This window comes from Haemaphysalis longicornis, unplaced genomic scaffold (genome assembly GCF_048455015.1).
Source record: "Haemaphysalis longicornis isolate Haplotype H1 unplaced genomic scaffold, Haemaphysalis longicornis Haplotype H1 scaffold_1, whole genome shotgun sequence".
NCBI classification, from domain to species: Eukaryota; Metazoa; Arthropoda; class Arachnida; order Ixodida; family Ixodidae; genus Haemaphysalis; species Haemaphysalis longicornis.
Genome location: NW_027526203.1, coordinates 202,013,122 through 202,084,997, shown reverse-complemented (window position 1 = coordinate 202,084,997; position 71,876 = coordinate 202,013,122). Strand labels below are relative to the sequence as shown.

Here is a 71,876-nt window from a genome sequence, read left to right as displayed (position 1 = left end):
CTGTCCGTGTAGAAGGGAAGCCAGTAGGACTGTTTCACTCGGTGCGTGGGGTCCCCCAGGGAGCTGTGCTGTCACCAATACTTTTTAACATCGTATTTATTCACTTAGCGTGGCAGCTCGACACTGTGCAGCACACACGCATCCTCATCTACGCGGTAGATGTCACAGTATGGTCGACGCACAAAAACGTACAGATGCAGTATACAGCGCTGCAAAAGGCTCTTGAAATTATCCAGGCTTTTGCAGCGAAGGTTGGTCTTACTGTATCTTCTGAGAAGACGAAGTTCATGACAGTCGCTAAGAAAGATGGCCGCAAGAAGCTCGCCGTCCACCTCCCATCTATACGCATAGGCGCTCATCAGTTTGCTGAAGCAACAGAGCTCCGTATTCTGGGCCTACATTTTCACCAAGCTGGTGCCGGTACAGCATGGCTGAAAGCAGTGAGGCAAACGGCGGCAAATACCATTCGCCTAATCCGCCGCATTGCGCCAAAAGCGGGTGGTGCAGGAACTGAGGTCGCTCGGCGGCTGGCGTGCGCTGTGTTCCAACCCCGATTGGTATATGAAGCCCAGTTTCAGCGTCTAACTGCATCCCAACATGCTAAACTGGAACCTATTAATAGAGAAGCCATGCGAGCCATCACCGGTCTCCCTCACATCACCCCGATACCGGTCCTTCAGGAACAAGCTCAACTCTACACAATTGACGAGCTCATGAATCAACGCCGAGCTGCGCGACTGTCGAAGTATGCATGTCTGCAGAACGCCCATGCACTGTACGACCACTTCAACCCGGGCGCCTTGGCTCCCCCGGAAAGTCAGGATGAGCTTCCACCCTGGGGTTATACGATTATTATGATCATCATCATGATCATCATCATCATCATCATCATCATCATCATCATCATCATAATCATCATCAGCCTATCTACGCCCACTGCAGGGCAAAGGCCTCTCCCATTATTCTCCAATTACCTCGGCCCTGTGCCAACTGTGACCAATTTATCCCCGCAAACTTCTTGATCACATCGGCCCATCTAATTTTCTGCCGGCCCCTGCAACGCTTGCCTTTTCTAGGGGTCCACTCTGTTACCCTTAATGACCAGCGGTTATCTTGCCTTCGCATTACATGCCCTGCCCACGTCCATTTCTTCTTCTTAATTTCTACTAATATGTCTATAACACCAGTTTGCTCCCTGACCCACTCCGCTCTCTTCTTGTCCCTTAATGTTACACCTATCATTTTACGCTCCATTTCCCGATTATACGATTATAACCTCCAACAAAACAAGCCATCTGCACAGAAGGCGGACCAAGGAGGGTAAAGTACATCTCTCTCCCCTCCCAAATAACCCGGGACCAGGCGATCAATGCCTCCTCTACACCGACGCTTCATGCACAGGAACGCATGGAGTCACAGCGTGGACCAGCCCCACTCATTCCAGCATCGAAGGCCGTATTCCTTACGCCTCTGCCACATGCACCCCAATCCTGCTGGAACTGCAGGCTATACACGACGCCCTACTCTGTGCAGCCGCTTCCAATGAAGACTTGACAACCATCAATATTCGTACCGACTCTACGCAAATAATTCACTATTTGAAACAGGTTGCGCAGACCCCATCATCTGTCAACGCATCCACCAGCTCCACAGCAAAATGCCATCCAAAGTGGTTGTGTCATAGGTTCCTGGTCACACCAGTATTGCAGGAAATGAACGGGCTGACTTCCTGTCACACAACTGCCCAGCCCCATCATCCCCCGCCGAGCTCCCAAGTGACCCGTGGGCCACAAGAATGGCTGCAAAGGAGGATCTTCGACGCCCGAACGCGTGCTCTCATACCTCCGTGTTCGGTTCTCCTCCCCCTCAACCTTACCAGGATGTAGGAGGTTGTACTACGAAGGATCCGACTGGGCGTGGCTCTTGCTCCAGCCCGCACGAGTGTATGGAAAGGGGATTACCGAGGGCATGTGAAATGTCCAACCTGCTCTTAGGAAACGGTTCCGGCAGACCTTCCCCACCTAATATGGACATGCCCTGGAACTAAGGACATTCGGAGGAAATGTTTGATGGCAGCAGGCCTAAAGTTGCGGCAAGACACGCATTACCATCGGTGGCTCCATGGCCCTGCCTACCGTTCCTTGCTGGACTATATCTGGGAAGCCAACCTAGTTTCCTGGATATAGATCGGACCCGCTTAGTGTCTAAGCCTCGAGGCTATTAAATAAACGAAAAAACAACAACAACTCATCTGTGGTCACTTGTCATTACCATTCCCATCATCATCAGCCTATCTGCACCCACTGCAGGGCAGAGGCCTCCGCCATGGATCTCCAATTATCCCCGTCCTGTGTTTAGTGCAACCAATTTATCCCCGCAAATTTCTTGATCTACTCAGCCCATTTAACTTTCTGTCGCCCCCTGCCACGCTTTACCCGCCGCGGTGGCTCAGTGGCTAAGGCGTTTTGCTGCTGAGCACGATGTCGCCGGTTCGATTCCCGGCCGCGGTGACTGCTTTTCTGATGGAGGCGAAAAGCAAAAACGCCCGTGTGTTCGAGATTCCGGTGCACATTAAAGATCCCCAGGTGGTCAAAATTAATCCGGAGCCCTCCACTACGGCGCGCTTCATCACCTGCGTTGCGTCGGCGCGTTAAACCCTACAATCAAATTATCAATAATCATCGTCAAATCACGCTTGCCTTCTCTAGGGATCCACTCCGTTACCCTTAATAACCAACCCAACGCTTATCTTGCCTTCGCATTACATGCCCTGCCCACACCCATTGCCCTGCCCACACCCATTTATAGGCCCGCAGCCGTGGCCGAGTGGTTTCGGGCGTCCGTCGCGACTGCGGGAGGTGGTTGGTTCGAGACCCACCGCCGGACACCCACCGGTAAAAATGGGTACAAGCGTCCCCCGGCCTGGCGCCCGGGGTCTGTCAAGGGTGTGCGCTTGGAGGAAGTCCCGTAAACCCTGCTGCGCTCCTCGGGGCAACCCCGTTTCGAACGCTACAGTCCGCAAGGGTGGTTCGACTGTACGTGTTTACACGTGACAACCAATTCAGCGCGCTTCGTGCGCGGCCACCCCACTCACACACTACGCCTTCTCTCGAATAAGCACGCGCAAGCAACGCTTAAAGAGGGCCTCGCCGCTCGACCAAGCAAAGCAATTAGATGCGGCACATCTAATTGCTCTGAGGCATGTCCCTCCTGCGTCGTCGGCGTCCGTCCGCACGCCACCTGCGCATGCGCGACTCTCCTCCGTTCGTCTCTCCCAGAGCTGTGCGCAACACTCTCACTCCGGCGCATTAGCATAACGACAGCGTGCGCGCTTGGTTGGCGCGCGCTTCGCTGCGTTAACGCTGCGTTAACAGCTGCCCCGGTGCGCATGTGCGCGCATGCGCGACTCTCTCCCGCGGTCTCCTCTCCTTCAAGCGCTGTGAATATAAAGCGGGTATCGCTCCGCGGCGGTTCAGTCAGCGCTCGCTCTCGTTCTTCTCGAACATCGACGATGAAACCAAGATTCGACCACTGCTGCGGCAACCGCTCACTGTGCACTGTACTGACCATAAAGTCATCATTCTTAAATGTAATAAAGAGGTGGGTGGTGATCGCTAGAACACGTGTACTCTCTCATTTCGCGTAGGCATGCGCCGCATCACACCAGGGTTCCCTCGCGGGGAGATGGGGGCAATTTTCTTCTTAATTTTTACTTATATGTCCTTAACTCACGTTTGTTCTCTGACCCACTGCGCTCTCTTTTTGTCCCTTAATGTTACATTGATAATCTTGTGTTCAGTTGCTCGCTGTGCAGTCCTCAATTTAACCTGCACACTCTTAGTCAGCCTCCAAGGTTCTGACCCGTAGGTAAGATGCAGCTGTCATACACCCTCTTTTTTAGGGACAATGGTAGGCTGTCATTCATTATCTGAGAATGCCTGCCGCAGCCGAGTGCACTCCACCCCATTCGTATCTGTCTATTTATCGCTGCCTCATGGTTGGGATCCGGGGCCACAACTTGGCCTAGGTAGAGATATTCGCTTACCAATTCCACTGCCTCGCCACCTATCTCAAACCGCTGGGCTCTCCCGAGTACTCACTTGTACTAGTACTCAATCTGTACTCACTCTCACTCGCACTCAATCTGTACTCGCTCGTACTCAATATGTAGTCACTTGTACTCTTTCGTTCTCACTTGTACTCATTCTGTACTAACATTTACTCGTTTTTAAAAGTGTTTTTAGTTATTTGTTCTCGCAATCAAGCACTTGCATTCACGTTCTGCACAAGGTCTATGGACTCGACAAAGGTAGAGCCAGAGAACGCTTCCAGCCTGTACCAGCATGATTGTCTGGCTCCGTTTTCACCATCTTGCCTAACTGAAACAGCCAAAAGCTTTTCGGGTTGCCGGTTCTGAAGACCGAGAAAGAGTGGCGTCAGCGTGCGTTGTGCATGCAAGCAGCCTCCCGTACCCCTGCCTTCGAAAAATTTCAACGAAGGGCAGCGAGGCCACCCATGCTTCCCCGGGCTTTCAATGTGGCAATTCCGTGACTAGAAGTTGCCGACAGCGGCAACACCAGGGAAGAGGGAATGTAGAGAACCGCAGTTTTCTCCCTGAGCTCATGAGTACAGTACGCACGAGTACATGCACTCGCGAGTAGTGCTCGTTAGTACTGTGCTCGCGAGTACAAGTAGGGACATCTGTACTCACTCCTCATCTTACTGACATTTGTTTTCTGATTCTTTACTAAATCATAATCGAATCACTTTTTGTCTCGGTTTGTACTAACTCATCATCGTATTCACTCGTGAGTTAGAGTGCAAATGAGTACAAATGATGGTACTCACGGGTGAGTACACCGACCTATGGTTATGTATGTGTCAGCAGAAGATTCTCTCGAAGAACCGGTAATGTCAAGAAGGAGAAGCAGGGTGGTGACAACGGGCATATTTGTCAAAAGAGGGCGGGTGTTGATTCCAGATTAAGGCGAGGGCATAAAGTTACCGAGACAGTGCCGCCAAGGTACTGCAGTTTGAGTCAAAACAGAAGAGAGAGAGAGAGAGAGAGAGAGAGAGAGAGACGGAGATAGAGGAATAATTATTAAGAGCTGAGGAGACAATGCAAGTTGGTCGAGGTCTTTAGTCCAACACTCCATTGGTGCGGTCGGCCGTCTTCACCCTTCAGCAATAGCTTCGTCTTCCGTCTTCAGCAATAGTTGCGGGGTCGGGTAAGTGCTGGTTAGCTCACTGTCCCACTGCTCGCGTGAGGCGCTAAAAACGGGTGGATGATGTGGGTTTCTGTGGCATTCCCAGACAATGTGGTAAAAGTTGCTGGTGCTTGGAAATAGACACAGAGGGTTATCGTAGAGTGTGGGATGGATGACGTGTAGGCGTGTAGGGTGTGGTAAGCGTTTGTTTGGAGTTGTTTCAGGAAAATTTCTAGATCTGTCGCAGCATTATCGGCGATTCGAGGGTACAATTAACTTGTCAGCAGATAGTATTGGGTAATAGCCTATGTAAGTAGTGGTTGCCATGTCCGCTCCACCTCTTTTTGCAGTTCCCGGCCGGAGAGTTTTCCGGCCAAGACGTGTGCAGGCTCGTTACGGCGAAGACCGCAGTGAGCCGGGGTCCATATGATTATTACGTGTTTCTGTGGAGGTCGTTAGTGTAAAACCCTGGGCGTTTGCTTTGAAATTCTGCGGGCTTGGTAAGCTCGGCAGGCTGCTTCACAATTGGTCATAACTACTTTGGCATTTGTCTGGGAGAGGGCAAGAGCTATAGCTGTTTCGTCCGCCTGCGGGGTGTTCGATGGGCGCACTGTCGCGGCGTGAGGCATGTAATCACGTCAGTTCTCGAGGTGACCAACACCGATCTTACTCAGTGCCTGACATATTCTGCAGCGTTTGTATAGACGACGTGGTCCTGACCTCCATACTGCTTTTCCAGTGCCGTCGCCCTTGCTTTCTGTCGTCCTTCATGATGTTGAGGTGACATATTTCTGGGTGTTGGTCGGACCAAAATTCGGGGTCTTAATTCAGTGGGTTTACTGTGGGTTACGGGGGCGGTTAATACAAGCTCCTCTAGCGTTTCCGTTCCGGTGGTGGTTCCCACGAGTCCCTTTTTCTGCGCTGTTAGGTGAGCCTCGATAAGTTCATCTATGGCATTGTGCAGGACCAAGGCCATCATGCAAACCCTAGGGGTACTCATGACGAGGGCAAGGGCTTTGTTATAAGATTTTCTTAGAGGTGAATCGAGCTTTTGGCCCTCCGATGTTCCCAGAACCACGTAAGGAGCCCCGTGGACGATTCTAAACACGATGAAGGATTGCTCCAGACGAACCATGCCTTGTTCTCTGAGTCCATGAATCTTGTGCGCTGCCTTACGTAGCATCGAAACGAGTTCTGCCATGCATTATTGGAGCCTACGCAGGAGCAAGGTGTTTTTGGTGCTCTCTCGGTAAGTCATTCCTCAAATTTTGATGGCGGGTCTCGGGTTGATGGGTATTCCGTGAAGCCAGGTTTTGATGTGATAAGTGTCTCGGTGGCCTTTCTGCACTAGGACCAACTCCACCTTTTTGGAGGCACAGGCTAAGCCACATTGCTTGGCATATGTGTAAGCTACGTCCGCAGCCCCTTGGAGTCTGTCCTGCATGACGCTGTGGCTATGTTAATAGCAGGGTGATATGGCTGCCCCTTGAGGCTTGCCATGACTGCTGTATTGTATGGGAGAGGATTGGATATCACCAAGTTTGTCGTTTGACGATGGCCGTTGTGTACGGCCGAAAATCCTTGATGTGGGAGTACGTCTTCACCCCGCAACGCAGGGTGCCAAGATTCCTGAGGATTCCTTCGTGTGACACGTTATCAGACGTACCTTTCACGTCCACATCCAGGGTAGCTTTAGGTGTGGTGTGACTGCCTGCCTAAAAAATATCGGTCTTTAGCTGCAATTGGACGTTTTCAGCTGGTAGGTGTGGACGGAACCAGAACAATGGGTGCGGCATTTGGTCTGTGTTTTCGAGCAACCTTTGCAGATGGTTAAAGACAATGCGCTCCATAAGCTTTCCTATGCGCGATGTAAGGGAGATGGACCCAAAAGTTGCCCCTGCGAGCTGTTTTGCCTGGTTGCGGCGGGAGACGGATCTTTGCTTCCTTGCACACCTGTGGCACTATAGTGCGAGTGGGAGAAATGAGTATACTCATTTCTCCCACTCGCTCATGTAGGCGATCAGGGCCTCTATGGAGCTCTCTTCAAAGTAGGTTAAGGCCTTGTTCGATACGTGTTCAGGCGGATCATGTGTTTCGGACGATCTTAAGGCTGCGGGCACCTCGGCTGATGTTATTGGGCTATCAAGACCTGCATAGGGACCTTCCGCGTACTCTGGGAACTGTACCCAGGGTGTAGGCGGAAAATGTCGAGCCTGTAGTTCCCGCATCAGGTCATCTTGTGCGCCAGAAAATTGGTGAATGATGGCTTACATCGTCTTGCATGTTCCGCTTCAACGTTTAGTGGAGTCGATTAGGCAGCGAAGGATGTTCCATGTCTTACACGTATTTAACCTTCCGTGTAGAGGACCACAAAACTGAAGCTAGTTCTGCCTATAGAGCTGGACCGCGTGTTGAGCCACCTGTTTGTTGAGTAGGACCATTTGTGTTCGGAGCCTCTTGTTGGGGCTCTGCATATTCCATTTGCAGAGAAGGCTGCGCCTAGCCTCCCGTAAATGGAGGACGTGTGGGTCAACCACTGGAGGAAGGTCACAGAGCTTGATTTTCTTGGTATGGTGAGTGATTTCCAGCACTAGTGTCTCTGCCCAGTGACTGATGTCTGTTATCTTGTCGTCTGTTTTTTTTTTCTTGTATGTGGGCGTATTGCTTCCCACTCAGTAATTCTCGCCTCTCCTGTGGCCCTACGGAACTGAGGGCCCAGGAGATCGGTCTGCAGGATTCTGTGTCACTTCTGAGGCTTTATCCCCGTATTGCTCGAGGTTGCCTTTGGAGAATTTGCAACGAGTTTAAGGTCCGGACTGGTATTCCGCGATGTACTCATGCCTATACGGGTTGGGGCATTCGGCTCCGTGAGGAAAATGAAATGCTTTTTTTCTAGAATGTCCGACAAGTCCTTGCCCTTTTTGTTGGAATATGTGTTGTATCCCCTTCAGTGTGAGCAGTGTTGAAGTCACCCATTACTACGAATGGACTGGGTCGTTAGCTAAAGCTGCAAGGGAAGTTTATGGTGCGCCGTTTCTTCATGATCAACTTTTTGAGTACTTGTATGGCCGTGGTGCAGTCTCGTGGTGTGTACGTACGAAGCGTAAGAGCTTTTGGAGGTTGGTCGAAACATGTCCATGGAACCCAACAGCTGACTGATGGTACCAAAAATGAGCGATTGCTGAAAGGGTTAGAGACAGGTCAATGAAAGCTCGAAATGGCGGCATATTTTTATTAAAAGGTCTTGAAAACAAAGTAACAAAATGATTTGAAAAAGCGGACAAGTTTTCTGCTGAGCGGGATTCAAGCCACGGACTTCCAGAGTACCAGTGGTGGGCACAGAACCCGTGGGTGCACAGCCCTGTGTTTCTGCGTGACTAAAAATAGACCTAGTGAATCGTTTGGGGTCTTCGACTTCGCAACGTTTGTTACAGGTATCCACAGAGTACTACAGGAGAAATTTGAGCCTAATATTACACAAGTAGCAACTAGGCGACACAAAAGCACTACTCTTGTTGCTGATGTTGAAATAAAGATTTGATTTGATTTTGATTTGAAAAGCACGTTGCAAATGATAGCTCATGTGTAGGCCTACCAAAGGCGCCCGGCGAACCTCTCCATTATGGTAACTAAAAGTGGGCTACAATGCCACAAGAAAGAAGTCGGAGAACACATCTACGTTCGGGTCTTAAGATGTACGGCGCGATAGCGTCACTTGGACTCTAAGGGAGTGTTTTTGCCGTTTTGAACGGATTTGCGGCATTAACGATCTATTTTTCAAGAACACTGAAGGTCAGAAAAGGTAGAAAGACTAGCTGCAACGGTTTTTAAGGTTGCGGTTGTGGGCTGTTGCTCAGGTTCAGAGAGAAGGCTACAGCGTCAGTCTTTCAAACTGTTCATTCTCTAAAGTCTTGTCTGGCCTGCACCGTTTTGCTTTCCTGCTAAGAACTACAAAGATGGCGAATGAAATAGTTGGGGTCGAGGAGAGGGGGTAAACAGATAATAAGTGATGGCGAATTAAGGGTGGAACCTTAAGTCCAGGGCCTCAGAGGCAGCAGCTCCTTCCCTAGGCGTTTAAATCAGCTCACGCTAATCTTGAGGTAGCGAGATGGTCAAAGCTGCCTCCCATGCCTCGATAGAAGTGGAATCTGTAGTGCTTGAGTTCCTCTCTTCTGAGCATACCCTTTGAGATGGCTAGGTTGCGTTGAAGAGGGTATATGATTTTTAAAGATTCAAAGTTTTTATTTCCCCAGAAGTACGAGGAGGCAGGCTGGGACTAAAGGCTAGAAAGCCTGACAGAGGCTCCGGCCCCCCTTGGTACAGTACAATGAAGAAGCAAAATCAGACAATCTGGAAATTCTAATGTGAGTTATAAAAACACAAGCAACGTGTAGAGCACAAGACATTACAGAATAATATAGGAAAGGTACGGTAAAGTACATTAGAGTACAAAATAGTAAAGTAAAACAAAGTACAAGTGGACAATCACAGTAGAACTATGATTGAGTTAGACACAACTGAGTTAGACACAAAGTTAGACAGAACTACAAAACCTGCGCATTAAACAAGTCTAAACAACATCCATAGTTCTAGCCATTGAAGCAGATATTCTGATTTAAGAGGTATTCTTTCCCCTGTGTTTTAATTGTGTTTCTACTACATTTCAAATCAATGTAGTCTCCAACTTTGTTGAGTATGTCGGTGCGTTGAAACAGAAAAGACTACCTTCCGTAGTTTGTTCGCAATTTCAGTGTATGTATTTTGGCACACCTAACAGAGTATATACTGCTATTGTCGTTATGTTTGCCATGGAGATTTTCTTTGTGTATAACTTCTAAAAGCTTCATATAATAAATTTGGTCAGCCTTAAGCATACTGTACTGAACAAATAGTGGACCCGTTCTCAAGGCGGCATAGTGCCAGTGAAAATTGGCAAATAGACGGAGAACTCTTTTTTGTGAGACGATCATCCGTTTGTAATTTGTTTTGTTTGTTGTTCCACACGCTAATATTCCCCAGCAAAGCCTAGAATAGACAAGAGTGTTATAAAGCTGTGTTTTCAACCAAAGCGGCATTAATCCTCTCAATATGTAGAGAACGCCAATATTTTTTTGAAATTTCATTGCCTAAGTGTTCTACAGGGTGTCCCAGCTATCATGCACCAAGATTTAAAAAAAAGAGCAATGGCGTAACTCGAAGAAAACCTCGTGCAGAATGTTTGCAGTACTGTGAAGAAGCGGACACTAATTTTTTCGTTAATGAGACTTAACTAATTAATTTTAATTAACTATCCAACTCGAGAATTACGGTCCGGATCACCGAAGTGCCAATGAGGCATTTGTAGGTACCCACGAGGGGCATCTAACTGCGGTATTTTTAGCGATGAATTAATTGCGTACTCATTTATTCTGACTGATAAAGAAAACAGGCGAAATATGAAAAATACCACGTGACGGCGCCTCCGCGCGCATTAACGCGCATCGTAAAGCGATGCCCTATAACTGGTTGCCTCTGAGTTAGCCAGAATAAAATAGACAAAAGAAAGAAGAAATCGCTACCGAGTTTGTGCCTTATCTACACACGCGCCCCGCAAATCTTGCTGTTGCTTTCATGCTGCGGCTTCTTCCATGCATTCCATTATCAAGGTGATGCACTGTAGTGATGCGCTGTCTCTTCGGGTGGGTGACAGGCGAAGCAGTTGCTTTCAATCAGCTTATTTGGGGACGCTGCTTTACAACGAGCGCGGAAGCGCCGTCATGTGGTATTTTTCATATTTCGCGGGTTTTCTTTATCAGTCACAATAAATGAGCACGCAATTAGTTCGTCGCTGAAAGTACCGCAGTTAGATGCCCCTCGTGGGTACCTACAAGTGCCTCATTGACACTTCAGGGATTAGGACAGTAATTCTCGAGTTACGTAATTAATTACAATTAATTAGTTAAGTATTATTAAAAAATTACTGTCCGCTTCTCCACAGTACTGCAAACATTATGCACTAGGTTTTCTTCGAGTTACGCCATTACTCTTTTTTTAAATCATGGTGCATGGTAGCTGCGACACCCTGTATATGAGGATGCCAAGATAATTCTTCATGAACCTATACTCCTATTTGAAATGATGCCGCGGGGGCGTGTACGATACCTAATTCGAGGTCTAAATGAGGGGAATCAGGTGGGACAAAACGGGTTATGGTAATATCATGACCCAGTCATGGTTAGTTTCAGACTGGGTTAAAATTCAGATTCATGACGCTAGGGTGCGTGGCGTATCAAATTAAGGGTCTCGATGAGGGGAATCGCGCAGGACAAATGCAGAAATGCTTGCAGATTATTATCATGATATAGTCATGGTGGGTCATAACTTTGGTTAAAATTCAAAATGACGCCACTAGGTGCGCGGGGCATCAAATTGAAGTTGCGATGATGGAATTCGCGTGGAACAAAAATGCGGGGAGGCTTTATCATGAGATAGTCATGGCTAGTCATTGTTTGGGTTAACATTCAAATTGATGCCACTAGGATGTGTTGGGTATCAAATTAAGGGTCTCGATGAGGGGAATAACGTGGGAGAACTACAAAAATGCTTCCTGGTAACAGTCATGAGGCAGTCATGACGAGTCTTTTAATGGGTTAAAATTTGAAGCGACCCCGATAGGGCGTGTAGACTATCAAATTTACAGGTCTTGATGAGGGGAATCACGTGGGACAAATAAAAAAGGCTTCGTGGTTGTAATGATGATATTGTTGTTGTTAAATCTTTTATGCAAAAAGGGAAGGCCGGAGGCCTCATGGGGGAGTTCGGAGAGGAGGATTCATGGATGAAAGGGGTTCGTATGAGTTCGTGGTCGTCGGGAGGCGGCATGAGTTTTTTCACATGGTGGTGGTTCAGCATTGAATGGCCTATTCACAGGTCTTTGCCATCGCTATAGAATTTGCGCTAGACCACTCTTAGTGGCCAACTGAATTATAAAGTTGATGCTGTGTTCATCTAATGTGAGGGGATCGATTTGGTTTGAGGGATCTGGGTTTGTGGAAGTGAAATTCCGGCATCGAGAGAATTTGGGGCATATTCAGACCAGGTGGGGCAAATCAGCCTTGACGGCTTGCTGACAGTAGGGACATCTCGGGTTGATTGGGGGGTAGTACTATTTGCGAACTGTTTCCAGTGAAAATGATGCATCTGTATCGATTTTGTTAATAAGTATTTCTTGGGTTCTTGTAAGGGAACGTTGGTTGGAAACGTGATGCCTCTGCGTAAGTTGCTTGAGTCGGAGTTTCCCTTCGTGTTTATACCGCTGTATGCGGATGGTGAGGGGTATTCTGGTACTTTTGGGCGTGTCCAAGCATTCATAAAGGTCTGGAGCTTGGGCGACTGCGGAGTTAGTGGAGGAGAGAAAAGAACAAGCCTCCTGCGTAGCTTCGTGGGCTGCCTGATTCCAAGGTGCTGCCAAATGATGGCCAGGAGTCCAGTCTATGCGGACTTGAATGCCCTACAGTTGTAGGGCCATTGATTGCCTGATAATTTGGTTTAGGGAAGGCTGCGTTGAACATGGTCATCGAAGTTCTTGAAATCCTTCGTAGCAATCGGTTAATATTCTGACCTTTTTTGGTATGGGTCAGTCAAGTAGTCAAGAGCATGGGTAAGTTCTGATTCCGTGGTTGTGACAGTAATTTTGGCGGGCCGGGTTCCTATAATGGTTCGGTCTTCTGGGGAGACCCAGGCAGTTCCAACATTTGGTGGTGCCAGGCTGGCATCAGTATAAATGTCGATTTCGTCGGGTTGTTTTGTGGTGAATAGCCTCTGAAAACGTTTCTGTCTCGAGGCGGCCGCTGTGCGGGTGATGGGTTGGGTTGTTTTTGGTTCGGACAGGAGAGGTCGTTGCCACGGAGGAATGGGTATCGGGAAATCGGGCAAGGGAATGCCATCTTGATTATCCCAGGCCATGAGTGTGGCACCTTGATGTGTAAGTTTCCGCTTGAAGTTTTATTGGTCAGTTTGCTCTTGAATGATTTTTTTCAATCGGTTGAAGGGCAGCCGTGGATTGGAGGTTACGGATTTTTTGTATGGCGTGGTAAGCCAGTGATGGTACGAAGAGTCGCATTATGAAGAACATTGGGAGCGCGTCGTTGGGTACAATTCAGTGTTGTAAGATTGGGCTCCATATGTGGGAATACCAACTGTTACGGCGCGGGAAAGTGTATGCACTGCTTTTTGATTTGCTCCGCCGTGCTTATTAGATAGTCTTCGAATGACATGTTGAGTCGAGTCCCATTTCTGTTTTAGTTAGTTGAGCCTTACAGTCGGGCTACTTTTGTAACCGACGGGTAGGCCTAGTAGGCGAATGTGGTCCAGTTTGGCGGTGATCGGTGCGGCGCCAACCATCATGCACGGGGGATTAAAATCATGAGATAGTCATGGTGAGTCATAGACTGGGTTAAAATTCAAGGTTAGGTCACTAAGGCATGTGGGGTATCAAATTGATGGTTTCAATTAGGGGACTCACGTGGGACATATAAATTATGCGGCCTAGTTACAGTCATGAGAGTCATGGTTAGTCAGATTTGATTAAAATGCCAAATGATCCTGCTAGGGAGTGTGGAATATAAAATTGAAGGTCTCGTTGAGGGGAATCACTTGGGACAAAGATTGAAATCCTTCCTGCTTATAGTTAGGAGATAGTGGTGGTGAGTCATGTATTGAGTGAAAAATAAATGTGATGCCCCTCGGGCTTCTTTGGTATCAAGTTCTTTGATATCACCAGATATTCAAATGTTAGCTTACCAAACTTTTGTGAGACCGAAACTCGAGTATGCCTGTTCAATTTGGCACCCCTGGCAATCATATCTTACTAACGATCTAGAAAGAATCCAAAACCGCGCCGCCCGTTTCATTTGCTCCCAGTATTCTAACGATATCAGCGTGACCGCACTAAAAGAATCATTGAAGCTGCCATCTCTTGAATCACGTCGCATTGTTTGTCGGCTCAGCCTGATCCACGCTTTCTTCTATCGCCCACGTACAATCACGGCACGCCCTCTTACAACCATCACACAGAACTTCATCCCGCGTTAACCACAGCCACCCTATAGCACCAATTAGCGGCCGCACCTCAGCCATGAACAACTCCTTTTTCCCCAATGGAATTACCCTATGGAATAACCTGCCTGATAACATTGTCACGTGCGGCAACCGCCAAACCTTCCGAAATAAACTTATCAGTCACATAACACAATCTGAGTAAATAGAGCTAACATATGCCCTTGTAGATTACTTTTTGGAGCCATGTATTTTGCGTTTATGTCTATTGCAACACTTTTTGTGCCACTTTGTTTTTCCTTTTTTCTTTTATTCCCTGCTGCTTGTGTTCCTGGTTGAGCAGAAATTCATACCTTGTACGCCCCCCCTTATGTAATGCCTTCGGGCCTTTAAGGTGGAAATAAATGAAATGAAATGAAAAGGTCTCGATGAGAGAAATCGCGCGGAATAAATAAAGAAATGCGTCCTCCTTATCATCGTGATACAGGGTGATCAAAGTTAAGTCGATTGGTTTTTTTTTTTACATAGACGCTTAGATTTACGCGAAGACGACCTGTAAAGTGAGGTTATGCGCCCAGGGGGACACATAAATAGGAGGTAATTATTCATTTCTGATGCTTAATTAACTTAAATTGATTAATTAACTTTTTAGTGGCTACAGTAGCCAGGCATGTTTGTATTGTAAGGTAATTGGTAATTGGCAGAATTCTTCTAGCGCATCCGTAGTCCGACATATCAAACGGTGAAGTTTAATTGCCGTTCGCATGATTACGCATGCAAGACAGTCTGCACCCTCGCAAAGCTCCTCCCTTTTCTGACGTGCATGCTGTGTACGGTGTTTAGTTTGACAGCGGGGTGGAGGCACAAGAAAAAGTGATAACGGGCACCGATTCATTCTTGGCTGGCGTTAACGCAATCTGCAGTATTCGGAACCGCTATCGAAACACAGAACAAAAGGGAGGAGTTATGCGCCGGTCTTGACTTCGAGCATGCGTAATCATGCGAACGGCAATTAAACTTCGCCGTTTCATATCTCGGACTACGGATGCGCTAGAAGAATTCTGCCAATTGAAACTGCGTAGAAACACGATTGCGTATAACTTTCTAATACAAACATGCCTGGTTACTGCAGCCTATAAAATGCTGATTGATCAATTTTAGTTTATTAAGCCTCCTACATCAATAATTGCCTCCTAATTATGCGTGCCGCTCGGTGTATAACCTCACTGTAGAGGTGGTTTCGCGTATATCTAAACGCCTATTTTTTTAAAAAAAACCTGTCGAGTTAACTTTGATCACCCTGTATAGTCATGCCTAGTCATACATTAGGTTAAAATTCAAAGTGATGCCGATAGGGCGTGTAGGTTATCAAAATATTTGCCTCGGTGAAGGAAGGTGGATCGGATGCAACCATCAGAAATCATGGCTCTATAATAAGCCTGCTTATTTAATAATATTAATTTAAAAATAAGCCTGCTTACTTCCATATTTAAAGAAATCAAAACTTATGTTTTTGCAGTGCTCAGAGGTGGTCCGGAAACATTCCGATGGCACACATTATCCGACGGGAGGTTGAACATAAAGTATTGCATGGCTCTGGGCAGCATGAAGAACTCCTCAAGAGACATTTACCGGGCATTGTTTCCATTCCCCTCTACACCTTGAAACCATTACAACCATAAATATGCTGTAAATAACTGAAGCAAAGCTTACGTTCACTTGATTTTTTCCAGCCTGCCTGCATGTCCTGGTGCGAACATTAGTATTAATGAACACATCTGCCTGATGGAGCAGAAAATGCATAAAATGTTGCACAATTGCCAACTAATACAGGTGCACTCACACGCCGGCCCTCTTCTTCCGAGAGGTTTTTTCGTACAAGAGTTGCGATGAGTAAGCAAATTTGGATACTTTCGGGCTATTTTAGGAAACTTCATGGTGCTTGTTTTTTGTCTGAATATTTTTTGCTTACTTTGTCTTTTGTCACAAATAATTCACATTTACACTACTATAACGAATAAATTTGCTAGCTTTGCTAATAAGGCATTCTGGTGTAGATCCAGGACAATGCATGGTTGGTGCTGTATGGTATTTTCCAAAGGATGTTGTTGGTGGTGGTTTAACTGGTTTATTGAGTGCAGAGGTTGGAAGCGGACCTGCTCCCGGCTACTCTATTTCGCCAATACGGGGTCATAGACCCGGCTATACTACTCCACTGTGCACCACACTTTCGTGAGTACTAAAAGTTGTCTGTAAAATGTCCTCCTGGGTTGGTGGTCACTGAGTCACGACAAAAATCTAATATGTCACCTAATACTTTGCCACTATTTCTGTTGAGTTAAAAAACACATTCAGGGCACGAACAACCTTATTTTGAAGCCCCGCATTAGGCCATGGTCCTAGTAAAGATTCTAAACACACCACGCGACGGCTCTCTAATGGGAGTTTATGTAAAAGTTCACGTCTTTGCCGTGAGTATAATGGGCTGTCTAGCATCACGTGGGAAACATCTTCTTCTTCGAACAATAATAATACATTGAATATCCCTATCCGTACCAGGGTAGAATGCGGAAGTGGGTTATCTGTAATTCGGGTGACTTCGCCTCATGAATACAAAGTTCAATAGCAATACAAAAGACTAAAAACAATGGTAAGGTTGTTTAAATATCTATTCCTTCCAAACATTCCACTTTTGACAGATACCCGGATGGAAAATCGAGAAGAAACACAACACCGCCTGTCGTGTTCAAAGCTGTGCGCTTCCTTTAACGTTGTGATTTTAGGCCACAGCTGGTGAATATTCGATGCACTGAGCCATTTAAATATTTTACGTAGTTCTGGAAGACAGTACTTAATGACGCCATATCAGCGTTAAGTCCCCAACGCAAAATCAACGACACAATCTGCGCCTCCATGGGGATACTCCGTGAGGGATGCAGGCGTCCTCCATATAACAGCCAGTTATTCATTGGCGCAACCGACACTCTGGCCACTGCAAGACACATCAGCACGTGCACTGGTAAACTGTTTCGTTGCTCATCGTGTGAAATTGTGGGAGAAGGGAACTAATACAAAATACAAAGACACCAAGAACGATCCGTAATTGTCAACTGGGAATTGCGTTCAAAAAGCGGTAATATATAGCACAGGTTACCCCGATAGCTGTTTGATACAAGAAATAACAAAGTATAGAAGTTATACAAGCGCGGTAGAGGGAGCAGTGGGTGGCGGCGCATATTAACCCTTCCCGACATTTAAGAAGTTTCCCCGATCTCCATCTCCATCTTGCCCCTGTGGCTGTTCACCAGAGTTGTTTTGGTGGGTACGCGGTCTTTTTTCCAGACATTGTGAGCCGCAGGGTGTCGACCAAGCCACATTTTAAAGATGGCCTGTTCAAATGCCGTAAGCGCGATTGATCCTTCTAAAGCACCAGATGAGGGTTTTTGAATATTGTAAGGGCCTTGGGTGCTTGGTGAAGTAGGACGTTTATTCTACGACACAGCCGTCTCCGAACACCGGTCCAGGAACCGACGATGATGACGATCAGTCCAGAAGAAGACGAAGTGTTCCTAGAGTGTTTGATAATGGGGATAATGTGGAAGTGAAATAAATGAATTTCCACGCTTCGGAGTTTCGCGCTTACAATATTGTCGTCCTTCAAAGCTGAACTCGCCATTACTAAGTAGCGTATGTTTGCTTTAGCTACACGTGAATTTTGACATGGAAACCAATAATTGTACAGCCCCCATAAGCTTACGACACAACTCCGAATTTTTACTTATGAAGTGACTGTACACAATGATCTTACGATGCCGTCATTCCCTGGTTTAAATTTGCTCGCTCAAACCCTTTCCTCTGACTCCACAATTCCTTTTGTGCTACCATTCTAGCATCTGCGATAAATCTACGCAGTTTATCTACTTCCAACTAGTACTGATCAGCGGGATGCCCTTTTTATCTGCCCCACATGACTTTATTCATCGAAACCTTATATATTAATACCCCCCACACTCTGCCGGAATTTCTTTGAATTTTAACTTAATTTATGACTTACCATGACTAACGCATGAGGATAACGAGGAAGCATCTCTTATTTGTCTCGAGTGATTCCCCTCATCAAGACTTTCAATTTGATACCCCATACATCGCGGCGGCTTCACTTTGATTTTTAACCCAACCGATGGCTCACCATGACCATGTCATGATTATGACCACGAGGAATTCCCTCATTGAGGCCTTCAATTTGACACCCCACACGCCCTAGCGGCCCATCAATTTGAATGTTAACCATTACTATGACTCGCCATGAATGTGTCATGATTATAACCACGAAGCAATTTTTTATTTGTCACACGTGAATCCGGAGATCACGGAGATCATCAATTCGATACTCCACACACCCTAGCGGCATCCCAGTGAATTTTACACCATTGTACGACTCACCGTGACTATGTCATGATTACGAGCAGGATGTATTTCTTATTTTTCCAACGTTATTTCCCTAATCGAAAACTTCAATTTAAGATCCCACACGCCTAAGGGTCATCATTATGAATTCTAACCCTCATTATGACTCACCATAACGACGTCATGATTGTGACCACGAAGCTTTTTTGTTTGTCACACCTCGTGATTTCCCTCCTCGAGACCTTCAATTTTATACCCCACATCCCCTAGCGGCACATCACTTTAAATTTTAACCCAATCGGTGACTATCCATGACTCCCGCGTACACGTTCGCCATTTCTCGTAATTTATTTCTTATTTTTCAGTTTTCAAAATTTCGTTTGATCAATTACCTCCAGATACGCTATTATAACAATTACAGGTTGAACTTCCGCGATATCTGTTTTTTTTTGTGGAAATACAGGGCGTTACACGGTCCTGGCTGGGGGGAAGGGATGGTACTCGGCCAAGAATGCTAGATGTCACCAGAGTCCTTCAATGCCTTTCTGGTCATGAAACTTCGCCATCACGCTATGGGAGAGCTTCGTACGCTGCCACGCCGCCACGCTGGTGTTGATCGGAGGGCAGCCGGGGGCGTGGTAAGAGCGCGTTTGGCAGGGAACGGAGCACGGAGTAAGATAACGCTCGCCGGCTTATCAACACTGCGCTTTCGCTATACCTGTCGTGGGCCGCTCAAATGGACTTGTCATTTTCTGGCTGGCGAAAAAATTTGGTGGGAACGGGCATGATGCTACTGCGTTCCTGCCTGCCGGTCTGGCTACAGAGCAGCGGTGACCACCCGATGCCCTCCGATCTGAGGTAGCGCCACTCGCGGTAGCCTTTGTCCCCGTACGAAACTTGGCCGGGAGTTTGAAGCATTGCAGGACTCTGATGTCACGAAGCCAAGGACGACGCAGTTGTCTTGAAGGAGAAACAAGTTTATTGGAACGAACTTGTGCTCCCCTAACTACTCAAAAGAATACAGAGGCGGCGAAGCAGCGGTCAACAAAGTGACTTCCACAGGCGAGTGTCGTCGAATAGAATGCCGCGGCCTTGTTCCGTGGCCGCGGCGTCTGATCTGCAGGCTTTTGTCTTTCGGCGCTAGTGTTTTTGGAACCGTCGATTCACATCCAGAACATTGTAGATCACAGAAGATTATTCTTGGCTAGCGACGTTAGGGCGAAACAGTCTGCTTGTCTGAATGTGATAGCCCGTGCGGCATAAAAATAAAGAATAGAAGACGCGCTTTGCTAGGAACTTAAATAACGCAGCCGGGCGTGGCCCGGCAGTAAAAACAAACAATAAATAAACAAACCCATACATGGTTCGCGGCATTACCCCCCCTCTAAGAGGGCATCGACCCGATGCTAAAATAAAAGACAGTCCGAGCAAACAACAAAAAAAGTCCGTCATCTTGCATACTAAGGTTTCAAGCGAACCACATGGACGACTTCGGGCCGCGTGCGTCGTCGTGATGTTCCGGAATCACCATCGGGGATCACCTCGTAGGTAAGTTGGCCGACACGTCGTAGAGTCTGGTAGGGTCCGAAATACCGTCGCAGAAGCTTCTCACTGAGTCCGCGTCGTCGGATGGGAGTCCAAACCCAAACACGGTCACCTGGATGGTACTCAACGACTCGGCGTCGGAGCTTGTAGCGCCCGGCATCCACCAGCTGCTGGTCCGTTGTACGAACTCTAGCGAGCTGGCGGGCCTCCTCCGCACGCTGATGGTATCCTTGGACGTCAGGGTTGAGGTAGTCGTCTTCTACATGCGGAAGCATGGCGTCAAGCATCGTAGTCGGTAGTCTTCAGTAGGCAAGCTCGAAAGGCGTCATTTGCGTGGTTTCCTGGATAGCCGTGTTGTACGCAAACGTGACATACGGGAGCATTTCATCCCAAGTCTTACGTTCAACGTCGACGTACATTGACAACATATCCGCGATCGTCTTGTTCAGACGTTCCGTTAGTCCGTTCGTTTGGGGGTGGTACGCCGTCGTTCTTCGGTGATCTGTGTTGCTGTAGCGTAAGATTCCTTGCATAAGTTCCGCAGTGAAGGCCATTCCGTGGTCCGTGATTAGGACTTCAGGGGCTCCATGTCGCAGCACAACTTGGTTTATGAAGAACTTTGCGACTTGTTCAGTCCCCCTCGGAAGAGCGGCGGTCTCTGCGTAACGCGTCATGTAGTCTGTCACTACGACAATGCACTTGTTCTGTGATTGTGACGTAGGGAACGGGCCTAGGAGGTCCATTCCAATCTGTTGAAAGGGCCTCGACGGGACAGCGACTGGTTACAGAAGCCGGTGGGTCTTGTTGGCGGCGTTTTTCGTCGCTGGCAGTCACGGCAACTCGGAACGTTGTGGGTGACGTCGGATGTAAGGCGGGGCCAGAAGTACTTCGCCTTGATTTTTGCAATAGTGCGAGCTGTGCCGAGATGTCCGGTAGACGGGTCGTCGTGGCGCGCTTCCAAAATTTCGTAACGAAGGTCTGCGGGAATGACAAGCAGATAATGCGTTCTCGTTCCGGGGTTGAAATTCTTCTTCACGAGGACGGAGTTTTTGAGGCTGAATGCTGGTAAGTTCCGCTTGAACGAGGCACGGCAACATTGCGTCCTGCGAGGTAGTCGATCATAACGCGCAAGTCGGGGTAGGAACGCTGCTGGGCGGCTAGGTCGCTCTCCGTAACGACTCCGAAGAACGCGCTGTCTTCATCGGAGCCTTATGGTGGTGGGTCGACGGGAGCGCGGGACAGGCAGTCGGCGTAGGAGTGTTTCCTGCCGGATTTGTAGACGATTGTAACGTCGAACTCTTGCAGGTGCAAGCTCCACCGCCCAAGACGGCCAGAGGGGTCCTTCAAATTGGCGAGCCAACACAGCGCATGGTGGTCTGTCACAACCTTGAATGGTCTACCATACACGTATGGGCGAAATTTTGAAATGGCCCATATAATTGCCAGGCACTCTTTTTCGGAGGCTGAGTACTTTTTCTCCTCCTTCGACAGACCACGGCTGGCAAAGGCGATTACTTTTTCGCAACCGCTTTGCTTTTGGACGAGAACGGCACCCAAGCCTATATCGCTGGCGTCGGTGTGCATTTCCGTTTCGGCGTTTTCGTCGAAATGAGCGAGCACGGGCGGGTTTTGCAGGCGTTTTTGCAGCTCGCCGAATGCTTTTTCTTGGTCGTTTTCCCAGCAGAAAGGGGTGCTATCTTTCGTCAAGCGCGTGAGTGGCTCTGCAATGCGTGCGAAGTTTGCGACGAAGCGCCGGTAGTATGCGCACAGCCCGAGAAATCTCCGCACGCCCTTCTTGTCTTTCGGCCTTGGGAAGTTCGCAATGGCTGAAGTTTTTGCCGGGTCAGGTAGGACTGCCGCGGCGTTGACGACGTGGCCCAAGAACTTGAGTTCCCCGTATGCGAAACGGCACTTTTCAGGCTTCAGCGTCAACCCCGACGTACGAATGGCCTCGAGTACAGACTCCAACCTTGCAAGGTGTTCGTCGAAAGTCCGGGCGAATACCACTACGTCGTCGAGGTATACGAGGCAGGTGTGCCACTTAAGGCCAGCTAGCACAGTGTCCATGACTCTTTGAAACGTCGCTGGGGCTGTGCACAGCCCAAACGGCATCACCTTGAACTCGTATAGGCCGTCTGGGGTTATAAATGCAGTCTTCTCTCGGTCTCTCCCGTCCACTTCAATTTGCCAGTAGCCGGTCTTCAGGTCCATCGATGAGAAGTACTTCGCGTGGCAGAGGTGGTCGAGGGCGTCGTCGATTCGGGGGAGGGGGTACACGTCCTTTTTCGTGATTTTGTTCAGTCGCCGGTAGTCAACGCAAAACCTTAATGTGCCGTCTTTTTTCTTTACGAGTACGACGGGCGCAGCCCAGGGGCTTTTCGATGGCTGTATAATGTCATCGCTCAGCATGTCGTCGACTTGAGTCCGGATGGCTTCCCGTTCGTGTGAAGAGACGCGGTACGGTGACTGTCGGGTAGGTCGGGCTCCATCTTCGGTTATTATTCGGTGCTTCGCTAGAGGGGTCTGACGTAGTTTTGCGCTCGACGAAAAACATTCGCTATAGCGACGCAGCAAAGCCAATAATTTTTTTCCGTTGTTCTTGCGGTAGCGCCGGATTCACGTCGAATGGCTGCGGGAGCGTGAATGTTTCTACGGGTGTGCGTTCAAAGTCGGTGACTGCGATCACATCACTTGCTTCTTGCGTTTCTTCGAGGAACGCAATTGCAGCTTCCTTGTTTAAATGCTGGTACTCTTCGGTGAAATTAGTGACCAAAACGTGAGATTGGCGTTGCTTAAAGTGCGCAATGCCTCTTGCGACGGAGACACCGCGGTCGAGAAGCAACCTTCGATCACTCTCTACGATAGCGTCGATGTCAGAAGCAGCATCCTCACAGTAGACGACGATCATCAAGCTTGCGCGGGGTGGCAGGGGGATGTGATCGTCGGCGATCCTGACAGCAGCACGGTGATCGGGGTTCGGCTGCGGCGTCGTGGAGTGATTGGAGGAAAATGTTATCGACTTGGTCTGCAGATCAATTATTGCGCCGTTGTCCATCAAAAAGTCCATTCTGAGAATCACGTCGCGGGAGCAGTTAGGCAGAACGACGAACGCCGCAGGGTACGTTGTGCCGTCTATGGTGACGCGCGATGTGCACGTTCCACTTGGCGTCACGAGGTGGCCTCCTGCTGTGCGTATGTGCGGACCGTCCCATCTGGTCATAACTTTCTTCAGTTTAGACGCAAATGGTCCGCTCATTACCGAATAGTCAGCTCCCGTGTCTACGAGGGTGACTACGTCAAAGCCGTCGATGGACACCTTGACGTCAGATGCAGTCGTCCTCGAGTTCCGGATTCGTCGGGGCGTCGTATCTCTGCTTGTACGTGTTGATGGTCGGGCACTGTGCATCGTCGTTGTCGTCGTCCTCTCAACGGACGTCTCGGTCAGGTCGGGTACGCGTCGCGCCGTGTAGCTGTCGTCGTGTTCGGGAGTCTCGTCAGGGTTAGGTCGGGTCGTCGGGATGAGGGCATGTCGTGAATCACTGTCTTCAGCGCGTCCTTGCGTCGTTGGAGGGTTTCTAGTTTTCCGCCATAGAGCGACTTCACCTCCAGAAGTTGCCGCCTTTAGTTTCCCCCGCGTGGGCTGGGGGACCTTCCACGTGAGAACTCAGCATTGCTACGGCCGTTCGGCGACTGGTATGGGTAGGGCGACGGCGAACGGTTGAAACGGGCTGATCGGCGGCTGGTGTTGGACAGGTACTCTTCGATCTCCGATGAGGGCTGGCCAGTTCGGGGGCGGGGTGCGTCGGCGGAGAACCCTCGCAAACCGAGCCTCCTGTAAAGGCAGCGACGGTAGATGTGGTCGGCCTCTCCGCAGTGGTAGCACAGCGGACGATTGTCGGACGTTCGCCACACGCCGGTCTTCCTTGGGGCGGGGGGCTGCGCCTCAGCTGGTCGGGCCGGCGAGAGGGGACGACGGTACGGAGCCTCGTGACGATAGGGTGCAGGTGGGCGAGGGCGATGGACAGCAGCCGCGTAGGTCATGGCTTGCGGCTCGCGAGGTGCTACTGGCGTCGTTGAAGTTCCCAGCGCTTGCTGCACTTCTTCTGTAATGACGTCGGTAAGAGAAGTGACTTGTGGTTGCGGCGGCGTTAGGAGCAGTTTCCGCAGCTCCTCCCTCACTATTTCGCAGATAGTCTCCCGTAGGCTATCTTCGAGAATGCGCACGTTGTCGACGCAATTCGCATTGGCCATGCCACCATAGTTCCGGACGTACTGCTTAGCACGCATTTCGAGGGCTTTCTCAATGCTGCTGGCTTCGGTCACGAATTCGGCGACGGTCTTTGGCGGATTTCGCACAAGTCCAGCAAACAGTTCCTCCTTTACACCGCGCATTAGGAAGCGCAACTTCTTTTCTTCCGTCATTTCGGGGTCCGCGCGGCGAAATAGCTGCTTCATCTCCTCAACGAAGATAACGACCCCTTCGTTGGGGTGTTGCGTGCGCGTTTCCAACAAAAGGGCGGCTCGTTCTTTCCGCGCGACGGTAGCGAATGTCTTGAGGAACTCGCTCTTAAAGAGAGTCCAGTTGGTTAGGGAGCTTTTATGGTTCTCAAACCACGTTCGGGCCGTATCTTCTAAATAGAAGAAAATGTGGCGGAAAGTTTCTTCGTCATCCCACCTGTTAAAGATGCGGACGGGCTCCACTTTCTCCAACCAGTCCTCAGGGTCTTCTCCGGGGGATCCGCGGAACGATGGCGGTTCTCGGGGCTGCTGCAGGATGATTGGCGACGTTGTTTCTTGCACCATGGTGTTGGTTGCAGCGTTCCTTTTCTTGGGCCCTTCTGGCATCAAACCGAACTCGGGCGGTAAATCTTGCAGGCGGGGGCTGGCTATTGTTGGACTGGCTTGGCGGCTTTTCGAGGTTGTAGTGGGCATGAAGGGTGCGTACCCAGCACCCTCACCAGATGTCACGAAGACAAGGACGATGCAGTTGTCTTGAATGAGAAACACGTTTATTGGAGCGAACTTGTGTTCCCCTAACAACTCAAAATAATACAGAGGCGGCGAAGCAGCGGTCAACAAAGTGACTTGCACAGGCGAGTGTCGTCGAATCGAATGCCGCGGCGTCTGCTCTGCAGGCTTTTATCTTTCGGCGCGAGTGTTTCTGGAACCGTCGATTCACACCCAGAACATTGTAGATCACAGAAGATTATTCTGGGCTAGCGACGTTAGGGCGAAACAGTCTGCTTATCTGAATGTGATAGCCCGTGCGGCATAAAAATAAAAAAATAGAAGACGCGCTTTATAGGAACGCAAATAACACTGCTGGGCCAGGCCCGGCAGTAAAACAAGCAATGAATAAACAAACCCATACATGGTTCGCGGCAATATCCATGAACGCCTTGTGCTTCAGAGACTTGCGGGCACAGTTCACTTGTCACAAGTCGTTTTTTTAGGACGCAGAGCATGAATGCACGGGACCGTAACCCTAAACAGCTTCGATGTAAATGAACTGAGCAGTGAGCGCACGTCCCCTCACCCACTGTTGTTTGTTTCTCCCCAGGGCCCCAGCACACCATCGAGTATCGACCACCTTTGCCATGCACACGAACACGGAGGTTACTTCAAGAGTTTGATATCCAATATATGCGCACAAGTGCTTGCAAGCAGCGCTAATCAGCATGGCCAGCAGGTATAGCTGTATTACATCTGCAGCGAAAATTGTTTCCGACCTCACTGGAGTTACGGTATCATGTCATACCGAATGTAAGAGTTTGAGCACACGAATTTGCACCAGTTTGATTTTTACCACGCGTGAATTTTAAAACTCTGAATTCTAGTGAGAGAGAGAGAGAGAAACTCATTTTTAAAGAGGAAAACGCAGAGAGGTTTGCTTACGTGATTTCGCCGACATGCTACTCTACAGGTGAAGGAGGAGATGGAAAAAAGGTAGTAGGTGTAGTTAAGAAGAGTATCAGAAGAAAAAAAATTAGAAAATACAGTCCTGCTTCAGGGCATTCAGTTAAATGTTTCTTGAATTGACATAAAGACTACAATGTCGTAGTCGCACCAATTTCCTGGAGAAAGTCGAATACCGCAGCCAGGACTTTTCATTGAGCAGAGGGAGAGAGCTATGGTCCATGTAATAATCTCAGTGTCATTGGTCCAGGGTGGAGACAACCAATTCTATTCTGTAAACGGCATCGTGATACGGCATAAACAGAGCACTCGAGTAATATATGTTCGGCTGTTTCAGTTGAGTCACAATTATCGCAGTATGGGCCTGATGTCTGGCCTGTACGATGCAGGTAGGAGTTTGTTAATGCTGTGTTGAGGTGGAGCCTACAGAGTAACGTCTCCAGTCGGCGGATCTGACGATCTGGCAGCCTCATTCTATATATGGATCTTTGTCATGTAAAAACCGTGATTGTAGTCCAGCAGGCACCATGAACGGTTCCTTTCCGTCAAAGCTAGAGTCTTCGTAAATTTTGAGGCATCATGTTTCGTGAAGATCTTTCTGTTCCTCAATTGTAGGCCCCCGCGGGCAGCATCATCCGCTTTCTCATTTCCCATGATGCCACTGTGCCCTGGAATCCACTGGAGGGTTACCCGGTGCCCAGCGACGTATGCGAGGTGATGTAAGTACTTCACTTCGCGGTGGGCATGTTTGTGAAAGCTCAAACAGCCAGCACGTTGCAAGCTTTGAAGAGCTGCTCTTGAATCGCAGAAGACGGTCCAGTATGTCTGCGGCTGGCGTAGAATGTATCGTACGGCTTCTCTAATCGCGTGTAACTCTGCCGACGCGGGTGAAGTCGGCCGCTCAAGCCGATACGACAATGCTTTGTCAGCTGATGGAATAAAAATTCCAGAACTGCACTCAGGTGCTGCCGATCCATCTGTATAAATGTGAGTAGTTGCCGAATAAAGCCTGTTAATTTGGGCAAGCGCCATCTGGAGTAGGCCAATTTGAGGCATATGCTTTTTCCAATCAATTCCCGGTAGGAATGATTTTATGCGCAGGGGCGTCAGAGTCCAGGGTGGGAAGTTGCATGACATGATCTGTGGCACTTGAGTTGGAATGGTGACATTAAAGCTTTTAATGGTTTGCCAAAGCTAGAATTGTGGCTTTGAAGAGCAAAATGGGACAAGAGATTGGTTTTTGCTAGTAGTCTGTGCCTCAAGTGAACGCGGAGCGTTTCTTGAAGCCGTAGCACGTCCAAGGTGAGACAACCGGCTTCAGGAATTGTCCCAGAACACGACGAGCCTTTAGGAAGTCCTAGGCACTTTCTGAGACAGTTATTCTTTGCCGCCTACAGCTGTCTTTTATTTGTAGGTGATAGCTGTTGCAGGATAGGCAGGCTATAGCGCAACACTCCGTCAACATACGCCTTGAACAGCAAAACCATTGAGTGACAATCGCTTCCCCAGAGAGGCTCCCCGAAAGGTACCCAGTAATTTGCGATGCTCTTGAAATTCTGAGAACAAGTGAGTTCTGAGTCCATTTGAGTTTTGAATTCATTTTGAGTTTTCAGTCAATTTTGAGTTCTGAGGTCAAATTGAGTTTCGACTCCATTTTGAGTTCTGAGTACATTTTGAGTTTTGAATATATTTTGAGTTTAAATACATTTTGTGTTCTGAGTACATTTTGAGTGTTGAGTCCAAGTGAGTTTTGAGTCCATTTTGAGTTCCGAGTTCATTTTGAGTTTGGAGTTCATTTTGAGTTTTGAGTACATTCTGAGTTTTGAGTCCATTTTGAGTTTGAGTACATTTTGAGTTCTGAATCCATTTTAAGTTCTGAGTACAGTTTGAGTTTTGAATCCAAATGAGTTTTGAGTCCATTTTGAGTTCTGAGTTCATTTTGAGTTTGGAGTCCATTTTGAGTTTTGAGTACATTCTGAGTTTTGAGTAGATTTTGAGTTTTTAAATGCGGAGCATTTCTTAGGCTCGCCTTGTCCTGCGTCGTTGATGGCGGCGCCGTCCACACGCTCACTGCGCATGCGCAACTCTCCTCCTTACACCCACAGCTCCGCAATACTATACTATAAAAAAGAAATAGTTAGCGGCGCCCGGTTTCGATCCCACGACTCTCTGGCCGCAACGGGAGGTACGCGGTGCTCTTCCAACTACGCTACAAATCCGGGACAAGAGCAAGTGCTACGAACGCGCCTTATGTCCTTGACTCATTCAAACTACGTCAAGAAGCTACTGATACAACGAAGGCACGCGAAGCTGAACGTCAACGGAAACGACGAACTGAAAACTTTAGAGAGGGATGCTGAATTTTCCGCAGGAAAGCTGTGGCGGGAAGCGCCACGCGCCTTGCAGCTCAACCAGCCCCGTGCGCAGCGCCTCTGATGCTGATTGTGGCAGGATGTCCCTAGGGATTGGCCAACCAAAGAATCCATCACGAGATAGGTTCGTGTTCAACCACCGTCGTCATCTTCCCGTAGGGGAACCGCCGAAGAAGAAGAAGAACGAGAAGACAAAGCTGCGAAGAGGAGGGCGTGTACATTGCTCTCAGCCGGTGCACCAATGTCAACAACCTTTACCTCACCAACGCTGACGGAGACTACCGATTCTACCACAGAGACAACATCGACAAGAACATGATGGACGAGTTTCGGCGCCTCGAGAACCACCGCCTACTCACCGTAACACAACAGTACTTGCGTGCCTTTGCCACCGGAGTGGACCCGGACGCGGAATTCCCTCTGGCGCTAGTAAAAACCGATCACTCAACATAACGGCAACACAATGGAACCACACGGAACCGCCACGATGCTTCGCATCCTCATTAGGGTTCCCCACGGGAAGATGGTGTAATTTTTAACCCATTTTGAGTTTGTAGTCCATTTTGAGTTCTGAGTACATTTTGAGGTTGAGTCCATTTTGAGTTTTGAGCAATTTGAGTTTGAGTACATTTTGAGTTTGAGTAAATTTTGAGTTTTGAGTCCATTTTGAGTTTGAGGGCATTTTGAGTTTTGAGTGATTTTGAGTTTGAGTACATGTTGAGTTCGGAGTAGATTTTGAGTTTCGAGTCCATTTGAGTTTGAGTTCATTTTGAGTTTTGAGCCCGAGTGGTTTCTGGGCTTTGCGCTGACTGTCAGTTTGAGTTTGAGCGATCCGAGATGCGCTGTTAAGCAATGAGTCTTAGTTTGAGTGAGTGATGATTCCAAAGTAGATTTGTTAGTGAATTTTTGTGATCCGCGCCAACCTTGCCGAGGCATGGAACACTTAAGTATTTTCTCACACCGTGAACCAAGAGAAGGAAAGCGCTGTTCGTAATTTTATTGACGGCGGCGCCTTACATAACGCTTGCATCGCAGCAATTAATTCGCAGAACACGAAAAAATGCCCCGTAACAAAAATCGACACATGTTTACTCTAGGCGCAAGAGTTCCAGGAGAATTCCGCGGCGCTCGATGGGACATTAGTGCTTTCGGATGCATAACTCATAATAAGTGCTAAACTAAATGTCCTCGGATTTTTTTTAAAGACGAGAGTCTTTCTTGGACTACTTAAACCCAGAAATTTTGATCTGTCTGTATGTCTCTCTTTCTGTATATCTGTCTGTGACTCGATTCAGCCACCCGGCCAAAGTAAACCAGATGCTGCGCAAGTTTTCCAGCCAAATCTAAACGTCTAAGTCCGGTTTATATCTTCATACTTGTCAACATTGTTGAACAAGAAGAAGACATCACGCAAATATAAGACAGAAAATTAATGCATAAGGGATATTTATATTGTTCGTTTATAAATTCATAGATGCTTGAATTTTGCGAAACGAAATGCTATATTCACCGCAATAAAAAAAAACTTCACACTATAGCCTGCTGTTGCCCGTGCCACTATTGCCTCTGGCGGTATTTTAAGAAATCAAGCGGGAACAGTTACAAAAGGCTCCACTAAACAGGTTCCACGTTCTGCTTGGAACGCACGTGGACTAGGGAAACGCCGTACTATGAACGTTAAAGTATAGGGCGCCTCGATTCACGCCCGTCTCCGCCGTACGGCAGCGCTCACATCGAGGCACCCGGCCTGGACCAGTAGAACGTGGTAGATTTAAATTTGCTTGAGCAAACCTTTAGCGTGTTTACCTTGGAATGAGCGCCACGGAAGAGGAACAGTATGAGATCTTTTGTCGACATTTGCAACGGAAGGAGCAGATACGCGGCCAATTTTGTGGTTTGGTTTGGTTTGTTTTGGGGTGTGTGTGAACGAGGGGTTTACTGCGCAAGTGTGGTCGGCAGAGATTGTTTTCACGCAAGTGCTCACAGAAAACATCAGCACGCCAAATATTTAGGTGAGCTGTATGCGATGGTGATGGCCGTATTGGTACAGGGATAAGCTCCAATTGATTGTTTCCTGAAAAATGATTTGGAGCCATATACAAATGCAGGGAGGCATATTCCTCGGCCATGGAGGAATTACGTATTGTGGAGGGCCAGCAGCACCAGGCTGGTTCGCGTTTCGTGTTGACTGCGCGGTAAACCTCACCCGCAAACTCGACGCGAGGAATGGGATATCACCTATGCACGAAACCTAAAAAAAATGGGCAATTTTAGTGACGTCAGACGAAGTGACAGCGCCGCCTGTTAGATGATTCATGATATTGCGTCATGATTTGCGTTTACACTGCGCTAATTTAGCGACTTCATTTTACTTGCTAAACAGTTTATTTGGCAGGCGGTGTTGCGACGCATGTGATATTGACGTCTTGACTTTCCCGGGCAATCTGATAGCGACTTCATTTTACTTGCTAAACAGTTTATTTGGCGGGCGGTGTTGCGACGCATGTGATATTGACGTCTTTACTTTCCCGGGCAATCTGATTGATCGATTGTTGGGTTTAATGCGCCGACGCAAGCCAGGCGATGAGGCGCGCCGTAGTGGAGGGCTCCGTATTAATTTAGACCCCCTGGGGATCTTTAACGTGCGCCGAAATCTGGTACACGGGCGTTTTTGCTTTGCGCCTTCATCAGAAAAGCGGCCGCCGTGGCCAGGAATCGAACCCGCGTCCTCGTGCTCAGCAGCACAACGCCTTAGCCACTCAGCCACCTTGGCGGGTTCCCGGGCAATCTGCTGTCAGTTGTCAGTTCGCAAGTTCCCACACTCTTTCTTTTACCGTTCTCCATACGTGTAATATCAACCGGCTATGGTGCATACTGCAGATACAACGATGCGCACGATTATAATATTATGCCAACAACATGTTGACTTGGTTTCATATAAGCTGAGGACTGACGCTATCAATTCGCAGCGCGTTACAATAGTGACCAGTCATTTCTTGGTGAAACTAGAATCGAAGCGGGCGTGGCAGATCTACGCCTCTGCGCGCCTACGCCAGTGCGGCTTAAGATGTGGCGGCGACAGCATGCGGCTGCGAGGTGCGGCTGAGTTTGAACGAGAAAGCAACGCTTTCAGTGTTTCGGATGCCATATTCCCAGAGCGTAATGGCGGGGAAGGCGCTTATTCGCGTAGTGTAGTGTATTGTTTGGCAGATAGCGCTGGAGGTGGTGAAGGGCTGCACTAAGTGTAAGTAAGTGTAAGTTGGGAAAGTAAGTGTAGGTTTCTGAAATTCCCGTATATGCGCGATTCAAAATTCAAAAGAATATTTTCATGCCGATTATACCGCGCAGATGTAAAAGACATGACAGCGTACCTGGAAGAAGGAATTTTATTTGACGTTTGCCGCTGTGGCAGCGAGAATCCCTTGTGCTTGCGCCATCTCCTGCTGGACTAATAAACTAGGCTGGTGTGCGTTGAAAGCGTCTGCTTTTTGAAGTACCTTAAACTTCATAATTTCCAACGTTACGGGTAGTTCCTTCCTGCGTCTCTCCTTTAGGAATTCCACCTGGAGTCTTCGAGTTTTCAAAAAAGTCCGTGCTTGGGGCCGGTGAGTACTTTCCTCGAAGCCTCACACACGAAAGTTTGGCGCTCCCCTGTGTACACCAATCGCATACACGTCTGCGGGACGCCCAGTGTACATGATGCCATTCGGTTCGCCTTGCACTTGGCAAATAAAATAACATTCTTCTTTAATTGTGCTACAGAGCAGCACCTTTTCGGAGCTGTAGCGACTGAAACGGGGTGCTAATAGCAGCAGTAGCAATAACCTGTGCAACACCTATGTAAGGGTACGGCACGCCGTAATTTGCTTACGCGATGTTAGCGAGATGTTTTAGATTGGATTGAGTTGGATTTCAGAAAGAGTTGGTGTCTATGGCGGTGCTACTAGCCGCATTGCCCTCTATTTCGTTTGTGAGACCGATTCTAACACGCACCCAAATACGATGGCTCTTTTAGCCAAAAAGGGTGCGCGTTAGAATCGTGAAAATGCGGTAGCTCTATTTACGAAGCAAAATTTCTAATCTACACATTCAGTTGATTTATCTTAATAATCTAGGGCTTACATTTACTTTACTCCAAAATGCATTCCGAATAGTCGTTGGTAAGTGTTGCACCGTCCCCTTAAGCAGGTTGCTTGGTGCGAGGACGTGCGATTTCAGCACGTGCAGCGCCGAGCCTCAAACTCATGCAGCTGTCTTACCCAGGGGCGCAGCGGTCACCAGCGGCACACGACACTCTGCACGTGGCACTGCTGCACTCACTTCTTGTGATGCAGCCACTTCTGTCTTTCTAGTAAACGAAGAACTTGGCGGCGCCAAGAATACCGGCATGTCGGTGCAGCAGTTGGACGCTAATGCTTTCGCATTCAGTACATTACGAGAAGTTCTTGGTGACCTTACGGTGCTTTTTTCCAGATTTCTGCATGTCAGCACTAAAACGTGGGCGTATAGAAGTTGCGAATACGTTTTCCCAAATAAAAGTCCGTACGCATATGATTTTTGCTATTTTCGCGTACGTGGTTTGGCCACTTCAATTGTAAGTGCGGAAAATGACCTGTGGCGGCTGCGCGTCCTTTCGTGTCTTTCGCCTGCTAGCTTATTTTATAAATGGTGATAGCGGAGAGTGGCATGTCCTTTTTTTTCTGATCACTTATCTACCAAACCAGTGTGTACGCAAGTATGCTTGTCTTTACTGGTCCTTTTATTAAATCCCAAAAAAGACATTTCTGACTGCACCTAGTGGTACGCACCGCAGTACGGACCGATGGTGCGCCGTCGTATGGAACACCAAGCTTTCAGCTGATTGGCATGGATTAACTGCTTTTTTCCATCGCGCTCATGTGGTGTTTTCTTCTGGGAAATACTGAAAAGCACAGTGTGTTCAGCGACCAAGATTGAGGTTGTAGTCCGGTTGTGACCTATTTTTTACACCATGCCACGTACGTATTCCTTCCATATTAAATAGCAAACCAGCAAAAAAACAAAATAACGAAATTGGTTGTTGTGTGCCCATGTGAAACGCACCGTCATTGATTTACTCAGCCCCTAAGCAGCTGCACCTACATGTGTACAGAACAGCTCAACACCGGAAATCAAATAAAATGGCGCGAAAGTCCAAAAAGCAGTAGCAAACAACGACGAGCATGGCGTCTTGAGACTACTGTAGCAGGGTGGCCGTGCCGTTGTCGTCCTCGACGAACACCCACTCGGGTAGTCGGCGCAAGTCGGGGTTGAGGTTGACCGCGAGTACAATCATGGTCAACGCCGCTAACTTCATCTTGAGAGCAGGGAGTAGCTGCGAAAGAGAGATGTGCGAAGAGAAAGGGAGCTCTTGATTGAATAATCAGCACGTATGCACTTTAGGCAGGAAGCGAAGTAATCTGCGCAATACCCTGCTGCGAAATGTCACCTATAGGGCAAGAACCTGCTGTTCTCAGAGTGCTAAGTGACGACGGACGCAGAAAAGTGCCCCCGGGCGTGCATGTTTTTCTCCACTTTGTATCTTTGAAATATTTAGAAAGAACTCATTTTTCAAGAAGCCTTTGACCTACCACCTTTTACTCGTTGTCTTAATTGGCGTTCTTGACTGGCTGCCCTTACTTCTGTCTGTCTGTCTGGCTGGGGTCCCACGCGGTGGGCATGTTTTTCTCCATGCCCTTTCTTTCTTTTAAAAATCTGTACCTGTTTCAACGATAATGAATGACCTACCACATTCTCCCCTGTGCTTTCCTTGCCATTTTTGACTGCTTACTCTAGTTTCTGAAGTCAACGAGCCCCTCATTTTTCTTTCTGATTAACTATATATACAGGGTGTCCCAGCTATCATGCACCAAGATTTAAAAAAAGAGAAATAGCGTAACTCGAAGAAAACCTAGTGCATAATGTTTGCAGTACTGTGAAGAAGCGGAGAGTAATTTTTTCATTAATGAGACTTAATTAATTAATTGTAATTAATTATCTAACTCGAGAAATACTGCCCTAATCACTAAAGTGTCAATGAGGCACTTGTAGGTAACCACGAGGGGCATCTAACTGCGGTATTTTCAGCGACGAACTAATTGCGTACTCATTTATTCTGACTGATAAAGGAAACCCGCGAAATATGAAAAATACCACGTGACGACGCTTACGAGCGCAATGTAAAGCAGCGTCCCCAAACAAAGCTGATTGAAAGCAACTGCTTCGCGTGTTACCCGCCCGAAGAGACAGCGCATCACCTTGATAATAGCATGCATGGAAGGAGCAGCAGCAGCAAGATTCGCGGGACGCGTGTGCAGATAAGGAACAAACTCGGTCGCGATTTCTTCTTTCTTTCTTTTGTCCATTTCATTCTGGCTAACTCAGAGGCAGCCTGTTTGAGGGCGTTGCTTTACGGTGCGCGCGGAGGCGCCGTCACGTGGTATTTTTCATATTTCGCGGGTTTCCTTTATCAGTCAGAATAAATGTGTACGCAATTAGTTCATCGCTGAAAATACCGCAGTTAGATGCCCCTTGTGGTTACCTACAAGTGCCTCATTGACACTTTAGTGATTAGGACAGTATTTCTCGAGTTAGATAATTAATTACAATTAGTTAATCAAGTCTCATTACGAAAAAATTACTCTCCGCTTCTTCACAGTACTGCAAACATTATGCACTAGGTTTTCTTCGACTTACGCCTTTACTCTTTTAAAATCTTGGTGCATGATAGCTGGGACACCCTGTATATATATCAAGGTTGCAGTCGTCATTGCCAGTGCTTTTCGGCTTTTTTCGAAATATTTAATAGGGCCGAATGACGTGTGCTTGTCACGTTTCTTTGATACATTGATAAATATGCGAAAATATAAGTCGAGAAAAAATCCGCCGTTTTTCCGGGAGCGGGACTCGAACCCACATCTCCGCATAACCGGTGCGGTGCGTTCGCCATTACGCTATCCCGCAGCGGCTTCTCTCTTGACTTTAAAGCGGGGTTTATATTTACAAGAGCTCTGAGGCCGAGAGGAAATTGAGTTCTGGTCGATTCATAGAAGTAGATGGTGAGAAGGTGTTTGTTGCCACGCCACCCGGCCTAGAGCACGGCTCTCGGAAACGCCGGGAGCCAAACAGGTGGTAGGAGAAGTCGTTATCAGAAGGTGTCTGTAAGCTGGAGGCCACAAAAGGAGACGGTAACTAGGGGGAAAAAAGAAAAAAAAACACACAACTGAAATAGCGCCGAAATTTTAACCCAAGGGCGTTGTTGCTTTCCGCCTCCACCGGGAAAGTGGCTGCCCTACCGGGAATTCGAACCCGTGTCTAGCTTCCTCCGGCTCCTCGGGGCAGAAGCCCCGTCATCAAGAGAAGTTGCCGTACTGCATTTTCAATTTAACTTCTTTTCTGTCGTCGCAATATGGGGGCCGCATATAGTCTGGCCCCCAGCTTAGCTACTCCTCCGCCTTTACAGAATGTAATGACCCATGAATTTTTCCTTTGTATTTAACATGACAGGTGTAGCATTACGGGACAAGAAGAGATCAGAGTGGGTCAGGGAACAAACACGTGTTAAGGACATATTAGCAGAAATTAGGAAGAATAAATGGACGTATGCAGGGCATGTAATGCGAAGGCAAGATAACCGATGCTCATTAAGGATAACTGAGTGGATCCTATAGAAGGCAAGCATGACATGGTCGGGCAGAAAGATAGATGGGCAGATGAGATCGAGACGTTTGCGGGGATAAATTGGTCGCTGTTAGCACATGACCGGGGTAATTGGAGATTAATGGAAGAGGCCTTTGCCCGGCAGTGGGCGTAGGTGGGCTGGTGATGATGATGATGATGATTTTTAAAAGTTTAAGGGCCTTTTTATACTCTGAAGGGATGTAAATAAAGCTCGTTAAATTAATACAACCAACTTAGAAATATTTTATGCAACTATACGGATAATTTTCTTGAGGTGAACAATATCTCTATGCCCACTAAAACTGCCAGTGTAAAAACTGCTGACGTATTCTCACTGATATGTTTACTGATTGTTTCTTGCTCCCGTGAAAGACATAGAGCCCCTAAATGAGGAATAATCTTGGCGATAGAAACACGCGCTTCTTCTTTGTGCTCTGCATGTACTCGTAAAACGTGTCTGCTCATCCGCTGGACATTATCAATGCCCCAGAAAGCGTGGGCGTCAGGCAGCACCGTTGTGCACTTGGGCTCACCAGCTCCAGGGGGCCGATGTCGAAGATGCTGGAGAGAATGGCGAGCCCGATTCCCGAAGTGGGGAGCAGGAAGGACGTGGAGGCTGCCACAGTAACCGGTATGGCGTAGTACAGCGGGTTGCAGTGTGTGGCGGCCGCCTGCACGTTCAAAGAATCACGAGAGGTGTAAGGATACTGGCAGTGGACGGATGTTTATTTAACACTCTGGACACCAGGGCACCTGTGATGGTTAACCAACGGAATTCAGCCCTCTCGAAAAACAGCGCAATGCCCGTATACGTGCTCTTTAGGGATAGCTTGTACTCATGTCTATGCTGTCCACCATAATGGTTTTTTTTATATAAACAAGCGCTATATATAGTTCACTACCACGCCATCAGCGAGTGCAGATATACCGAGGTGGTGAGCGTGGGCAACAACGATGTGACCCGAGGGAAAAACTCGGGATGTATTTAACGGCCCGCACACGGTAAACACACTCAACGTGCAGTAAAATTCAGCGGATGTTGGGAACACCGATGGAAAAAGAGGCAGAAGGCCTTCAAAGAAGTTTGATATTCAGCACTTAACGCTACACTAACGGGGCTCGCAGGAAATAAATACATTGTGGGAGGTAGCTCAGCCGGTGTGACAAATGCACACCGTTCTTGCAGGAGAATTTTCAAACGCCAGAAACGTTAATAGATCAACGGCTTAACCTTTATGTTAGTGATGCAGAGTTATCGATAGTACTTTGGATGCAATTGGCAGTCGGGTAAGAAATAAGCTATTGAGAGTACGAAAACCATCAATGTAGTGACATTCACTATTGCAAAATACTAAAGCCAGCAACTGGAATTTGTTACGCGAGGAAGAATATCGCATAAGAAAGCGATGCAAGGGTTTGGGACACGGTCATGAGCGGAGCAGCATGAAAAACATCTCTGCAGATGAGTTCGATGGGGCTCCACCGTCGGTGTGGTTCAAGAGCGGATTGAATGTGCTCCTCCGTTCCACTGACGCCGCCCCTAGAGTCCCAAGCCACGTACGACACGGTGGCGAAGTATATAAGAGCAGGCGCAGTGCAGTGACGGCGCGGTCCGGCTCGTGTTGCGATGAAGTCGGTAAAAACCCGGGTCCTACAACCGCAGGTCAAGTTTTCTCCGCACATGCTGACCTCTTGCTACCGGACTGCTCCGCCTTCATGCGGTCTCGCGTCCCGGTATAGGTGGGTCTCAATGTCCACCACGATTTGTACTTTGTAGATTTCACCCACCCAAATATCTGAAGTGGGTTTTCTCAATTATATCTGATGTTTCTTTATTTTTTCATTTTTGTTTGTAGATCCTCTATAGCCAATGTATCCTTCGTAGCTCCCTGCTTCAGTTTTCTCTTCTCTTCGTTTATTTATTTATTTACTTATTTTTATTGGGTACTTCAGTACTTTTGGAACAGGGTCCTTTGCAAGAGGGGCAATACAGCAGACACACGACATCAGTTGACGTCTTTAAATACAACAATAAACTTTTCTTGCGCACTTGCGGTGAAAAATACGTAAATACGAAAATATAGATACAACAATACTACCCAACGACGGGGAGAAACGACAGGAAGAAAATGGAAGCAGGATACAAGGGAACACACGGGAGCAGAAATTACGTTAGCTTTAACAATAGGCTGTGGCTAGCGTTCAATCCAGACGGAACGATATACAAGTGCTAAAGTTCCGTCCAGACGGAACGGAGCGCTGCGGGTTATCCTTCCGTCCAGAAGGAATACAACTGAGAGCTTAGCGTTCCGTCCAGACGAAAGCAAAACCGCTGATTAGACGCTATGCTCAGTCTTCGGATTTGATGTAGACGTCGCGCCTCGGTTACTTGCACTAATGTACCGGGTGCGATTCCCCCGGACATGCGTTTTTTTTGCGTGGTTGTGCCCGCGTTTTGTAACAGCTAACTTCGCGCCCACTTTACAATTGACGCGGTGAGACCAATCGGTCTTGATTTTGCACTCAAACGGCCGCTCGCCACCGCTCACTAGAGCCAAGGCCGACGTATTCATCGCCAGAGTTCCGATCATCTGTAGTTCATGATGGTGATTACTAATTAACGGTTATTCTGGCTGGTCAATGAGCGGGATCGGTTCGTTCGGCTATGTAAATATCAAGAAAGACTGCTTTCGCTGCTTGTTGTGAAGCGGGCGTGGTCGAGCTTGGCGGTTTGTTTGACGGCTGATCATCTGTAATCATTGAGAGTGATTATTAATCAAATGTGACTCTGGATAGTAAATGAGCGGACCATCTCTAACTCCGTCAAACGAGCCGCTACCTCGACCACGCCCGCTCCACAACAAGCAGCGAGAGCAGTCTTTCTTGATATTTACCCAGCCGAACGAACCGCTTCCGCTCATTGACTAGCCAGAAAAACCGTCAATTAGTCATCACCATTCTAGTGTTATCTAATCAGCCGGTTTTGCTTTTGTCTGTACGGCACTGTACAAATTTCACGCCGGCTCCATCTGGACGGAACGCTAAGCTCTCAGTTGTATTCAGTCTGGACGGAAGGATAACCCGCAGCGCTCCGTTCCGTCTCGACGGAACTTTAACACTTGTATATCGTTTCGTCTAGACGGAACGCTAGCCACAGCCTTAACAATAAGACACTAAGCATGGTGCAAGGTGAGCGGACGTTTAGTTGAAAAAGAAAGTCATTGACATGAGCGCGAATTGGAGCGGCATCAAGGGGAACTGAGCTTTATGGAGTGTGCATGGAAGTACGGGAAGGGGGGGTTAACAATAGGTCTTACGTCGCCATTGGAGTTTACCTTACAATTTGGCCTTAAAGCATCTCTTTCCTCTCTTAAGCGCAAGTTCCCTATGTGCCCCACCTCACAAAATAGCGTCTGTCAATGTGAAGCTTGTGAATAAAGGCGAAAGACCAAAAGAACGCAGCGCGAGCCAGAACATTCTTGCAAAAGAGAGTCCGCCGGTGTTCTCGCCGTGAGCATTCCAAGCGCGTCGCCTGCTACCGCTATTAAAGACGATGGTCTTTCTTGGGCTACTCAAACGCGACAGTATTGGTCTGTCTGTCTGTCTGTCTGTCTGTCTGTCTGTCTGTCTGTCTGTCTGTCTGTCTGTCTGTCTGTCTGTCTGTCTGTCTGTCTGTATGTCTGGCTGCCTGCCTGCCTGTCTGTCTGTCTGTCTGTCTGTCTGTCTGTCTGTCTGTCTGTCTGTCTGTCTGTCTGTCTGTCTGTCTGTCTGTCTGTCTGTCTGTCTGTCTGTCTGTCTGTCCTTCCGTCCCGTCCGTTCGGCCGTCCGTCCCTCGATTCAGCTGTTCGGTTAAAAGTTAAAATGAATTCTTGAGCGAGACGTTTACATCGGCAAAACATTTTGTATCTAATAAATCTAGAAAGATGTTCCATATTCGTCATGATTGTTCAACGAAAGGCTAATATTAGGCTATTTGAGGAAGAACGACCCTACGTATCTTGTGTTTGCAGTGGTAATTTAATTAAACGTAGAAATGTTCTTGATTTTTGCGTTCAACGAAAAAAAGAAAGCGTTGAATACAATGTTTGAATCCCGAAAGAGAAGTTTCAGTTTTTTTTCTCCGACGATTGCATTTCCACCCAGCATTGCGACAACTACTTCGTACTCGAAGTGGCTAAATTGGTGACAATGCAAGGCATGGACGCTTCTGTACAGTCAGGATTTATTTGAAGGTTACGCGGTAGCACCGACGAAGCAATACGACAGCGCTGTTCCATGGCACTTTTTTTATTCACGAAGATGAGATTATGCTACCCTACCTAACCCATTGGCTGTTGCATAGAATTCGCTCCCTCCCTTCTGCAAAGGCCGACTGCCACAGTTTTTTTTTAATTCCTTTTTGGATGACGTATCGGCGTTTCGTTCCTCGGCAATTTGATAACACCGAAGATATGTCGACAAGCGGGCATTGCAGAAGCAAATATTACAGATTACAGACAATACAAATATTACAGATAATAGGCTAAAATAAAGTGAGATGTTACTTTGCTTTTAACAGCACCGAATGCAGAAGATGCATACAATCGCTTTGCAGACCAATTTTCGGAGATGTGTAAGCGCCATTTTCCCTTGAAAAAGCTTTAAATAAGTAAAAAGAATTCGAAAACCTTGGATAACTTCTGAACTTTAAAAAAAAATTCTGATAAAAATGAACTTTATCATAAATTTGTCAAAACGAAAGACATCACTATTTTCACTTCAATTTATATCAAAACCAGCCAAATAGAGAGATAACTTCGGAGGGCACAGTATTTTTATGAGTTGTTTGATAACTGTTTCATAGAACTGACATCATGTGGAAAAAGCTAAATTCTTTATTAAATCGCAATAAATCAAAGCCAAATACTAAAAAATAACTATAATTAGTTCGCAAATATCTGGCACTACCCTTGCAAATGTATTCAAAAAATATTTCATTAACACTTCTACTAATATCGTGGTCGCTGATCATTCGAGGTTTCTGCCTGCTAGAAACCACCATTTTATTTTTCTTGAGCCTCTCGATCAGAATGAAGTTGAAACACTCTTTACTTTCATGGGAAACAGTTCTACCTGTGATGTTGAGGGTATGCAGATACGTCCACTCAAATATGCGCTCGACATTTTGGCTCCTTATTTAAGTTGTATTTTTGATATCTGTATATCTGCTGCTGCTTTTCCTAAACGAATGAAAATCTCAAAAGTAGTTCGATCTGATCCTCACAAAAAAGGTGACACTAGTGATTTCGGTGACTTCAAACCTATTTCGGTTTTGCCAATATTTTCAAAGGGGTTACGAAAAATTATACAAAGCCATCTCTCCATTTTCTTTGAAAAACATGATATAATTTCGCTTGCTCAATTTGGCTTCAGTAAGCAGAAATCCACCGAACTTGCTCTGCTCGAGCAGAAAGAGTACATTTTATCCAGCTTTGACAAGAAGCAGCTTGGCCTTGGTTTATACATAAAGTTTACGAAAGCATTTGATAGTATTCAACATTTCATATTACTTAAAAAGTTGGAGTAATACGGCATTCGAAGTCATGCATTAGAGCTTATTACGTCATAGTAGCGACATAGGCACCACAAATTTGTTCAAATCAACACTCATTGTTCTGATCTAAAACAAATTCAAAAAGGTGTTCATCAGCGCAGTATCCTCAGACCTTTCCTTTTTAACGTTTATATAATGATCTAGAGAACATATACGAAGACGCCAAGCATGTCATGTATGCTGATGATGCTAGTATATTTTTCTCCGCGTTAAACTGTGGCGAAATCAAAAATAGAGCTAATTTATTTATTTTTAAATGCCGGTCAACACTGACTAAGTTTCAAATAAATGTAAACAAAATAAATGCAGTTCTTTTTAGGCCGAAATCTAAGCACATTTCGCGCAACATGAACCTTACGTATCGGATAAAAATATCGAAGTACATCAAATTCTTGGTGTTACCTTCTCGCAAAATATGCTATGGGATAACCACATTGATAGTGTTGCGATTAAAGGAGTCATGAAGAGAAAACACAAGTTTGGTTCATTCGAAAGATTGCCTCGTTAGAACCACACTGACACCACTTTTAACGCAAACTTCGCTCAAATAAGCTACATAATTAGGAAACAAGGGAATGACCATGCGACCCACCGGCTCATTTCCCGCAACAGAACCTATGATGTCATACTAGAATGCTCTGCGATTGGCGGAGGCCGGCAAAAGCAAACGCAAGTTAGGCAGGGCTTACCAGTTTGCATAGTGAGCTATATGCCCGTGAAACATACCGCAGGTTTCTTTTATGACACTAATAATGGTGGAGTGAACGGTTGAAGTTCCGAACGAACACGCAAACATGTACGCTACTGTGAACGAAACTACCGCCGGCCGATCTCGACATCTCGCCATCGCGCTGACGAATTTTCGGTTTCGAGGCTCTTTGGGGCTAACGAACTGCAGTGGTTAGAATAAACGAACCGTTCTAGTACGCACAGCTGCGACCTTGCTTGGTATCTTAATCCCTTGACAGGAAGTTGGCGTCATATCGTCAACCAGCAAAGGTAAAAATAGAAACGAGGGGAGTAAGGAACAGAAAGGAGCGACGAGATAGTGCCAATCGCCGCAGAAGTTTCGGAATGGTGGTCGTGTTGGCTTGCTGCTGTTGTTACTAGCTCGTTTTCAGTTTACAACCACTGAAAACTTACGTTCGTTCGAGTACTTTACAATGAAATTTCGTCGCTGCTTCCTGAAATGCCCGTGCAGTACGGGCAAATCGTCTAGGGAGTGCGACATCCCCACCGGTGAAGAGATCTCCTTTCATGCCCTGCTCAACGGCGAACCTCGGCGAAGCAAGTGGCTACGTTTCGTGAACTTGGCAAACGGAGGAGAAAGGGAGCTAAAGGAAGTACGAGTGTGCTCGCTTCATTTCGGACGAAGTGATTACGGTAGGGACCCTTACGTTAGCTCATTCCTGGGACATGCCGCCACTCGTCGCCGACTTCGTCAAATCGCCGTCAAAGCAAATATCGTACACACCGCGCATTGACGCTCGTATCTTTCTGGTCGGAGCAGAGAGCTCGCGCGAACGGCTTTCCATACAAGACACCGGCCAACTGGCATAAGCGATACTGATACTGAAATTAAACTATTATTAACCGTAATAAAAATACGGCACATACGTACCAGTCTGTATTCGTCCGTCGCAACGGGGCTGACGAGGCAGCGGTGCCCATGGCTGGGCGTTCGTCTGTTGTGGGTATCGCGGAATGGTCGCTTTCGGGTCCATCCGTGTATCCCACAACTCCTGCCGCTCGTGCACTTATAAGCATTGAGAGTTCAAGTGGTGTGAGGTTGTTAAATGAGCGCCCGAGGTCCTCGGCGAGAGCTTTGTTGTCCGGATCAGGCGATTCCATGAATAGGGCTGCGGGTGCACTAGGTTTTACTAGTATTTTTAAAATGGCCGCCGTCTCGGTTTCGGCACGAGTTCTGGTTACTGTTTGATTCCCGCGTGTGGGTGCTATATGGAGTCGACATACTAAGTATCTGTTTCATGGGCCGGCTCATATGACGCCATTGCTCACGTCACGAAATGTACAATTTAGCGGGAGATATCAAAATTTGACTTAAATTGCCTAATTTCTCAGTGAATAAAGCATCGTTTGCTTCCGGGAAAGCGCTTGGGGTACTATGAAACACATAATCTTTCGAATAAAACAAACTTTTGTTTTTTCTTCATGGCTTCTTTAAGCTGTCAGACGTCCTTGGTATGACGCGCAGGCGCCGCGCCATATTACCGTTCAATGTAAAAAAAATTTCTTTGCTACTCACTTTTTTACTCGCACCTCTCTTACTGCTTTTTGTTCTGGGGTACGCCGACTTATATTAATCTACAGAAGCTATTTGTTTTGCAGAAAAAGTTTGTCCGTACACTTTTTAACGAGCCATAGTCCTCCCATGCACTTCAATTATTTCCGCAAGAAAATATAATACGTGTGCCCAATATACATCGTTACCAGTTAAGCATGACCTTAAGAAAACAAATTACGGGAAAACAAGAAAACCCTCTGTACTTTGTCCCATTTAACTAAGACTGAAACCCTACTACTTGCCACAGCGAACAATGGACAGTGGTCACTCCACGCGCTAAATTTTCATTGAAAAGGTTATCGTTTTCGATACCAACATTACTGAATTACTATGATGCACTGATTTATTTTCTATTATTTTACGAGAACTTAGGGAGTTCTACATGTTCCACCACTAACAGGTAATCAAATGTGTGCATAGATTGTTGATTTTTATTTTTCTAACTGTTTTCACGACTGTTGTAGTTGTTCTGATTTTGTTTTTACATTGCAAAAGCTGTGCATTTTTATTATTTTTTTCACGCGAAAGTGTTTGTCCGGCATTATGACATTATTCATACATATTTTTCTTAGTGCATACGTCTACTGTGTCAAGTGTTTTTCCACGTTTATTATTTATAATATGCCGTGAACACTATGTGTAACCTATTTTCTCATTTGTTGGTATAACTTCTCGTTTCTGACGTGCGTTGTCTGTCGATTGCCATGTACAGGGGGCTGGGGGCTTATTTCAAGCTGCTTCTTCCGGCAGCTTTTACCCACAGTCTCCTCCATCATTTGATGGGAAGTATTACTTAATATTATTATTATTGTTCTGCAACAGCCCACCAGGTAGCATCGCCCGTTCTTGACCGCTGCGCGCAACTCCAATCATTCTCCTGTACGCAGAATGCAGAATTGTTACAACCGCTTCTTTGAACGCCTTGACATCTTTCAAAAATCCTTTACAATTTACCGTACTGCGCTGTTGAATACAGTATGTTAAACATCTATGATATCTCTGTCGTTCGTTTTTTTTTTTGTTCGGAATTTGGTTTCTCGGCGGTTGTGTCTAACCAACTGATAGTTGCTTATTTTTCAAACTGTTTACTCTCATTTGTTCGTCTTATCATTTGTCTCTACGCTCTTGCCGTTGTTTTTGTTGTATTACTGTCAAACTTTGTTGCTCTGCTTGTTGTGTGGTCTTTGCAACAGAGCAACCAAGGTATCTTCTTTTTTTATCTTTTTACCTGTACCCAGGCTCCGCCTGTGCTTTATTTCTGTCATTTTCAATACTACAATTTGTGTGTGTCTTGTCGCTTGTCTGTTCCTTGCAATATGTTTCTTGTGTTTTGTTTTTATGTAAATATTCGTGCGCCAGCACTCAGGCCTCTGGCTGTTCCTCGGCACGTAAATAAACATGATTGATTGATTGATTGATTATTGTTGTTATTATTATGAAAGTTATATTATTATTTTTTTTTTTCGTTAATAGCTATCTCTGAAACTTGGTTGTGCCCTGATATCCTGTCCAGTGATTATTTCCCTCAAAATTACCATGTATATCGTAGTGATCGTGCCTAGACGGGAAGCAAACAAAAAAGGGGTGGGGTCCTTCTTGCCGTCGACAAATCTCTGCCGAGTGTGCTTTGTAGTGATATTCCGAATGCAGATGAGTCTGTATGGGTTGAAATTCTTATCTCTAAAACTGAAAAACTTCTTGTTTGGGTTTTTTACATTCCCCCTGACGAATTCAATCAGTTAGTCTCCTCCATTGAACAGGAGCTTATTACTCATTGCAACCGCAAGGTCCTCCTTCTTGGAGACTTTAACGCTCCTGGCGTTAAGTGGAGCCATCTATCCTGTTCCCACCATAACCACCACATTGAACAGAAGGGTAATAGATTACTAGATTTTTCGTCTTTCACTTCCATGGCACAGCATAATCACATAGAAAACTGCAGTGGAAACATTTTGGACCTGTGTTTTTCGAATTTTGATGATGTTAGTGTGTCACACTCTGCTTGTCCTTTAGTTATACCTGACAGATTTCATCCTCCTCTTTCTATTTCCTGTTCCCTTCCCACAATGCTCCACCATTCCGTAAGTTCCTGCAACACGCAACCTCGCTACGCTTTCGCCCGGGGAGATTACGTTGGGCTGTATGATTACTTTTCTGCTGCCCCTTGGTCGACAGTCATTGACGAAACTGATGTCAATGAACAAGTTGACCGTTTTACTGAGATTGTACTTTTGGGTATGAAGAAATACATCCCGCAATATTTACCAAAGAAGTTCAAATTCCCACACTGGTTTTCTTCTGAATTGCGGGATGCCCTTAAACTCAAAGAACGTGCGCACAGAAAGATGAAGCGCTCTGGTGCGAACCAGTTCGCTCAGGAGTTTCGGCGCCTACGTGCCCTATGCAAAATATTGCACAAGCGTGATCATGCCTCGTACCTGGCGTCAGTAGAAGCTAAAGCAACCCATCAACCGGGAGCCTTTTGGAAGTACGTTCATTCAAGATCTAGTAAAACTAAAGAATCTATTCGTTTACTAGACTCCAACGGCAATGAGGTTGCGGAGGTGGCCGACTGCTTTGCTCTTCAGTTTTCTTCTTTTTTTGGAATTAGCGGTGGCAGTGATAACAGTAGCGCCCCTTGTCACCAGGGCAGTAACTCTGGTTGTTTCCAACTGGGTGAGAACATCGTGCGGACCAGTATCAAGCGGCTAAAGCCCTCGCTTTCTTGTGGACCAGATGGTATTCCTGCCGCCATTCTAAAAAAAAAATTGCGCCAATCCACCCCGTGAATGTGGTGGGAAAGCAAAGCTGTAAACGATTAACCATGCGACGTCACTTAAATTCAGTCACATCGCTCTACAAATAGTAAAACCAGAGAGAGAAGAAATGCACCTAACCACACCATTTATTACTTTAAAGAGATATTCTTGGTAAGGTTAAATCAATGCATGATGCATGAACGGTGTTTGGTTGAGTTGTATTAGTGTAGCACAAGAGTGGAAACTTTTTTATAAAATTAAAGTAAGCTCCAAACCGGTGTTAGGCGATCTGACTTCTCCGTCTCTGCGCCGCGGCCGGAGGCGACGAGATTTGCGGCAGAGAAGGAGGAGGAGCGGGAGCAAGAAATACTTCTGTTCAGATTTCGGAACGGCCCAGAGTGCAGCCCTGGGGAGTGATTCCTTCTTCTGTGGGGCCCATATGCAGTCCGCGCGGCCTGTGTTCTGTCCACCCACTGAAGCTGGGTAGGTAGAGAGGGCCTGGACAGCAGCATCTCCCATTGCTCTAGTTGGGTAGTTGACGGAAAGAGAGGAGGGTTCTCAGGGCTAAAGTCACACACCCCGATTACGGGGCGGAGTGTTCCTACTTCTGAGCGAAATTTACATTCAGCGTCGTAGCGATTCGGATACATTAAGTGAAGACGCGTAGGCTATGAGATTGTATGAGACGTAGGGTAGTTTGTTGTTCTCTGGAAAGGTCAGGGTAAGGCGAAGGTATGGTCTGTCTCAGAAGGCGATCATGCTGGGTTATCTCCCTGAACGTGACAAGCAGGTGACTGTCCTCGTGCAGCTCCATAGCACGGGAGGTAAAAGCGCAGGCTTGTTGGGTGGGCGCATTTGTTGCCCTCCATTTAAGCGTGAGGGGGTGTCCAGATAAGCTTTAGTTTTAGTCGCGAAGAGTCTGGGAGTACGTCAAGCAGAGTGACATTCTGGGCTGCCCAGCCAATCTGGTGCGGTTACCCACCGAAGTTCTGAGTCGGACCTTCTTGTTAGAAAGATGGCCTTCTCTCAGCTCTTCCACCTTTTGGTGGAGCCCCATGCTAAGCAGCCTCTGTGTGGACGCACTCATGAGAAGACCAATGGCCTGCTCGACCGCCTTTCTAATCATTATATAAAGCATCTCTATGTCTTCGTTGTCGAGAAGAAGACAGGGGGTTGACGTAAGTTACTCTCGAGATGACAAAATCTTCAATTAATCGAAAGGTACCGGATTCCTCTAGGCATCGCTTCTTGGTGGCAACTCGGCTGATCGTATGTATGATTTGATTAATGCTGTTTTTGAGGCGCTGCAAGGAAGCGTCACTCTTGGTGTTAGCCTCGAGATGTAGGCCCAGGATCTTGATGCTGGGGCTTGGAGTGATGGCCTGGCCATCAAGGAGTAGTTGAATGTATTCCTTGATTTGGCGTGAGGGCGGACGACAAGGATCTGTGATTTTTTACGTGAACACTGGAGGCCACAAGCTTTAGCACATTGGCGTACTAGAATTAAGATGCCATGCATTGGTGTGAGCTTCCTGTAATTTTTGTAACTCTTAGCTCATGAGCAAGGTGCGCACAGGGCCGCTTGACGGACGTGAGTGGTCGCGTGAGGCTTTCAGGTGGCATTCAGCGAGAACGCAGGGGCTAAACCCGTAGCTTGGTGTGCTTGGTGAGTACACCACCTATCTTCCCCGTCTTAGCGTGGGCTCGTAGCTAAATCGGTAAGACAACGGGCTCTCGCTTTGTTAGTCGATTAGTTCCAGGTTCGATTCCTGGCGGTGCCAGTAAATTCTTTTATTTGTTCACTGGAGTTTTCTGGTGACACCAACGGTCGCGAAAGAACCCTTGGGGTGTAGAGGTAGAAAGCTTTGCTTTAAAACGTATGCAAACCTATTCGTTCCTGTGTTCACTTCAATGTTTAATAACTGTCTCCGGTCTGGCACGTTCCCTCGCTCATGGAAAATCTCTCGCGTATTCCCTGTATTCAAGTCAGGCCCAAAACCTGACGCCATAAACTATAGGCCAGTCTCTCTCCTTTGTTCTGCCTCTAAAATATTCGAGTTATCTCTTCATATGGTCTTGTCTTTCTCACTTAAACACGTCCTCATTCCTAATCAACATGGCTTTATGCGTGGTCGTTCAACTTCCACAAACCTCGCGTGCTTCATGGAGCAGGCCGTCCCAGCAATCGTTGGTAGAAGCCAGCTTGATGTGGTCTACTGTGACATGAGCAAGGCCTTTGATGTAGTCAACCACTCGTTATTGCTTGCCAAGCTCATTTTGTTAGATGTCCACGCTTCTTTGGTGGGTCTTATACGTTGCTATCTCCAGCAGCGATATTGCTATGTAAGTGTTAACGGTCAAACTTCATTTAGGTACAAAGCAACCAGTGGTGTACCCCATGGCTCTGTTCTGGGTCCCCTTCTTTTCTCCATTTTCATTAACGATGTTGCTTCTGTAACTCAAAATTATTCTTTTTTGTTGTATGCTGATGATATGAAAATCTTTAGAGAAGTGCGTAATATTCATGACTGTAATTATCTTCAGGCTGATATTGCGTCATTCCATCGTTGGTGCACCAAAAACGACCTAATTTTGAACCCCTCAAAAACGAAAGTTGTCTCCTATAGTAGAAAAACTCAACAGCTGCAATACTCTTATAAAATTGCAACCACTGCATTGCCGAGGGTGACTGAAATTCGTGACTTGGGAGTACTATTTGATTCTTCTCTGACTTTCTCTTCCCACGTTACACAAATTACCCGTCGCTCTATTCGATGTCTGGGTGCTGTTTGCAGATATTCTAGAGAGTTTAAAGGTCCTCTTCCTTTCTTCAAGTTGTATTCGGCTCTCTGCTTACCTCTTCTCGAATACGGCTCTGTTGTTTGGAATGGAACTTACAAGTCCAATAGTGACCGTATCGAAAGAGTTCCAAATAAGTTCCTCTTTATCTTTAAGCACCGCTTCCGTCATGCGCAAGAAGACGCTAACGGCAGTGTGCCTTTTCTGAAAAGTCTTCCTTCCCTTCGGTGTCGACGAATGCGAGCTGATATTATCTTTCTTTATAAACTTATTCATGGGGATATTTTGTGTGACGACTTGGTTACACTTATCAATGTCAACTTGCCGAACAAACTTTTCCGAACATTTCGAACTTTTAGAACAGATGCTTTAAGTAGAAGATGCTCGTCCATCTGCAGAATACAATGTGCATATAATGAATATTCTGATCGTCTTGATATATTCCGGAGCTCTTTTTCTTTGTTCTCAAACGACTTGAAAACTGTTGTATCTTAAGTGCCTTTATGTCATTGCAAATTTATGTGCCGTATTTATTTTAGGCAAATAATGTTCTTGTTTGTTTGTTTTTCACATTTCTTGGTTTTGCGTTGCTTGAATTTCTGTAGGTTTGAGTGCCAGTGCTTGTAATGCTGAGCTTCTTTCAAAGTTCGAACATTTTGTTATAAAACCTTCGTTTTATGCGTATAACTTATCTCTGCCATGTTCAGTGAGTATTTCCTGTTTTTCACGTGCCTTGAACATTTCGCTGTCCGAGTGTCATGGCTTGCAACGCTAGGTCTCCTGTTTCTTTTCTTTTCTTATTTTTTTGCTGTTTTGCTTTCTAAGATTACTGTAACTATCTTTACTTTATTGTTTCTTTCATGCATACGGTTTTGTGTGTTGTGTTGTCTTGATTTTAGTTTGTTTTTTGTATGTTTTGTATATGGTGTACCAGTACCAAGACCCTAGGGTTGTTCCTGGGCACCGAAAATAAAGGTTGATTGATTGATTATTATTATTATTATTATTATTATTATTATTATTATTATTATTATTATTATTATTATTATTATTAAATTTCAATTTTTTATACTACAGTACCCCGGCATGCCGTCATAGTTGCCCAAAGAAGGCTGCGTATCAGAGTTAAGTATATCGATGACGGGAGAAAAGAATAACTCAAAAAGAGAAACGAACGTGGCCGCTATCGTTTGGAACGCCAGTGAGCGCACTGCATGGAACAGCCAAGGGAGAAGCAAACCTAGAATACTCTCGTTCTGCATCGATGCTAAAAAGTGTCACTCAAATTCACTGTCGTCGCGGTCGGTCGGCGCTCACGCGATAACCTTCAAATGTTTCAAACTGATCCCGACCGTGATCCCGACCATCGCCTCCTGTACTTTAACAATGCCAAACGCATCAGCCCGGACCGGCCAACCAAGCCGTCTCCTTCTACTCCGGCCACTCTCCCCCAATCGGCATAGAGTTTCTTAGAAAGTATACTAGAGAGGAAACTGCGCTTGGTAAGCCATGTCGTCGTTGGGCTTCATGGGAAGACCCCCCCCCCCCTCTTTTGGCTTGAGCTTGGCGTGAAAATTGGATTCTTAAACGGTTTTTGGGATTTGCTTTCTTCACTATGCATTAACACGCTTACGAGCTATAAGGAAGCCGAAATCCTGCCTCTTCTGCGGCAGCCGTGTTCGGTGAAACAGCAGGCAGTGCGTGATCGCACCTGACGTTGCTCATGCCGCAGTCGAAGGACGTATGGCTTAGCGGGTAATATGGCGCCGCAAAATTTGTAGCCGACGAAAAAAAAGAAACAAAGCGTACTTCGACGAAGACAAGATACGGCAGATACGGGCGCTTGTATGCGTCCTATCTTGTCATCGTCCACGACTGTTTAACGCCACGTTTTCTTATTTCTTGTTAAACTAGCTGGCGGTCGGTGCACCGGTTCACCACGAAGGCAAAGTTTCCACAGGCACACTCAAAAAAATTTCAAAACTCTTCAAACGACTTACTATTTGAAATAATGGTAAAATAATAAAATCACAGTCTCTAATGAGTTACCCCCCAAATATTAACATTGTTCGTAACTACAACCTTGGCCTGCGGAATAACAGGCGCAACCGTTCCGGCAAAAATACGCTTTACTCCATTTTTCCTTATTTAAAACAGCCTGTTTTTATTTTCCACCTACATAATTGCACAATATTCTTCACGCTTTTGCGGCACTTTCTTTGAATTTGCGGTCACTAAAACGCTTCAATCCAAGCCAATGATGAAACGAAGGCGAGTGCGATGTATAATGGCGGTCCATGACGACACAGACGACATTAATGTGAGCCGCATAGACGCTAGCGTCAGATTACTCTCTAGTGTATACTGTAAGAAACTATGTCCCAGCGCTTGAATCACATGACCAGTTCAGCTTGGGGCGACGCGTGGTGGAGAGCGGCAACGTTGGCAAAACATGCCGCGCCGCGGCTCCGGGGCCCTATTCTCGACTGCACAAATTGCCGGCAATTCAGGCAATTTTCCGGAAGTCTTTTCTGATTGGCTTTCAATTTTGGTCACGTGCTTCCGGTTAACAAAGCGGTTGTGTGTGCAGTCGTCATTTTGACGTTTCATGTCGTTTACGGACACCAGTTCTAAAGTTTGCCTTATTTCTCGTTACTAAAGGCGCATAATTCCTGGCCGGCAATGAAAAACCAGACTAAATGCAGCGGACATGAAAACGTAAGCCTGTCTTTGCTATTCAACAACACTACTGCTTGTAATACACACCCCCTCTGTGATTGGCTGAGAAGGCGTGACGTAATTTAAACAGTTGGCGGGAACGATTACATCATGCATTGGCAACTTCAGCCTGCGTAAAAGTGACGTAATGCTACGTAACAGCTTAAAAATGGCGGCTGTTTTTGTCGCAAAATACAAGCAAAATAGGGCAAAATATTGCACAAGCTTTCGGCACCGCGAAATGCGCGGCAATTTGCAGCAGGCGCAGTTTCGCATGCGCGCTGTTTAAAGCATGTTTCCTACCGAAGCAAATTATAGTTTCAACTGCTTCCAAGTCAGCGATCATGGAACGCACAAATAACATGCAGTATTTTGCTTTTATGTTTGGCAATGAAATAAAAATTATTTGTTTGGCGTAACCGCAACATAAGAGGGCAGTACAAGCCTCTCCATGACAAAGAGAACCCAATGCATAGCATTTGTCCATACTTGTCCTAGTAAGCTGTTGGGTCACATGATCGAACTCAAGAGAAAAATAACAATGAAAAGTGACTATTTAGTTCATTACAGCGTTACAGTTCATTACAGTTCATTACATAGCAGCAGACGATGGCGTGGCGGCGGTGGCGGCAGGGAAGGTGATAACGCAACAAAGCTTGCATTGAAGCAGAGAGCCCAGCTATGTTAATAAAAGTGATTGAAAGAGATAAATTGATACGGTAAAAAATTGATACGGTAAAAAATATTCTTTAGCTCAACATCCGCCTTTCGCTCGCTTTTGGATCAACGTTACTCGATCGCCTTGTGGTGTTGGCGCCAAATTTGACCTCCAGAAATGTGTTTTTCTTGTCAGACTCAGCTACCGTCCTAATTTTTATAGTACATGCCAAGTGTTTTTATATCCTTCGTGCACAATATTTGATACCTTGGTAGCGATCTTTATGAGTGACTCGTCAAATTACGCTGCATGTCGTCATAGCTGTAGGTGCAGCACGTCACTGATTGCTTACGTCGTGCTTACGCAAAAAAAACATGGGCGAAATGACGGCAATTTGTGCAGTCGAGAATAGGGCCCCTGAGCTTTCTAGCACTGGCGCGAGCGCCATTTCTTTGACAATCTCAAACTTCGGTTGCCTTGGCAACCAAGCACAAGCCGCTCTAGAAGTCAGTTACGGTTGCGTGATCCCGGTTCAGCTCGGGGCCCCACCTCGCGACATGTGGGCACTGCAGGCGTACCACTCACTCCCATTGGGAAGCGCGCGATGCGTTCGGCATTGTAAAAATACAGGAGGCGATGTCCCGACTGTAATGACTGTAGGTGCCAAGGAAAAGCGCGGTAGTTGCCCAGAATACGGGAATGTCGTGAAGACGACAGCATGGCGAGAAGTTTGGCGCAAGTATAGCCATGTGCCGGCTTATGTGGCCTTATCTCATCGTGTTTGTGCTGCGTATCTATTCTGCTATCTTTATCGCTGCGCTATACTTTCGGAAAGTGCACAGGTAAAGTACTTGGACCAAATATCAACCCTCAACGTCGCGATCTTCCAATGGCACAAGGTAAACAACGCCAGGCTCAACATGCTTGCGTTTATCCTGAAGGAGGTGTCGAACTAATTAAAAAAGCACCCCAATGCCTACAAATGCGTCGACATTCTTACACCGCTATTCCGTTTCATCAACATTACGTTTTCCTGGTGACATTGAAAGAACACGCCAACACAGACGGTGTCTTTTTCTTTGTCTTTTTTTCCTTTGTTTTACTTATTCGCGTGTTGGCGCTCGTGAGACAGAGTTTTGGAATGATTTTCACTTTTTTTGTTGGTAGCGTAAGTGTGCTGGATTAAAGGGACACTGAAGTGAATTTGTCAAGCTCCCGTTTTTGCTAGCACTGCGTAGACTGGCTCAAATTAGCACACTTTTCATCGTTTATCCGGTTGACAAATAGGTAATTATTTTACAAAGCGCGAAAGAAGAAAAACTACCATGCGTGGTTTGCGGCGGCCGCATCACCTAAGGCTGTGACGTTGGGATGAGGGGGCACCGTGATTGGACGATGCTCAAGGTTAGCAATCAAACAAGTTTCGGTTTCGGTTTAGGTTCTGTAAAACACAACCAATGGCGTTATTGGATGAGCATTCTGAATATATCAGTAATCATCGTACCGCGCTTCTGCTATGTTGTCGGCTGTAAAATGCATAAGATAAGCCTGCCAGGACGGCTTGGAATCGAAGCATTCACTAGCCGAGGCCTACGCAGTGCATGAACACCCTCCGCGTCCCCGCAGACGCTCAAATTCAATGCGCTTTTCCCCTATATTTTGGAGCTTGCCTCACTCATGCCTGCATCGTAAAAAGCGTGTTCGCACCAGGCCAAGGGTCTGTTGATTCTGGCCTGTGCCCACTGCCCGCAAGCAGTGGGTGCTTATGGCAACAGCGCGCCAACGAGAACTCGCTAGCGCGCCAGTGCCAGCCTGCGCGCGTTCTGTGAACTAGTTCGTGGAGCAATGAACGTTGCGGCCCCAAAAAAAGGTGAACTCAATATAGAAAACATCGGCGGAAAACAAAAAAGTTAACTTATAAAAAAAAGAAAAAGCTTGTACCCGCGGGGATTTGAACTTGTGACTTGCAAAACACTTGCGCCGACATACCTAGCGCTCCAAACCACTCCGCCACAGGCTTTTTTTTTTTTTATTGAACTCGGCCACAGGTGAGCACTGCTGACCTTGGAAATATAAGGTATATAATATATAACCAGTTTACACTTTTATTTAGTTTTAGCATTCTAAGCAGCTTAGGTGACTATTTGTTGTTTTGCGCTCGTGCAGTAAGCATCCCCCAAGTTTCCACAATATCTCACGTCTAGCAATTGCATTACTTAGACGGAAAAGCGTTCGCAGATGCGTAGTCGTGCTGCTGGCCGCTGTGCTTGTTCGCCCAGTGCAAAAAAGTACTTCCCGCACCCTAGTTTTATGCTGTACGGTAAAAATATCAGTTGAATTTATTTCCTTAGTACCAATATTGACTTCGTTGACTCTTCTCCCGCCTTCAAAAGGCCTTATATTTTCCTACTGGCGTACCAGTCAGCGAAGCGTCGCATGTGCGCTTCTGCAGCGCTTGTGTGAAGCGACATTGACTTGGAGCTAGACACAGTGTACAAACTAACCAAGTAAAGAAAGGCCCATTCTTCCATTCACAAACGTGTCCTGGCTTCGTTTCAACTAAGCGAACGAATTGCGACGACCCGCCGGCGGCCGGCGGACGAAACGCTGGGCCGACTGACTCTGTCTGAAGGCCGGGGAGCCGTGCAGTAGCGCAGCCAATTGCGAGCTCGGCTCCTCCCGACGTCACAGGAAAACGCCACAGAAAATGGGCGAGCGTAAAGAGAGGAGGACAGCATTTTCGAATTATTTTTTCTACTAAATAAAATCGCGTAAACACGCCCAGAGTGGTCGAAACATGGCCTGGGGACTCCGGACTACAATTTGCGCTAGTAATCCCGCAATGTTTACATATCACTTCAGTGTCCCTTTAATGTACGTTAGTGATTTCATTATTTCATTTGATTTTATTTTGGTTTTTGGTTTTTTTTTCTTATTCACAATGGCGCTTAATGAGGTAAACGTTCGCGATTTCGCTAGTTAATTTCAGGTTTTTATATTTTGTTTTATTTTTTGTGGGACGAAAGATGGTAGCCATATTTGGATATCAGTAACCAAACTGCCAGGTTGAGCTCTACGTATAGGCAAATTTGGCGACTTCTCGTGTAGTTCGGTTTTGTATTTTTGTTGTTGTTTCTGTTGTTCTTTTTTATACACAGACCTATGCTTTCACTATCATAACGACGAAGTGTCATAACTTCTCGAACTACGCCTTTTTGTGCCTTACGGGCGCTGTCTTTACTGGCGCAGCTGATCGATTGTACCAGACCGATTTGTATGCGACAGTCAGTGGAAAGTCGACTCACAGGATCGTCATGCGCTCGTAAATTTACTCCTCGTCATAGGTAAAAAATCATGACGTCAGCTCAGCAGTCCTAAACTTTCATCCAGATCCCAACAATTACGTTTGCGAAATAGAAGCGCGCGGCGACCTCACCACTGTATGAAAGACTAGAGTCCGGAGTATTTCGAACAATTTTTACTAGTTGCCACGGCCTGACAGGCTCTCTGCATGCGACGGCATGGCCTCTTTCGTTCCGCTCATCTCACCAGGCGCATTCGCTCAGACCGCGTGTTTGTGGAGCAGTAGAGATCAAGCAACTAAAGGGCGCGAGTCGAAAAGCAGCCGAAGGCATGATATACGCACGATGTCGACGGCGACTGGTACCAACACGGAGGCCGCCGCTGCGCTGCTCCCAAGCTCGGTGAGGAGCGAAGAGAAGGTGGCCAGGATGCACTGATAGAGCAGCTTGCTGAGTTCCAGTCGCCTCAGTTGATCGCACAGCCACAGACTGAAGCCGCTTTCCTGAAAACAGCCGTGGCTAATCTTTAAAGGCGCCTTGAAGACACATTGCAACCTTGTCCACTTTGAAAGAACTAGCTTTTGATAACTCACTCAGTTCCATTGCAGCCGAAAAAGACGTTTTTTAATCGAAAAAACGAAGAAATATTGAAAAACTTTCAAATGGCCCTTTACATCGAAGTGATATTAACAGGAGTGAAGTAATGTGGGCCGGCACTAAAACATAGTTATCAGTATTTTAGGCAAATGCATAATTCTTTCATTGGGCTCCTTGATATATGAGCATAAATTAGAGGCTAAGAAGGGTGTTTGTGGTGTTTTATAGTGCCTATAAATGTCAATTTTCACATTAGTTTCTAAATGCCTATAAATGCCTATTTTCAAAATTGGTGCCTATACAAACTCTATTAGCCTAAATATGTAAGTTTTCATGAAATTTTGAGGGGCGTGAAAAAAAGTCTTTTTCATGTTTTTTTGTTTCACAAAATATGACAAAGTAAAAAAAAACGATTCCGCACCGACCTATAAAAAAACTCGACATACTTCTTAAGGCAAAATCTTTGGATGTCTCATCAAACGCAAAAAGTGACCGTAGTTGCTGGCTACTACATGAATGAAACCAAATTACGGCTGCTGTAAAGATAAAGAGTACATAAAACGTACATGGAAACTTTTGGGGGTTCGAAAGGGATTTGAACTCGGGTCTCAAGAGGCACAGCCAACTGTGGTCACTACAGCGCTAACCCGTGTTGCGACTGAGTGGGGGCACCCGATCCGAGCTCCGTGGCCTCCGACATACGAGTGGTAGCGTGTATGATGCGAGCGGCCAGCCGCTGTTGCAGCCGTGAAGAAGTCCGAAAGCCGTAGGCTAACCTAACTGTTTACTTCATAGCGAGAGGTGAGCCTAAGGCAAAAAAAAACAATGCCCCGACGGGCGAGGTTACAATACAGGACTCGAGCAGAGCGACAGCCTCGATTCGCTGCTCTAACAGGAAGCAGTTACAGCGCTTGGGCGGCTTCTATTTATACCCAAAAGCCGTAACGGTCAAAACTCCAACAAGCGGCAACACGCCACGAACGCCACAGGCACACACAACGCTCTTTCCAGAGTTCGTGACAGTCGGTAGCCTCGGCGCACGTTGAGTCAGAGAGAGGGGAGAGAGTAGGACTCCGTTGCGATCGGCGGGGCCTCTGTGTCCTTGAAGAGCGTTGAGACGAGCCTCGCCGGCAGCCGCCGAAGTTTTGAAATGCGCCGAAAGCGAAGCGTCTGACCTGGACTTGTCGAGACGTGAAAGTATGATTCACCGACACGATGGTGCCTGTTTTCAAAGGCGCACGTAGTGGCTTCGCCGCACAGCCGAGGAGTGGTGCGGGAAAGTACGGCGGCGCTGGCCGATTCGTAACAGCTTCTCCGCCGGGGGTCCGAGATCCCGATGGATAAGGGTCTTCAACCGTTGTCCGGAGGGATGCTGTCGAAGTGAAGCGCCCGGCACACGCTCGACTCCAGGCCTGGGCTGTACGACACCGCGCTGGAGCTTCACAGGGCCGATCACTGGACGAGTAGTGGCTCCCCAAGAACATCTCTGGCTTGGTCAGGCAAGCAACAGAACAACACAGGAAGACACAACCGCATCACCGGAAAGTGCGAAGACAAATCCACACTGAAGATCTACCAGGCTTTTAGTCGCGAAAAAAATACGCGAATAACTAACTACTATATTCATATTTTAGCCCAGCAGTACTTTAGACAAGTACACAAACTTGAAAGGTGACATTTCGCGTGATTGGAAATGTCCCACACACAAAAAACGTAATCGTGAAGGGCGAAACCTGCTTCAGGAAAAACAATGAAATTGAGAAAGTCAGGCGTCTACAAGCCACTTCTCGCGCTGAGAGCTGCGATTCGAGCTCTCGTCAATGCCCTGAGCTTTCCCCTTCTGTATCGCACTTTAGGTGCACCCGTTCTCTGAACGCTGCTGCGACCGCGTGAAAGGACACCGGTCGTCTTGTTCGGCAAAGGTCGAGCGCGCGGAGGAGCGAACGAGATTTTCCAACGTTCAAACGAGAGGCGCGCACTCCTTTTTGGAGGCGGCGTTCCCCTGGCGCGATGCGAGCTCACGGCTTTGCCCCTTCGCGTGCCCGCACTGAAACCCGCGCCACAAGTACGCGCAGAGGTTTTTCCTCTCTCCTCATTGCTCGCCTTTTCACGAACGCGTTCGGCAAGCACACGCCGGAACGCGTTTACGTTCTTTCCTTTAGGCTGGGCGGTTCCCGACTTCGGCTCATCCGTAGGCGACACCGGATTCTCAACTAGCTCAGCCGATGTTGGGCTATCATCGGGAGCATCAGCTGAGAGTGACAAGGGCACGACGTGCTCATTATACACCTCGTAGCTTCCAACAGGCCCTATCTCGGCGTCCCTCGCGCTTTCGGCGGCAGCCTCAGCACGCGAAGCCCGAAGCGTGTTCCTGTTCTCGTTCCTCACTGACCTGACTACACTACAACCAGGCTGCCCTGTCTCAAAAGACGGCTCAGCCGCCCGCGACACCTAAATCTCTACGAGCTCGGCTGCCCGTTGCTCGAGGTTGGTTACCTGAGCTGGTGGCAGGACGGAATCGGCTTGCTCAGTGGCGAGATCTTCATTTCTCCCAACTGAACCGTGCAAACCGTTCGCTCCCTCGGCTGCAGGCTTTGCCACAACGTCGGTCTCTTCTGAACTGCCGCCGTCCGAAGAAACAACCTCCGTTTCAGCGGACTCGTGTTGCCTTTCGGTAGCCTCATGGTTTACGCACTCCAGCGAATCCTCGCTATCTCGCGAAATGTTCATGTTCAGACCGGTAGCCGTTCCCAAGGCCTCCCGCGAATTTGACCCATCTAAACACCCAGCCGAGATCTCTGAAGCCAACACAAACACATTTTCGCTCTCAGTGGACTTACATTGCCCTCTGTCGTGAGCCTCCGGAAATGCGCTATCTCCGCTATCTCTGTTAGCCACCTCGCCGCGCTGCTGGGCCGCAAAAGTCGCCTCCGACTCGTGCTCCCGAGCGTCTGCTACTGGCAGCGCTGGCACGGTGCTTTCCCCGACAACGAGGTCTTTTTCGAGCAACAATTCTAACTCGGGCTTCACTTCTTCCTGCTCGAGTTGAATTTCGTGATCTCGGTTCTTGTTCTCCCGTTGGAGTCTCTCTCGCTCGAGCCTCTTTCTTTCCTGTTCGAGGCGCTCGAGTTCGAGGTCGTACCATCGCATCTTTGCCTCGTGTTCCTGCTCTCGTTTTCTTTCCTCGCGTTCCTCCTCTGCAGCCAGACGTTTAGCCTCTGCCTCGGCGGCCTGACGTTTCGCGCTCTCCCTGTTATTGATCAGCTCAATGCATTCCGACAGCTCCTCATCGTCAGCCCCGACAGCGAGTATAGCCTGTATCAGCTCTGGCTTTCTCAGCGCGTCCGTAACATCCAAGCGGAACTCTTTTGCTAGCTCCAACAACTGCGGTTTTTTTAACGTCTTCAAATTCATGGCCGGTCTAGAGTACTGCTTTACCACTGCTCCAAAAATGTTTTGCACGAATAACCCACGCGACAAAAACACACGCCCTACCAGCTATCCTCAGAAGCCTGGTAAAACTCAGTGAAGAAAAGTCCCCCACTCACCCTTGACCGCCGTGAATTCTGCGAAGTCCGAAGCCGCCTCAACGTCCGTGGTGTTGGATCTCGCACCGCTGGCTCCAGGTGTTACGAAGTTGCCATCCCACCGCTGCCAACCAGTTGTTGCAACCGTGTCATCCCAGCGCTGACACCAGTTGTTGCGACCGGGTGGGCCGAGCCGAGCCGGTCTTCGTCGCCTCCGACATACGAGTGGCAGCGTGTATGATGCGAGCGGCCAGCCGCTGTTGCAGCCGTGAAGAAGTCCAAAAGCCGTAGGCTAACCTAACTGTTTACTTCATAGCGAGAGGTGAGCCGAAGCCGAAAAAACAATGCCCCGACGGGCAAGGTTACAACACAGGACTCGAGCAGAGCGACAGCATCGATTCGCTGCTCTAACGGGAATGAGTTACAGCGCTTGGGCGGCTTCTATTTATACCGAAAAGCCGTAACGGTCAAAACGCCAACAAGCGGCAACACGCCACGAACGTCACAGACGCACACAACGCTCTTTCCAGAGTTCGTGACAGTCGGTAGCCTCGGCGCACGTTGAGTCCGAGAGAGGGGAGAGAGGAGGACTCCGTTGCGATCGACGGGGCCTCTGTGTCCTTGAAGAGCGTTGAGACAAGTTTTGAAATGCGCCGAAAGCGAAGCGTCTGACCCGGGCTTGTCGAGACGTGAAAGTATGATTCACCGACACGATGGCGCCTGTTTTCAAAGGCGCACGTAGTGGCTTCGCCGCACATCCGAGGAGTGATGCGGGAAAGTACAGCGGCGCTGGCCGATTCGTAACACCCGGTACCGTGCCAGGATGGCACAAGAATTATCCCGATGCGTGCCGCATGACAGGTGAACGTGATGACACCGCAAACGCGATGCAGAATTCAAGAAGTGTTTGATAATGGCTGGCGTTCGCCTTCGAATCTCTTAAGACACTTAAGTGGCCAATGAATTTTTACGTTAACACTGAAAAGAACATGATTGTTACTGGCTGCATCACGAAAGTCCCAGGAGAACTTCCGCTCCCAAAATGCGTGCACGATTTCACGTCAAGGCATTGATTTTAGAAAGCGCTTCCCCACTGCAGATTAGTCGCGTCACAACGAATGTCCCCTAGGAAGCTCTGGTTGTTTTTGAATATTTTTTTAATGTTATCCCGGTTAAAAAAAGGAAGCAACCTGTTGTTTTAGTTTCTTTATGTTTTTTGTAACCCCTCACATCTCTAATTTAGCCTCATCTTTCGCTTTCGAGCGCAGTTTGAGATCGTTGTTCATGTTACTAGGCAGCTAGCATTGACTGCTCGGAACTCTATAAGTTCAACGTAGTCCCCTAGTTCGACCAATCCCGGCAAACAACCGCTAACAGCAGTGAAATGGAACGCTCTTTCTCAGTGACAAGAGGCAGAATTTCGAATTAAAAATCTAGAGATGCTGGTAGTTTCCTATTGTTTCCACAATTTTTACAGCGATTATTAGGATACGCTATACGTGCTCTCCGAACAGATTTCTTAAAGCACGCGAAGTCCCATTCTCGCTTATAGAAGCATACTCATATCCAACTCTATTTTCACCGCAATGGTTGGACATGAAACACGCACTTCTTAGCAGATCCCTCCTATACTGTAAAGCCAGCGGCGCAACATCACTGAGAAGCCGCATTTTCTTACGCCTTACAATTAAAAATGCCGACTGGTTTCGAAACACGCTTTTCCTCCAAAAATCTGTTCGTCTGCTACACACTTTTTAAATGATCTTCGAGTGTGTTCAAGTTTCTATGTTCGGCAGTGTTGGTACGTCTTGTCTGAAAATTCGAATAATGTCATTGTATTTGACAAAATGGCTAGAGTTGCACCTAACCGCCCTCAAACAAGAGCATGTAAATTTTTTGAAAAATTTTCGTCTCTCTTGCGCTTATTATTTATGTCTGATATTGTTGTGTCGTAATGAAATTACATCAGTCGGACATAAAGTACGCTATTACGGTATTCCCAGTGTGACAAGTGTGTGGCGCCCCCCATCCCTGATATTCGTTGGCCGCTAAGTTCAGTGGCCCCACTAGGCTCGGTGGGCAACATTGTGGGTGGCCGGACAATAAACACCGCCGAGCACGGCTGCTCGGGGGTCAGTCACCGTCACCACCAGCACGCTGCATGTCGTCTCTCGGCTGGAGGGTATCCCTACCCTCCCAGGTTCACGAACGCGGGTCTAAATCGTGACACTGGCGACGAGGGAAGAAGCCCGCGGAGCGGCCGAAACCACCGAGAACGCTGCCACCGAGAACGCCGAGACACCGCCCCCTCAAGCCAGCCGCCATTACGCCATGCCGCTGTACGGGAGGCTCGAGCCGTTCGAGGGTGAAGGGTCCGCCTGGCCGGTCTACGAGGAGCAAGTCGGCGTGTTTTTCCGGGCGAACGACACACCCGAGGCGAAACAGCGCGACATCTTCCTGGCCAGCTGCGGGACACGCGTCTTTGCTCTCCTGCTCGACCTGCTCAAGCCGGCCACGCCGCACGAGAAGTCGCTGGGTGAGCTGCTCGCGACGCTACGCTCGCACTACAGCCCGGCTCCGTCGACGCTAATGGAGCGTTTTCGTTTCAACAACCGGAGCCGCCGAGACGGAGAGACGCTCGGGCAGTTCGTCGCAGCGCTGCGAGGGTTGGCGAGCGGCTGCGCCTTCGGGGAGCAGCTCGACTCGCTGCTCCGGGACCGTTTCGTCTGCGGCATCAACGACCCCGCCATGCAGACGCGACTCCTGGAGCTTCCCGACCCCTCGCTGGACGACGCCGTGAAGGCAGCGCTGGCGATGGAGGCTGCGGCCAAGGACGCGGGCGAGCTAGCGCGTGCAGCCGGCTCATCGTCGGCGGAGGCGGCGGTGAACAAGATGGCGGCATGGCATGACAGGTGCAGTCGATGCGGTGGTGACCACCCCCCTTCACAGTGCCAGTTCGCGCAAGCGGAGTGCTTTGCGTGCGGAAGAACTGGGCACATTGCTCGGGCGTGTCAAGGGGGGACGACGGCGGACGGACGGAAGCAGCAGCCGGCGTCGAGCACAGGTTCCGCGCCAGCCCACGGCCGAGGGAGTCGGCGCAAGGGTAGGCGGCGGGGGCGTGCGGCAGCAGCTTCGGATGCAACGGCTAGGCTTCACGTCGTGGCCGAAGACTCGCAGATTTTCGACATGTGGCACGCGGCCACAGTGCAGCCGCCGGTGCCACCATACTGGCTGACCGTCGAAGTCTGCGGGCGCCCCATCTCCATGGAGCTGGACACAGGGGCCAGTGTGTCGGTCATGGCCCGGAAAGCATTCAGGCGCACCTTCCCTGGCGTGGCCGTCGAGGCGTCGCGCGTCATGCTGCGCAGCTACTCCGGACAGCTCGCCCAAGTCGAGGGTCAAGCCCAGGTCAGCGTCCGCCTTGGCGACAGGGAGGCCACCCTTCCCCTGTACCTGACCAAGGGACCGTCACCGACGCTGCTGGGCCGGAACTGGATCCAGGCGTTGGGCGTGAGGCTGCCGGAGTACCAGGAAGCAGTGCATGCAGTGGCAGACGGCCCGAGCCTCCTGACCAAGTTCGAGGCCCTGTTCCAGCCCGAGGTGGGGACATTCACCGGCACGGCGGCAAGCCTTGAGGTGCCAGAGGGAGCACTGCCCAGTCCAGCCCGACTGCATGGACGGCGTCATCGAGCAGCTGCTGCACCGGCGAGAGGCCGGCACCAACGGCGGCGGCGTGCGGGGCGCCAACGACCGCCTGCTGCACCTGGTGGTGCTGGGTGCCGGGGGCCGCGCCCAGCAGGTGGCACAGGCTATGCGGCAGGTGCTCCCGCAGGGTTTCCGGCTCAACGACAAAGCCCAGTACGCGCTGGACTTCAGGATCATCGACGGCGACGTGGGGCTGGAGTACATCCGCGAGAGCCTCGAGAAGACCCTGCTGGCCAACCTGGAGCAGGAGGACCGGCTGCCCTTCCACGGCCTGCCCCTAGTCATGGTGTTTGCGGGCCAGGGGGACTTCATGCGCGAGGAGGGCATCAACCAGGCCAAGAGCCTGCAGTGCCCCTTCGTGGACGGCGGCGGCGGCCTGGACCCCGTGCGGCTGGAGCAGGCGCTGTGCGCGCTGGTGGAGAGCATCGAGCGGCGGGCGGGCCGGCTTCACATCTACCAGGCGCTGCCCGCGGTCGCTGGGCCCCGGCCGGACCTACGGCTGATGCTGTGCATGCTGTGCGGGGACCCGTACGCGCCCGAGCAGGTGCTGGCGCAGCCGGGCTGCCTGGCCACGGGCCCGCTGCACTGCCTCAGCCTGGACTCCTTCAAGGGGAGCCAGCTTCACCGACCGCTGCCAGCACAGCACCAGGGGCTGGTGCTACTCGCGCCACTATGGCGCCACGCGCAAGTCCTTCGACACCGGGAAGGCTGACAGCTGGTGCGAGTGTGACACAGGTAGCACCTAATGCTGCCACAACGGCCTCGACACCTGTGCTCCGGCGGAGTGAGAGACTGCGGAGACCTCCGGACCGGTACTCGCCGGGGGGACAGGTGTTGTTTTGTGTTTGTGTAGGACAAACAAACTTGGGGGTGAGGGATGTGACAAGTGTGTGGCGCCCCCCATCCCTGATATTCGTTGGCCGCTAAGTTCAGTGGCCCCACTAGGCTCGGTGGGCAACATTGTGGGTGGCCGGGGAATAAACACCGCCGAGCACGGCTGCTCGGGGGTCAGTCACCGTCACCACCAGCACGCTGCATGTCGTCTCTCGGCTGGAGGGTATCCCTACCCTCCCAGGTTCACGAACGTGGGTCTAAATCGTGACACCCAGCTCTCAAGTATTCTGTTTCTTTCCAGTTCACCAATGCGACGCTCGAGCAAGCGACAGTGCCATTCAACACGAATTGGAGCAGTACGTTTGTTGAATTAAGCTAATAGATATCCATTAGTCCAGTCGTTTATGTTCACCTGTTGGCACCGTTGTGACATCATAAAAAAGAAAATTATTGGTTTTCCTCTCATAGTTACAGGTTCGCGCGCTTCTTCGTTTGAAATTATTTGCATTCATGGTGCCTATATTTACGATGTTGCACCCCTAAAACGTCATTTTGCGTGCCTATTTTTGGCGCCTAAACGGCTCTTTTTAATGCCTAGAAATCCGGCCCCCAGTTTTCAGTGTGTTAGCCGCACGTTAGCATTAAATGATACGATTAAACGGCACTAGAAGCCTCCTACAATCGCTCAGTTATGTTTCTTGGTGGCGGCTTAGGTCGGCGGCCCGACAATCGCACGAACAAGGTTCCGCGGCGTCATAGCGAAGTGGAGTCGACGCTACTTCTGATGCTTACCATTATAGCTCCATAATTTCTTTGAAGTTTCGATGAAACCGGTATGGTTGTAATCGGGACAAAGCAGTCTTATTTAAGGAACCGAACTTTTAGTTTCTCTTCATGGCCCCTTGAAGGGTGCGTCGTTGCTTATCGGCGACATTAGCGCCTTGCACCTGCTTGCACCGCCTCTAGGGAAGGCGGTGTCTTCCCTACTCTGTGACTCTTAACCTGCCGTCGTCTGGTCAGCATGAAACCTAGATTTTTATATGAACTGCTGTTGAGTGTTGTAACATTGGCTAAGGCATCCCTGCACCGAGCTCTGTCGCCCTCCGTCATGTAGTGGTAGCAAGGGGGACCAGCGGCCAGCAAGAGTTGCAGCCTTGGCGATGACGACAAAAAGCCGGAGGAAAAGCTTAACTGGTTTACTGCACGACGAGAGATGAACAACGATGATGCAGGAACAGCATGACTACAGAAAAAGCATAAACATCATGCTGTAATCTCGCCCTTCCGGGCGAGATTACAGCATGAGTTGAACAGAGTGACAGCGGGATCCGATGCTGTCAAACGAATCCATGCGTTAAGCGCTCAGAAGAACCGCCTCCGAGGAAGTACCCCCTGAAGCGCTATGGGTAAACAACTCTTGTAGTGTTCTTGCACGCGGCCCGAACACAATATAGGCACACACAAAACACTGCTTCCCGAGTTCGCGAGCGCCGGCAGTATCGGCGCACGTTGAGCATAAGAGGGGGGGGGGCAGAGGAGGAGATCTCGGCGAGCAGCGTCCGCCCGCAGAGAGAGAGAGAGAGAGAGAGAGAGAGAATAAACTTTATTTCGAGGAATATCAGCGATCATGCATCATGAAAGCGATGCTGGTGGTTAGATCGCGTTGATGGCTGTCAGCGTGAACTGATCAGCGACCTCGGCAGCCCTGGCGAACAACTTACAAGCTGGCCTGTAGGTCCGGGTCCGAGCTGCGCAGCGCGGCCTCCCACCGCTCCTCGGAGGGTATTTCGGGAAAGGGGTTTTTCGGGGAATCCCAGATGATGTGGGATAGTGTGGCATGACCGCCACATAAGCAGCAGGCCGAAGTAGGGTACAGAGTTTGGTGGATGTGGGTCAGGACGGCGGGATTTGGAAAAGTTCCTGTCTGAAGAAGTCGCCACGTGTGAGCCTTAGAATTGTCGAAAGTTTTGTCCGCCGGAGGATAGGTCAAGCGGGAGAGGCGGTAGTCCATAGTGATGTGAAAAGAGACCAGGCGATCCCGCGCAGATCGCGCCCCGTGATAGGGATAGAGGCTAGGCCCAGCCCGGATCGTGAGTCCTCGGGCGTGTTCGTGGGCCGCTTCGTTTTCTTCGAGGCCCGAATGCGCGGGCGTCCAGGTCAGAAGAACTGGTCGTTCTAGTGGTCGGGTAGAGTTTCCTTTCAAAATTTTGAGTGCCGGCTCTGAGATGAGTCCGGTGGAAAATTTTTGAATTGCAGTTTTAGTATCAGAAATGATCGTGCTGGGAGTGGGGTCGAGTGTTAGAGCTAGGGCTATGGCCGCCTCTCCCGCCGTCTCTGGGCGGGTGGACCGAACGGTGGCCGAATTGAGAAGTTCCTTGCCGTTGTTCATGGCTACAATCGTGTATGCGTCGTGGAGTCTGTATTCTGCTGCGTCAACATACACAACTCGGGGATTGTTGCCGTACATCTTGTGGAGTGCTTCTGCTCGCTTTAGTCTCCTAGTGACGTGGTTCTCAGGGTGCATATTGCGGGGCAACGGTTTGATTATTAGTTGGGAGTGTATTGACGCGGGGATGGGGTGTAGTTGCGCGCAGTTTGTATGGTGACCGATACCCAGTTCTTGAAGGATGTGCCTGCCCGTGCTGGTTCGGGCCAGTCGCTCATACTGACTCATTAAGTGGGCTTCTATCAGCTCTTGAGCTGTATTGTGGAGACTTATTCCGTCCAATCGGGCAGTGGAAGTGTCGGGAATGAGTAGCAAGTCTCTTTATGAACAGTTTGTTTTTGTATTTTGCAGCTGCCGTGGCTTGAGTCGCCGCCAGCGAGGCTCCCGTGCGGCCGACGTACTCCAGCGTGTTGTAGTTGTCCGAGAATGGTAGACCCTGCTGTAAAGCACAACTGTACTACACAAAACTTGCAGCCCTAGGGAACAGGGTAGCGGCGCGCTGAATGGTAAGAGTGTAAAAGTCCGTGGATCCATATATCGCACTGCACGCGATGCATAAATTTCATCTTCCCCGAGTGTTGAATTTGGCGCCTTTGGCGTTGCCTCGTTGCTTCCCGCTAGATGACGCCACGGAACTTGTGTTTCTGCAAATGGGTGGTAGCTTTTGCATCTGGCACCAGCGAAGGGAGACTGATTTATCGTTGAAAGACTGTGTAAGACCAGAGTCATGTAGATATACCACAATTCGGCGAACCAATTTACAAATAAACGGTTTCCGTCTTTTTATCTATTCAGTATAAGTGTTTTCCAGCTTAATGAAGATGCCTTCGAAATACAAAAAAGACATCCCCCTCGCGAGGGGCACGATCAAATGCACAGCATTTCCGAGGGGGTGCGCCGGCAAGTCGTATCTCTCAATCACGGGACCCGTGTCGCCATCCTTCGGAGGCACGGGACAACTTGTGGCGCTTTCGGAACAAACCAGAAATGAGTGAAGGATATAAGGCGCGTTCGGTGCATCGAAATCTGTGTCGGTTTCGTGGCTCAGAAATCCTGGCTCGGATACTGGCTCATCGCCTCGAAATGGCCCTTAGTACGGTGGTGGGCCCACACCAGACTTGCGGTTTCAACGGGCGAACAATAAATTCCAACCTTCACTGGATGAGGACCGCTTGTGAGGCGGGAGAGCTAGGGTTAGCACCACTGGCTGTGCTACAGCTCGACCTTAGGAAGGCATTCGACAGGGTACAACGGCCTTTCCTGTTCACACTCCTCAGGCACTGCGGAGTAGGAGACACCATGATGGAGTGGATCCAGATATGCTACACTCAAATCACGACGAGCATAATCGTTAATGGGCAAGTAGGAGCCCCCATCATGGTACAAAACTCTGTCCGCCAAGGCTGTCCAATGTCTCCACTACTTTTTGCTCTTTACCTGGAGCCGCTGTGTCGCATGGTTGCTGCGTCCACCAAAATCGAAGGACTCGTTATGGGCGGACGGGAACTCCGAGTGTTGGCATATGCTGACGACGTTGCCCTTATCTGCACAACAGCTGCCCAAGCCGGAGAAGTACTCCCACTGGCACATCAATTCTGTGGTTTCTCGAGAAACCACAGAATTGATGTGCCAGTGGGAGTGCCAGTGGTTCAGCTCAGCAGTGGTTCAGTGGTTCAGCCAGTGCCAGTGGTTCAGCTCAGCACCGGATCCGGTGCTGAGCTGAACCTTGAAATATCCGAGGGAGCCTGGTTGGGGTGCTGGGAAAGAAAGCCGCGCAAGTGCTTCAACATGCGGTGGTCGGACCGCGTTGAGACATATCTAGGGGTAAAGATCGGAGTGGGCCAGGCGGTGGCGCCTCGGTGGAAAGCAAAAGTTGACGCGGCCGAATGGAAGCTTCACCCCTGGAGGAACCGTAACATATCCATTTACGCAAGGTCCCTCTTGTGCAACATGGTAGCATACCCCGCGATTCTGTACGCAGCGCGAATCACCACCATCGATGCCGGCTCGATACAGAGGCTACACCGGTCGTGGGCGGTGTTTGTTTTGGCGGTCACAATACGAGCCCATGCGCCGAACGAATCTCTTCTGGAGCGTGGAGGGGGGAGGCATTGGACTGATAAACGCAGAACTCAAGCTCGTCGTCCAGCGCTTCATTTTCTTCCGCGACCAGGTTGACCCGTTCCTTCAAGCGGCCATCCAATGCCTAGGCTCCTTTCACTTGCGGCCGTGGCTTGCCCCATCAGCGTCTGTCGATCACGGCTCTCGCATTACAGGGTTCTACGGGGAGATAGCGAACGCGGTGGCATCACTGCAGACGTATTTTACTTGGGAATACCTGCTCACTGTGAAACCAAGAAAGTTATACTGGGACTTAGTAGCGCAGACATTGCCACCACCTCTGTACCGTCAGCCTCCGGTCCCTCAGGGTGGAGGCGATGTGCTCAAGCGAGTCAGGCAATCGCCCATCCCAGTCGGCACAAAATATTTTTTTTTCCGTTTCCACGCGGCAGTGTTGCCAGTCATGGCGCGTCAGCAGGAGCGGGGCTTCTTCCTTCCCTGGGGCGCCGGATGCCTCCTGTGTGGCAAACCTGAAACCGCAGAACACGCATTCCTTGACTGCAACACAGCGATGTATTTCTGGCACGAAATACAATCGTGCTTCAGAACATCGTGGAACGTCACTTGGACGGGCCTCAAGTTCCTGTGCGTGGACACAGAGCACCCCGCTTTCCGTGATTGTGTCCTAGCCATTGGACTCCACTCCCTCTGGAAAGCGAGGGTAGATGCAGTGGAGTGCGCCCTCCACCCACAACCCGCATGGCGACACTTCCTGCGGGAGGTCCAATGGACGGTTAGTGCATTGGGCACATCTGACTGTGACCTGGAACTGCGAAGGAAGCTCGCCCGAGGCAGCCATGCGCTGAAGCGCTACAAAACAAATGAGGAAAGACGCAGGCAGGGACACGTCTAAGCCATTAATAAAATAAAGAAAATGTGATTGGACTAGCGAGCCAGCGCGTCTCGTTGACCAGCCCCTCTTTTGAGGTACAAGAGAGATTAGCGCCAGCTAAGAGGACACTCACAATTCTTTCAGCCCTTGTTTTTTTATAGTCTGTGTTGCTGTTCTCATTGTCCTTCTTTTTTGTTTGGTTTCTCTTTGCCTTTGTGTTTTTTTTTTCTCCTGGATTTACGTTTGTTGTCAGCTTACCACTCAAACATGTAACGGACACATCCGCTGTCAGAGCTGCTCCTGAACCATGTGTAACACTCGGCATAACGTGTATATTTATGTGTAAATAAAGTTATTGTTTAAAAAAAAAAAAAAGTCGGTTTCGTGGCTCAGTCGGTAGTGCGCCGGGCACCTTGCGTTCCGCCCGCGGCGTCATGGGTTCAAACCGGGTGCCGGAAACTGTTATTTCTTTTATAGTGCAGTGGCCTGGCTGCGGACTACGACAAGGCGCGCCTGCGGACTACGACAAGGCACGCCAACGCCGCGTGACATTGTGAGTTACTAAAATGCTATGCATTTAAAATTGTTCGGTGCCGTTCCGTAAGTAGAATCATTCACGAAACCTGGAACCGTGCTACCACGAGCTGCCATGCAAAGAAAACCTCCGGAATGCCACGCTGCGGAACATTTCCTGACAAGGGAGGAACAAGCGTAGCCAGTTGCCAAGCTCTGGGAACTTCGTGGGGTCCCTTCACTCTACCGCAGATAAGATTACACGGTAAGAATGAAATGCTAGAAAACATATCGTCTGGGGAATCTGCTGATGGTGGAGGACACTCGGAGAATGAATTAAATACTGAAGAATGTCACACGACATTCGACCTGGTTGGATAGGTTGTAGAGATGAAAAGGAATGAACGTGCACCACCTTGAAGTGAAAATTAAGACTTAACAAGAACTTGCATAAACTTCAGAAAACCTGCGATGAATTCAAGGAAAAAGTTCGGCAATAAGGGAACAATAGAGCTGTTCAAGCTCAAAGACAATTTTGAAGGCCGCGCAAGAAGAATATAACGTCGTGCACGAAGATCGGCTCGGCTCCTACGGTCCGCCCGACGTCGCCACCGTGCCGCCAAAAATGCGGTAGATTGGGCCCTCGACACCTAGCGCAAGCGTCAACGTCGGCGCGACATTGCAGCCCCTCCGTTGGTTTCGCGAAGCCGCGTGGGCGGCATTTAAATAAACATTGCGATAACCCCAAGCCAAACGTGTCCCTATCTTAATTTCCCAGTATAAAGGGACGCTTAAAGCGACAAACAATTGCTTAGCACAGTTCAGAAACACTTCCGTATACGCGCCTGATAAACCTTAAGATCAACACCTTCGTCACCTCTCTTCATCTTCGCTGGTCAACCATCTCTCAAAGAGTGTCGGGGCCGAACATTTTTTTGTCGTTTTCCCGTAGCCTCAGTGGAGCAGTAGAGCTGCTATGTAGCCTT

The 71,876-nt window shown here is 48.3% G+C and overlaps 1 protein-coding gene across 1 annotated transcript; it reads right to left on the bottom strand.

Moving 5' to 3' along the window:
• Positions 1–33,698: 33,698 nt before the first annotated feature.
• Positions 33,699–67,642, bottom strand: LOC144156429 (solute carrier family 13 member 1-like). Its single transcript, XM_077688375.1, has 4 exons — positions 67,592–67,642; positions 56,660–56,818; positions 36,715–36,852; positions 33,699–33,836 (listed from the first exon to the last, which is right to left on the bottom strand). Exons 1-4 carry the CDS (start codon positions 67,640–67,642, stop codon positions 33,699–33,701), a joined length of 486 nt encoding a protein of 161 aa, XP_077544501.1.
• Positions 67,643–71,876: the final 4,234 nt, after the last annotated feature.

What these genes read in the sequence shown, in the direction of transcription:
- LOC144156429 (XM_077688375.1), bottom strand. Translation starts at nt 67,642, where the DNA reads ATGAGCGACTGGCCCGAACCAGCACGGGCAGGCACATCCTTCAAGAAC. An exon ending in GCACATCCTTCAAGAACTGG is followed by an intron (nt 56,819 to 67,591) that starts GTATCGGTCACC and finishes GGCTGTTTTCAG; the next exon opens with GAAAGCGGCTTCAGTCTGTG. An exon ending in TACCAGTCGCCGTCGACATC is followed by an intron (nt 36,853 to 56,659) that starts GTGCGTATATCA and finishes TTGAACGTGCAG; the next exon opens with GCGGCCGCCACACACTGCAA.